At 37.5% G+C, this 72089-nt stretch overlaps 2 protein-coding genes and 1 non-coding gene across 3 annotated transcripts; 1 reads left to right on the top strand and 2 right to left on the bottom strand.

Moving 5' to 3' along the window:
* Nucleotides 1-1822: 1822 nt before the first annotated feature.
* LOC136228118 (small nucleolar RNA R71) lies at nucleotides 1823-1929 on the bottom strand. The gene has a single exon (XR_010688452.1). It is a non-coding gene; the product is annotated as a small nucleolar RNA R71 (small nucleolar RNA).
* A 40254-nt stretch (nucleotides 1930-42183) lies between these two features.
* LOC136226708 (serine/threonine-protein kinase AtPK2/AtPK19-like) lies at nucleotides 42184-48827 on the top strand. The gene is made up of 7 exons (XM_066015337.1): nucleotides 42184-42328; nucleotides 43190-44508; nucleotides 45233-45315; nucleotides 45408-45528; nucleotides 46256-46429; nucleotides 46724-46831; nucleotides 48352-48827. Exons 2-7 carry the CDS (start codon nucleotides 43468-43470, stop codon nucleotides 48658-48660), a joined length of 1836 nt encoding a protein of 611 aa, XP_065871409.1. The 5' UTR covers nucleotides 42184-42328; nucleotides 43190-43467; the 3' UTR covers nucleotides 48661-48827.
* A 1845-nt stretch (nucleotides 48828-50672) lies between these two features.
* On the bottom strand, nucleotides 50673-55651 carry LOC136227520 (probable inactive receptor kinase At5g58300). Its single transcript, XM_066016211.1, has 2 exons — nucleotides 53506-55651; nucleotides 50673-51471 (listed from the first exon to the last, which is right to left on the bottom strand). The coding sequence occupies exons 1-2, from the start codon at nucleotides 54734-54736 to the stop codon at nucleotides 50867-50869; spliced, it is 1836 nt and encodes a 611-aa protein (XP_065872283.1). The 5' UTR covers nucleotides 54737-55651; the 3' UTR covers nucleotides 50673-50866.
* Between the last annotated feature and the right edge of the window lie 16438 nt (nucleotides 55652-72089).

The following is a 72089-nucleotide window of genomic DNA, read 5'->3' as shown; positions in this document are numbered from 1 at the left end:
TCAGTCGCGACAGCGAACCTTCCTGCACACTAAACACATGTTTAAAACGGAAAAACGCGTCTGTTCGTTCGGATAAAAGCAACCCTTCACCAGCGGACACGGCCCATCATTTACAACCCTTCAACAACTATAAATAAGTGATTCATTTCAGAAATCAAGGTTGGTTAGTTGGAAAAGTTAGAGAAATTAGAGAAGAAAGTTGTTATGTTGAGTTTCTGATTCAGAAAAGAATCAGAAAGTTAGAGTTCATTTCTATAAGCAATCGTGTTGTACATGAATTGTTATTAGATTAGTTATAAACAGTATTAGTTTAGTTTTCGTTCTGGTAGTGGACGAGATCAGTCTTTATTCCAAAGATCCAGCGAGAAGAATTGACGGCTGAAGCGCATGAGGTTTGACGAGCCTACGGAGTTTGAGAGAAAGATTGACGACCCGGATCTCAAAGTTTTCGTTGCAATGCTATCCAAGTTTCTACTTCTCTGTTAACTTGTGAAAATTCACATTTCATTAATGATATACTTATTTATTCAATACATTCTTACTGTTTGTTATTTTGATATCGTTCTGACAAAATGATTTTCAAAATGATAAATTGGTGTTTTTATTAAAACGTTCTATTCCATCTTATTCATATAAGAACTTTGTTGAACACTTAACAAATTTAGTTTTTATGGATGACATGATCGTTGATCGCGGCTTATCAGAAATAAAACACTAGTTTGATTAAGGTAGGAATCATCTCTACGCTAGAGGGATTTCTATAGTTCAAAGCCATTTAATTGAGTAAATCGCTATATTGTTACATGTCCATAATCTCACAAAGTTAAAGTTGTTTGTTTTGCTTTATGAAAATAAGATCTTTTTCATTCCAATTACGGAAGCATCTGTTTTGTAATCAAAATTCCAAAACGGAATTGTTCTCTAAACTCGATATAATTCTTCTATCTAATCCTAATTTACCAAAACCTATTCAATCAACTAAACGTATTTCTTTTATTAAACCTAAACACGTGATTAAACCGAATTAAATAAAGTTTTAGTTAAAAAGCGTTCCCTGTGGGTTTGATATCTTTTATTACTACAAGCGTATACCGTGCACTTGCGGAAATCGCTCAACAAGTTTTTGGCGCCATTGCCGGGGAACGCTAAAATTTTTGACAAAATTTTAAATTTTTCGTGTTTTATTTCGAATCTAGGTTTAAACATATTTATTTTAACTTTTATAATTTAAAAGTTTTCATATGCTAATTTATTTATTTATCAACTTCTGTTTTGTAGGTAGTTTCGGTTCGTGCAAGATTTCAGGTTCATGCGCAGTTCTCGAAATTCAGGCATTCCACCAGACCCTATAGACCTAGAAATTGAGAAAACCATTAGGAAGAACAAGAAAAATAAGAAAAACAAAAATAAGACCCCAGTAAAAACATATACCGAGACAGAAAAAATGGCAGACCCACCAACACTTATGGAATACGCTAGGCCAGGTGTGGCCGGTGTAACCAATAGTATCGTTAGACCCAGAATCACCGCAAATCAATTTGAAATTAAGCCAGCTTTGCTTAATATGTTGCAAAATAATGTAACATTTTACGGGTTACCTAACGAAAATCCTAACACCCATTTAACAAATTTCCTAGAAATTTGTGACACTTTTGAAATCCCAGATGTGACTGCAGAAGCAATCAAACTTCGCCTCTTTCCTTTCACTTTGAAGGATAGAGCCAAAGAATGGTTAACTTCTATGCCAACCGCAACTTTTGCCACTTGAGAACAATTAGCCCAAGCGTTTTTATCTAAATATTTTCCTTTAGCAAAAACCGCAAGAGTCATAAAGGAGTTAACATCTTTTTCTCAAAATGATAATGAGACCCTTTATGAAACTTGGGAACGTTTTAAAGAACTTCAACGTTTATGCCCACACCACCAATTACCCGCTGAACTTTTAATGCAAACATTTTACAATGGACTAAATCCTACAACTAGGGGTTCATTAGATGCTATGTCGGGAGGGCTATTTATGAAGAAAACATCAGCCCAAGCGAGAGAACTTTTGGAGGAAATGGCAATCTACAGCAGTATGTGGCCCGCGGAATGTGGACATATGCCGGGAGCAAAACCATCATCCTCAACCACACCATCAGTTAAAGGTATAGTTGAACTTGATCCAGTCGCAATGCTACAAGCCCAATTTTCTGCTTTATCGCACAAAATTGACAAGTTTATGGCACCGCGCATTATCAATGGTAATCCAGTCCAAACGGATGTGGACTACGAAAATATAAGTGAGATCGAACAGGTAAATTTTGTCCAAGGGCAAAACCAAACTAATAATCCTTATTCTAATACTTATAATTCTGGATGGAGGAATCATCCTAACTTTAACTGGAAAGATAACAGTAACAATAATGCTAGTGCTAATCAAAATCGTACCACTAATTATCAAAATCAGTCAAGGGATACGATTAGCACTTTATCTTCTAAAATCGACAAGTTTATAGATGCTATCAGTGGAAAAATAAGTAATCACGACGATGGTTTTAAACGGATCGAAAATAAATTCGATCAGCTTATTAAAAACCACTCATCTAGCATCCATAATTTGGAGATTCAAATTGGTCAACTTGCTAAATCAATTCCATCCCGAAAAGAGGGAAGTCTTCCCAGCCATACGGAAGAAAATCCGAAAGAGCAGGTGAAGGCTATTACTCTTCGTTCAGGAAAAAATTATCAAGGGCCTGAAATGCCCAAAGATGCAACATTACAAGGAACTGATTTACCAAAGTCCAAAGAAGATATCTTAATCACAAATAATTCACCATTTGACGCAGGTACCAAAACTTCTGTACCCAAACCACCTTTTCCGCATAAAGTCCGAAATAAGGACTATGATAAACAACTTCTAACGTTTTTGGATAAACTTAAAAATTTGCATATCAATTTGACGTTTATGGATGCAATCACACAAATTCCTAACTATGGTAAGTTTTTAAAGGATTTGATTTCAAAGAAAATCAGTTGGGAAGGAATTTCATCCATTTCGTTAACTGAAGACTGTAGTTCAATAGTATCAAGTAATTTGCCCACTAAACTCAAGGATCCCGGATGTTTTACTATTCCGTGTAAGTTAGGAGCTATTGAATTCCCAAGTTGTCTTTGTGATTTAGGAGCAACTATAAACTTAATGCCATTGTCTATTTTTAACAAGTTAGGTTTAGAAGAAGATATCAAACGTACCAATATGGTTTTGCAATTAGCGGATCAAACCACTAAGAGGCCATACGGTATAATTGAAGATGTTTTAGTCAAAGTCGATAAATTTATTTTTCCTACCGATTTTGTTATATTAGACTTTGCATATGATGTAAAATGCCCTTTAATTTTCGGTAGACCGTTTATGAACACGGGACGCGCTTTAGTAGATGTGTCGGAAGGGAAAGTAGTTTTAAGGATAGGAGAAGATAAGGTCGAGTTTAACATGAACAAAGCAATGAAATACCCTATGGAGGAATTCGCTTGTATGAAGCTTGATTTAGTCGAGGAATGTGTCAATGATGTAATTCAAAGTGTAGAAATAATTGAACCCATAATAGATGAGGAATTAGATGATAAGGACCCAGAGCCTTTGATTCGTGAAGATGGACCAGTTCCGCCTTCAATTGTAACACCCCCTAAATTAGAACTTAAAGAGTTACCCAGTCATTTGAGGTACGCTTTCTTAGGCGAAGGCGATTCTCTACCTATAATTATTTCTAACAAATTAACAAGCAATCAAGAAGAAAAATTGAAAGAAGTTGTTAGAAATAGGATAGGAAGTATGGGATGGCAAATTTCAGACTTAAAAGGAATTAATCCTAGTATAGTAATGCATAGAATTCATCTAGAAGAGGATAAGCCACCTAAAGCGGATAGGCAAAGACGCTTAAATCCGAACATGAAAGAAGTAGTCAAAAATGAGATTACTAAACTTTTAGACAATGGAATCATTTATCCGATCTCGGATAGTGAGTGGGTTAGTCCAATCCATTGTGTACCTAAAAAGGGAGGCATAACTGTTGTAAGAAATGATGAAGGTGAACTAATACCTACACGAACCACCACTGGTTGGAGGGTTTGTATAGACTATAGGAACCTAAATAAAGCAACTAGGAAAGATCATTTTCCTCTACCTTTCATTGATCAAATGATCGAAAGGATAGCCGGTCATGCATTTTACTGTTTCCTAGACGGTTATTCCGGATTCTTTCAAATTTACATTTACTCGGATGACCAAGATAAAACAACCTTCACATGTCCTTACGGAACATTTGCATATAGGAGAATGCCTTTTGGTCTATGTAATGCACCAGCAACTTTTCAACGATGTATGACAGCAATATTTAACGACTTCATTGAAGACATAATGGAAGTTTTCATGGATGATTTTTCAGTTTATGGAGATTCTTTCGATGCGTGTTTACAAAACTTAGATAAAGTATTGTCTAGATGTGAGGAAACGAATTTAGTATTAAATTGGGAAAAATGTCATTTCATGGTAGACGAAGGAATTGTTTTAGGTCATAAGATTTCTGAAAAAGGTTTAGAAGTGGACAGAGCGAAGACTTCAGTTATAGAAAAATTACCCCCACCAACCACTGTTAAGGGAGTAAGATCATTTTTAGATAATGCAGGTTTTTACAAACGGTTTACAAAGAACTTTTCTGTAATCTCCAAACCACTTACTAATTTGCTTATGAAGGATTCAACTTTTGATTTTAATAAAGATTGTTTACAAGCTTTCAATACTTTGAAAACGGCTTTAGTCAGTACACCTATAATATCAAAACCCGATTGGAATCTACCTTTCGAAATTATGTGTGATGCGAGTGACTTAGCTGTAGGATGTGTATTAAGTCAAAGGAAGGATAAGAAACTTCATGTTATATATTATGCGAGTCACACTTTGTCCGGTGCACAACTAAATTACACCACAATTGAAAAAGAAATGTTAGCAGTAGTTTTTGCATGTGATAAGTTCCGATCTTATTTGTTAGGATCTAAGGTTATCATTTATACTGATCATGCAGCTTTACGATATTTATTTGCTAAGAAAGATGCAAAACCACGTCTTATTAGATGGGTTTTACTATTGCAAGAATTTGACATTGAGATTAAAGACAAAAAGGGAGTTGAAAACCTGGTCGTCGATCATCTATCAAGATTTGAGGATGAAAACGGTCCCATCGGTGAAACATCAGGCATTCGAGATGATTTCCCCGATGAACATCTCATGCAAGTACAAAGTGTCATAGCTCCATGGTATGCGGATATAGCCAATTACTTAGCTGCACATGTTGTGCCAGATGGATTGACTTCTCAGCAAAAGAAGAAATTCTTTTCAGAAGCTAAGAAATATTTTTGGGAAGATCCATTCTTGTTCAAAACATGCGGCGATGGAATATTTAGGAGATGTGTTAGTGAGTTCGAATATGATTCTATAATGTTAGAATGTCATGCTAGCGCTTACGGAGGTCATAATAGCGTAAGCAAAACAGCAGCCAGAATACTTGAATGCGGATTCTTTTGGCCTACTCTGTTTAAAGATGTCCGTTCATTTATTATCCGCTGTGATAAATGTCAAAGAACGGGGAATATAGGAAGGAAAGATGAGATGCCTCTTACGAACATATTGGATGTTGAAATCTTCGACGTATGGGGAATTGATTTCATGGGTCCTTTTCCTCTTTCTTTTGGCAAAAATTATATATTAGTAGCCGTAGATTATGTTTCAAAGTGGGTTGAAGCAATTGCAACCCCGACAAATGATTCTAAAGTAGTAGTTAAGTTTTTTAATTTCAATATTCTGTCGATTTGGAGTTCCTAGAGTTATGGTAAGCGACGGTGGTACTCACTTCGTAAATAGAGCTTTTGAATTACTTATGAAAAAATACGGAGTACACCATCGTATCTCTACACCGTACCATCCTCAAACGAATGGTCAAACAGAAATTTCAAATAGAGAACTCAGATGGATACTTGAGAAAACAGTTTCGTCTTCTAGAAGAGACTGGGCACATAAACTTGACGATGCACTATGGGCATACCGTACTGCATTTAAAACACCTATCGGGATGACACCTTATAGATTAGTCTATGGTAAAGCTTGTCATTTGCCGGTTGAATTAGAACATAAAGCATATTGGGCTATAAAAACCCTTAATTATGATTTGCAAAGCGCAGGGAAAAGCGTTTGTTTGACTTAAACGAGTTGGATGAATTACGCTATTTGTCCTACGAAAATGCGAGCATTTATAAGGAGAAAATTAAAAAGTGGCATGATGCTAAAATCAAAATTAAAAACTTTAATGTTGGAGATAAGGTCTTACTTTTTAATTCGAGATTAAAATTATTTCCAGGTAAGCTAAAATCTAGATGGGCTGGACCATTTTTGGTTGTTCAAACATTTGATTACGGAAGATTGCAGCTAGAAAAGTCTAATGGCGACCGATTTAAAGTCAATGGTAATCGTTGTAAAATTTATTTCGACGGAGCTCCTATTCAAGCAATTGAATCCGTGGATAAATTTTATAAAAATTAATTTCTTTGACTTTCATGTTTCTAATTTATAGCTTTTCTTCTTTTCATTCTTTTTCTTTTTAATTTATTCTTTTCTGTTTAATTTATTTGTTTTCTTTTTAATTTATTTATTTTTATTTTTAATTTATTTACTTTAAATTTTTATTTTTATATATTTATCATTATGTACAAATGAGTTTTATTCACATTAAAATTTTAATTGAGTCATGTTTTTAAAAAATTTCATTAAGTGTTAAGTGTTATTGAGAAATTATATATGCAGAAATCTAAGTTGAGATTTTCTATGTTCCAGGATTTGGTAATCTCAGTTGAGATTCCGAAAATCTCAGTTGAGAAATTTTCTGTCTTTTATAATTGAAATAACTGTAAGGGATTATAATCTTCTTCCTTTAAAATTTCTGTCAGTTGAATCAAAGAGGTATCACTTTGACACCTTTTTCTTTCTAACAGACACATCCTTTCACTTATAGTTCTTATATATTCCTGTAGGATCAGACTTCTTTCATTTTCATTTCATCTTTCTGAATTTCTTTCTCAAATTCTCAAATCCTACAGACTTCATTTTTTTTCTATCACAGACATGACTAAGTCTTTAAAGAACATTCAAAAACAACATTCTTCTCAAAAAGGGAAAGTTGATATCTCAGATAGATATGGTGCATGGTTTCCCATTTATAACCATGACGAGGGGAAACGCTTTATGCAATTCAGATATGCTCAGTTCTTTGGCATGATGTATCTGGACGAGTTTCTGAACGAGGAACTCGGGATAAGCGAAGACATTGATCGCTATCTGACTAATTTGGGTTGGACCAAATTTGTTTCTATGAAATTTCCTATTATTGGAAATTGGGTTCTGGAATTTTTCTCCACCGTTAGGTTCGTCAACAAGAGACGTGTTCATCTCAGTTTTCGTTGTGAGGGGGAGGTATTCACTTTTGGATATCCCGAACTTCATAATTGGTTTGGATTTCCACCCCGAGACACAACTCAACACCATCCTGGAAGGGATATGACTTCAAGAGACATATGGAGGATGTTAACAGGATTTTGGCGATTCAATCCACGTCTTGCCTTCAACAAATCCATTAATTCTAATTCCATGCTGTATCTGCATAAGTTCCTCTGTCACAGCCTTTTTGGTCGAGTCAGTAGCAATATTGTGAAAGATACTGATCTTTATGTGTTGGGCGACATTTTCCAAGGCAACTCTGTGAACTCCTCGAAGATTCTAATGGAGGGGTTAGTTGCTGCTTCCCGTTCGAAGAAACGGAAGATTGGTTTCGCCAACATCATTTGTGGAATAATTTTAGGAGCCAAGGGAACCATTTCTGTTCCTTGGACTGATACAGAACCATACCCTATTTTAGACTACGAGTTCTTGGAGAACGAGGGACTTGTTAAAAGAGTTTTTCGTTCTGGTCCAACATTCCTTTCTGCACCAGAGAGGCAAGTCTTCGTTCAAACGAAGATTAACAGGGTCAATGCACGTCGTCTGTCATCTAGTTAGGGATATATATATTTTATGTGTTTCTGTGTGTTGTTTTATTATATATGAGTGTTTTGTTTATATGAGTAAGATGTTTTTATGTAATATATAATATGGTATTGTTTATATTATTGATAATAATAAATAAAAAGTGCATTAATTCTTTAGTTTATTTCTTTTATCTTAAGGAACAACCTTTGGTTTTCCTTTAATTTAATGTTTCAGTTTTGTTTATCTCAGTTTCAAGGATTAATGTTCACATTTTGGTACTTAATTTCAAAGAGGAATTGGTTTAGAAGTGTTAAAATCATCAACAACAGTCCCAATTTTACCCAGATTTTTCAGAATCTCAGTTGAGATTTCGAATTCTCAGTTGAGACAGCGGAGGACAAATTTTTTAGGCAAAATTTCGCCCCTTCCCTACTTGCTGTCGCGACTGAGATTTTGAAAATCTCAGTCGCGACTTGCGACGTGTAGGTGCGGGATTGGGCAAAATTTGGCCATCTTTTCCTATTCCTACTCTATTTACTAACTATTCAACTATCCTAATCAATACCTATTACTTACACCTATTTACATCACCTATTTTTACACCAATCAACCATCTTTTCTCTTCCCAATAACAAGATTCACTCATCTTCCCCATAAATATTTACCCTATTCATCTTCTTCTTCCCCAATTCACCACCATTATCTTTCATTCTAACTTTCATCCTTTCAAATTTTCTTCACCTATTTTCACCCAAATTTCATCTATTTTCACCCAAAATTCACAAACCAAAACAATATGCCTAGACAAAAGACCGTTGCAAACAAAGCCAAGGCCACCGAGATCAATAGATTACGAGTTCAATATGATGCACCGTTTGATATCACGTCGGAAGCCGAAGGATGCAAATATCGTCGATTTTCTAATGTCCAAATAGATTTCGTCGACATGCTTTTTCTTGACACCGACACGGTAAATACTCTTTCTTTTACCGAGCGTATTGATGAATTTCTTACCATTCTTGGTTGGAAACGATTTTCTAGTATGCGTTTTCCTAGTCTTAAATCGCATATTATTGAGTTTTTGGTTACTCTAACCTATGACAAGAAGAAAGGAGTTATCTCTTTTCGGAGTGATGGAGTTCGTTATGATGTTGGGTATGCGGCCATGAACCGTTGGTTTGGTTTTCCTACTCGGAATTTTTATTCAAAACCAAAGCCTTTTGATTCACACACGGTTTGGAATACTTTAACCGGTTTAGATGTTTTTAGTCCAAAGAATACATCTAGTAAGCTACTTAAGGATGATTGTATCTTCTTCTTTCACAAGTTTTTATCATTCTCCTTATTTGGTCGGGTTGAAAGTTCCAAAGTGCAAGTTCGTGATTTGGTTGTGTTAGATGCTATTTTTAAGGGTTTGACCATTGATAGTATTGAGATGATATTTACTAATTTAGTTAGAGCTTCCAAGTCCCGCAATAAGCAAGTGCCTATGGGTAATTTAATTACCGGCATTGTTTTGGGTGCTCGGGGTGAATTAGCGGATTATCAAAATATGCCTCATGTTGGTTTACCTTCATTGGATCTTACGGCACTTCAAAGGGCCAATTTATTGAAGAAAATGGGACCACCCGCTTTTATATCTTATGCGGATCGCACAAGGCGTGTTTTTGCTACCATGGGTAGTGAAGCATCGGGTTCTCAAGGTTTAGGTGCCCAAGATGATGATGAGGAGGATGAAGAGGAATTTGATGAAGAAGAAGAGGAGGAGGAGAATGTTGATGTTAATGCCACCGAGCAAGCAAATGTGGAACCGAATGAAGAAGAACAAGTTGGATGGCAACGTGTTTTGACACAAATGAACGAGCATAACCGTCACATGAATTTGCAGTTAGATGAAGTCGTTGCCAACAATGCCGAACTGAGTTCAAGGATCACTACGTTGAGTCGTGAGCACAAGTTTACTCGTCGCCGGATGCTCTCTTTCTTCCGACGCCAAGGAGTTGAGACTACGCCTTCTCCACCACCATCACCTTGATAGGTTTTATCTTTTCTCTCTTTAACTCATTTTCGTTATTATTATTATGTTTTATTCGGTTTGGTACAATATTTTTAATTATGTTTGGTACACTTATTATTATTAATGTTTGAATGTTATGGTACTAAATTTTTCATTTCTAATTCGTATGATTTATTTCGTACTATTTTTCGTGTTTTATCGCTTTTTGCACCAATGAGGACATGGTCCAAATTAAGTGTGGGAGGAGGTCTTTCATATCCATTTTATTTTTAAAGTACGAATGAATGCAACGAATGAGAATGAATGCTATTTATTTTAAGTATACATGCATGTTGTTATTCAATTTTAAGTAACATATAATATGCAACATTTTCAAAACAAAATGCAACATTTTTGCAACACTTTTTCAAAAATAATAGAAATTTTTCATAAAGGATAAATTTTTGTTAAAGAAATTTTTTTTATATGTTTTAAACACTTTAACTTTCAAAAATAATGTTAAGCATATTTTAAGGTTATCATTATTGTTAGAAATAATATTTCTATACGGGCAATATTTTTTACAAATATTTTTACAAATCTCCGATACGATTTTATAAAAAACGTCTCGAGTGAATGTATATAAGTAAAATTTCTTTAGTTTCAAATCTCTATTTTATATCATGAATTCATGATAAATATAAATCTTATTTTCAATTTTCAATTAGGTTTATAGGCATAAATCGAACTAACAAACTTTAGCTTTTTAGCTCGATATTATTTTTCGTCTTACATTAAAACCCAATTGAAGTTTTTAAGGAAACTTTAGCCATAATACATGTTGAATTTCAAGTCAATATAGGATGAATGTGCTATCTTTCTTTTCCCAATTTTATTTTTATGTTAATTTAATCAAGTAGTCGTATTCTTAACTTTTGGCCACGATTGAGACCAACCTTATCACAATCGAGGTATGAAAGGGAAGAACATTAAGTACCGTTTATTTTTGGCCACGATTGCGACCACCCTTATCACGGTCGAGGTATGAAAGGAACGTTAAAAATTAAAGCAAAAATTAAATGTGTTTAAAGTTTTAAGTAACGATTGCGTCCACCCATGGCATGGTCGGTACCTCTTAAACGAACACGAAAGCAAATTAATTCGTATAAAGTTACGATCGAGACCACCCTTATCTTGGGCGTAACTAAAGCAAATATATTAAACATAAGTCCTTAATAAATCTATATTTGTAATAGTTTAGGTTTGGAAAAGGAAATTTTGTGCTTAGAAATGCCTTGAGACGAAAGATTCAAAAACATGCGTGCTTACACCGTCCCGAATACTTCAATATAAAAATTGAAATACAAGACGAATGATATATCTCTTTTATACTAGCTAGTTTGATGCTTTGCGTATAAATTTACCATGAAAAGTTTATCTTTCGGTTTAACTAATTCAAAAAGGAATTTATGGATATATGTTCTATTTATAAAGAGATTGATTAAAGAATAAATTTAGTGAAATTTTGCTCGGGACTAGCAAAAGCTTAAGTGTGGGAGTTTGTTAAGCCCAAAATATACCTAAAATATCCTATATAAATACGTTAAATTTACATTAAAATCGTGCTAATTATATTCATTTGGTATACTTTTACGTCTTTATTTACTTTTTTGATGCAAGGTACCTAAATATTTGGTAAAATCCAAATAGAAGCAAAAACGGAGCTAAAATGGACGAAAAACCTTAAAAACATACCGAGAATGCATACCAGTCAGAAGAACGCTCAAGGAGGACGAAAAGCAGTCGAACGCCAGGGAGAAATCTCTCTGTCGCGACTGAGATTCTCAAAATCTCAGTCGCGACTTGCGGAGGCCAGATCGGGGGAAAATGAAGTTTTCAAGCTCACCCCTATATCCCCTATCGCGACTGAGATTTTTAGAATCTCAGTCGTGACAGCGAACCTTCCTGCACACTAAACACATGTTTAAAACGGAAAAACGCGTCTGTTCGTTCGGATAAAAGCAACCCTTCACCAGCGGACACGACCCATCATTTACAACCCTTCAACAACTATAAATAAGTGATTCATTTCAGAAATCAAGGTTGGTTAGTTGGAAAAGTTAGAGAAATTAGAGAAGAAAGTTGTTATGTTGAGTTTCTGATTCAGAAAAGAATCAGAAAGTTAGAGTTCATTTCTGTAAGCAATCGTGTTGTACATGAATTGTTATTAGATTAGTTATAAACAGTATTAGTTTAGTTTTCATTCTGGTAGTGGACGAGATCAGTCTCTATTCCAAAGATCCAGCGAGAAGAATTGACGGCTGAAGCGCATGAGGTTTGACAAGCCTACGGAGTTTGAGAGAAAGATTGACGACCCGGATCTCAAAGTTTTCGTTGCAATGCTATCCAAGTTTCTACTTCTCTGTTAACTTGTGAAAATTCACATTTCATTAATGATATACTTATTTATTCAATACATTCTTACTGTTTGTTATTTTGATATCGTTCTGACAAAATGATTTTCAAAATGATAAATTGGTGTTTTTATTAAAACGTTCTATTCCATCTTATTCATATAAGAACTTTGTTGAACACTTAACAAATTTAGTTTTTATGGATGACATGATCGCTGATCGCGGCTTATCAGAAATAAAACACTAGTTTGATTAAGGTAGGAATCATCTCTACGCTAGAGGGATTTCTATAGTTCAAAGCCATTTAATTGAGTAAATCGCTATATTGTTACATGTCCATAATCTCATAAAGTTAAAGTTGTTTGCTTTGCTTTATGAAAATAAGATCTTTTTCATTCCAATTACGGAAGCATCTGTTTTGTAATCAAAATTCCAAAACGGAATTGTTCTCTAAACTCGATATAATTCTTCTATCTAATCCTAATTTACCAAAACCTATTCAATCAACTAAACGTATTTCTTTTATTAAACCTAAACACGTGATTAAACCGAATTAAATAAAGTTTTAGTTAAAAAGCGTTCCCTGTGGGTTCGATATCTTTTATTACTACAAGCGTATACCGTGCACTTGCGGAAATCGCTCAACATCCCTCATGTAACTCCTTGAGGATTTGTTGTCCCTCTTCCGGCAGAATGCACTTCAACCAAGGGTGGCTAAAAGATTTTCTGTAGAGGCCGTCGTTGATTATGGAGAAATAAGCCGCTCTCCTAACTATCCGCCGTGCCTCTTCCTTATCCTCAGGTAAAATTCCACATAGCAGATATTGGTGAATGACCGATCTCCAATCATCTTCTACCGTTGTGAGTAGGGATACTTCCTCTGAAGCGAAAGCATGAGCTATTTTAACTTCGAAGGGACAATCTGGATCTGTCCAGTTCTCCTCACAAGAGGCCATTTTGGCCAAATGATCCGCCTCAGTGTTGGACTCCCTTGGTACGTGAATCAGTTCCCATTTGGTTTCCTTAGCCTCAAGGTGATCCAGCAATTTTTTGACTTCTGCTACGTATTTGGCCAAAACATCATCTTTCACCTCGTAATTCTTGATTACTTGGTTGACCATTAGCTTAGAGTCACTATAGATCACAATCCGCTCAAGAGTGATTTCTTTGAGTAGGCGTAATCCCAATACTAGAGCTTCATATTCAGCAGCATTATTAGTTGCATGGAAATTTAATTTTGCTGCGTACCGTAACTTTATGTATTGGGGACCCTTGATCACAACGCCTACGCCAGCTCCATCCGCTGAAGAGGCGCCATCGGGGTACATTGTCCATTCCTCTACTGGAGGCTTGGGGTGATCTATCCCTTCATCAGTGAATTCATTCACAAAGTCTGCCAGGACCTGAATCTTTAAAGCTGACCTGCTTTCATATCTCACATCGAATTCACCAAGGCGGATTGCCCATTCCATCAACCTTCCAGAAGTGTCTGGCTTCTGCAACACCTTTCTCATCGGTATATTCGTTCGAACCACCACAGTATGCGCCTGAAAATATGGTCTAAGGCGAATTGTCGTGGTGACAACAGCCAGCGCCATTTTATCAAGCTTAGAATATCTGGTTTCGGCGTCTTTTAGGACCTTGCTCACATAATAAATCAGAAACTGCTGGCCATCCTCCTCTCGTATCATGACCGTGCACACAGTCTTATCCGTAACCGATACATACATGTAGAGATCCTCTCTCTTCATTGGTCGACTCATCATGGGCGGCTCCGTGAGGAACCGCTTGATTCCTTCGAAGGCCTTTTTACAATCCTCATTCCACTCGAACACCTTTTGCTTCTTGATGACCTCGTAAAAGGGCTGACATCTGCGAGCTGAACAAGAGATAAACCTGTCCAAGGCTATGATCCGCCCATTAAGGCGTTGTACTTCTCTGATGTTCCGTGGTGCTTGCATTTCTAGGAAAGCCTTAACCTTGTCAGGATTTGGGCTAACTCCTTTTTCGCTGATCATGAACCCTAAGAATTTTCCATACGTCACACCAAAAGTACACTTCTCTGGGTTCAGCTTAATGTTGTGGCATCGGAGTACGTCCAGTACCTCCTTTATATCGTCTGCATGCTTTTCTATGGTTGTGCTTTTGATGATCATGTCATCTACATAGACAGAATAATTGTCCCTTTTACTATCTGCGAATATCTTGTTCATCATCCTCTGATAAGTTGCACCCGCGTTTTTAAGCCCAAAGGGCATAACTTTAAAGCAATAAGTGGCTTGATGTGTTACAAACGAGGTCTTGATTCTATCTAATGTCTCCATAGGGATCTGGTGATAACTTGACTTCACATCCATAAAGGAGTACATGGCGTGACCGGCGGTTCCGTCCACAAGCATGTCAATACATGGCAGAGGATAGTTGTCTTTGGGACAAGCTTTATTGAGATCCGTAAAGTCAATACACATGCGGTAAGATCCGCCCGCCTTCATTACCAGAACGACGTTCGCCAGCCACTGAGTATAAAGCACCTCCTCAATGGCGTCCGCCCGCTGGAGCTTGGTGATCTCTTCTTCTATCACCTTCTGCCTTTCGGGGCCATGGTTTCTCCGCTTCTGAGCCACTAGAACTGCATCTTTATCAATGTTGAGCTTGTGAGTGATCACGTCTGGACTGATTCCGGGGAGAATTTCATCCTTCCATGCGAAGACATCCTCCGCCTCACAGAGTACCTTGGTGATTGCATTTTTAATTTCGCCCTTGAGCCCTTTAGCCATTCGCACATGCTTTTCATCCGCCATAAGGTACATTTCTGTCTCGCCCAAGGCCATTGTGACGAGCTCCTCTTCATCCTCCTTCTTAGATTGGGGGCGAATCATTAGTGATGTCGTATATGTCTCCTGGGCCACCTTTTGGCTACCTCTGATCATTACACCTCCCTTGACCGTGGGGATGTAAAACGTTAAGTGGCGTATGGAGATAAGGGCTGCAACTTCGGAGATCAAGGGCCGTCCGAGGATGATATTGTAAGCTAACTGACCATCCAAGACAGAAAATTCCAGATCACCTTTCTAGACCTGATCATCGTCCGTAAGCTCGCAATCCAGAGTGACTTGGCCTTTTGTTTGGATAGTGTGTCCCGTCACTCCTAGGATATCGACCACAGTTGGCTCTACCTGGACTGGATCAATCATGAGCTTGGCAAAAGCTCCTCTGGTGGTGATATTGCACGAACTCCCAGTATCAACCATCACTCTTTTCATCTCCCAGCCTTCCACCATTATAGTGACGACCAGTGCATCTGCATGGGGAGAGATTTCAGGACCTACATCGGCAAAGCGGCGGTTTAACGATGTCCTGTCAAGAGCGGTAGTCTTTGTCTTTTTCAGCATTGGTTGATATCCCGGTCCGCCTGTTATGACATTAATGGTACCCTTCCCCTTCTTCTTTGGGTCCTCTTTGGATCTATCACCATCTCCTTTCTTGCCATCATTCTGGATGAATCGAGCCAATTTACCTCTCTCGATGAGACGCTCGATTTCCCGAGCTAACTCCCAACATGCATCGGTGTCATGGCCATTTTTCCTGTGATATTTACAATAATTTTTAGGATTTTTAGCAGTATTGGTGTACTCCCCCCCCCTTTGGCTCGGGGTATGAAATGCTCCGTTTGTGTTGATTGTTCTCGATCCACATCAGGACTTCACTTTTAGAAGCGTTGAGAGGTGTGAAAGAGGTGACAAATGTTGATTTGTTCTTAGAACCCCTTTGCCTGCTTCTAGAGGAAGAATCCTGACGTTTGTCTTTGTCTCTATCTCGATGGCGAGATTCGCCCTTGTCTCTTTTGGGCGATGACAGTGATCCTCGGCGAATGTCATCCACCTCGATAAAGTCTTTACAACGCTCCATCAATTCTACCATGCTGGTGGGTTTCTTTCGAATTAGATCTTCTTGCAAGCTTTTACAAGTGGTGTTTCTCACAAAACATTCCACTGCTACGGAGATATCCACATCAACGATTTGTATGCACAATTGGTTAAAAGTGTCTACGTACTCTCGAAGGGATTCATTCGCCTTCTGCTTTAACTCAAAAAGCTTTCATGATTTAACCACTGGAGGAATACAACCGGCGAATTTAGCACAAAATTCCCTGCTCAATTGATCGAAACTGTTTATTGAGCCCGGAGGTAAAGACTGAAACCACCCGTAGGCTGGACCTCCCAGCGTGGTGACAAACATTTTGCAGAGCACAGGCTCGGTGGCACGGTTGAGTTTGAGCAGTATTCGGTATTTTCTAACGTGAGCTTCCGGATTGTCAACACTTGTGTAGATAGCGAGATTAGGTATTTTAAAAGCTCTATTCATTTCCTCTGCCTCAATCCAAGCTGCGAAAGGCGAATCTCTATTGGTGAACGGATTATGCCTGGCATTTTCCTCATTCATACGGAGCACCAGAGCTCTAACTCTATCATCGAAATTCTCCGGATCCGCCCTTGGGCGACCCCTTCGTGGAGATCTGCTTGGAGAAGAAGAACTTGACCCAGATGATTGATCTGATGGCGAACGCCGTCCTCCACTTCCGTGTCCGCCTCCTCCTCCGCTACTACCTCCTCCGCCCCCCCTCCTAGGGGAGCTTGCCCACTACCTCCTCCATGGCTTCCCGACGGGATGTGTCCAACAGTTCCTGAAGGTGGCGGGGGTGGTGGTCCACTCAAATGGGGCGTCTCTGCTGGCCTTTTACTCTATCTACGATCAGTAGATGGGGGCGATCTGCCCCGACGTGAGGATCTCGGTCGTCGAGGCGAGGGTGATTTTGACCGCCTACTTTTCTCCCTTCTACGCTTTTTGTGTGTTCGCCCCTCGGATCCGCCAAGGGAGAGATTCGTACGTGGGCGCCTTGGGATATCGAACCCGCCTAGATGTAATCCAGGACCCGTAGATCCGCCCGGAAGGGTTGAATCATTCCTTCGACTTCCTTCTGCGCCACTAGGGAATAACTCCCGATTGATTTGTCGTTCTCCAACTGCCGCCGTAGTAGTTACCATGGAATCCGTGTTATGAGCTTGGAGAAATGAAGAACTCTGGGCACCCGGTCCAAAGTTTAACAAGGGCCAGGATGATACAGTCGATGTGGATGCCATGCTCCAATGCGGAGGGAGGGTCATGAACGACCGCAGGCGATTCCCCATCTCGGGTCCAAACCGCTCTCCGATGGCTTGTCCACACATGTTGATGAAAGCATCAGGGTTCATACTACTTTCGACGTGCATCGCAAGAGCAATTGAATCTGTGCGACCAACACTAGATGGTGTAACTAATGGTGTTTCAATCCCTGAAGAGGGATTCTGATCTCCAGTTGTCATAGTTTCTTAATGTGAACGAAAAACCCTTTGTTTGATTAAGGATTCCACGATCACCGCACCAATTGATAACAAGTAGTGAAATTCTGATCAACGTCCGTCCCTGTGGGGGCGTCGTTGGGTTCGACGGGGGGAAGCTCCGATGCCAAAGTCAGTAAGGTGAATCAAGGAATCAAACTGGATTGACAAAGGTTATGAGAATGTGTACCTTGATAGCTTAGGGAATCAGGCTATATATATAGCTAGGAAGTCGTAACCTTCAGGCAACTAGAAAGTCTCCATTAATGCTTCATTAATGGCGGTTACAAGTTATCTTTAACCTGGCGGCTAGCTAATTGATAACTCATTAATGATCTTTATGGCCGAGTCAGCGGCCAGCCGTTACAGTGGCGAATCAGGTGAATGAAGAGATTCGCCTCATAGGTCCGCCAGCGGATCTCTCTGAGCAGAACCGTGGAGATCCGCCTGCCGGCTCCCTTTTTGGGGATTAATACGCGGTGTTCTCAAGGAGAATATCCCTTTTGGTCCTTGGGATAATATCTCTATGTTATCATGGGTCACACATAAGACTTGGAGCCCAAAAGAGAAACAGATGTTAATTAATTGATGGAAGCCCAACTGAGTCCACTAAGGCCCAGTAAATGAGGGGGGCGATTTTTGTGTAGTAAAATACATAAATAATTAATTTGATTTTTAACAATTCTAATTAGATTATAATTGTGAATTAAATTAATTAAAGGATAAATAAGTTAGGAGGTTTAATGAGATTAAATTGCTCTTATTATTATCCTATAAGGTTATTATTATTATCTTTATATTTAAGATATAATTGTAAATAATAAATAAGAATTATATTCCGAATTAAATTCTTATTCAGTAACCTAATTTTATCTAACTAGGGTTTAGATACAAGAGAGTATATATACCCCCCTATATGTAAATTTCGGCCAACACTGAAGTCCCGGGAGAGAGAAAATTCGGCCCCCTACCGTAGTGGATCGATTCTTCACCGCTTCCTTCCGTTTCAATTGATTATCAATCTCTTTCTCTATTCATTGATCTTGTGTTGATTAATTAGAGGCAATCTATTCTTGATTGCTTTAATACGGTTGAATTCTAACTTGGATTTGAATTGTGTTTTTGTCTTGTGCTCGGGAACTCGAAGTAAGAGTTATGGGCACTTCGATTGTAACAGTAGATAGAACATCAAAAGGTATTTTCTTCTATCCCTCTTTATATGAAATAACGATTAACGGGTCTTGGGTTAATGGAAAAAGGTTTAAATTTTATATTTCCGCTGCCAAACGTTTGCCTATTTTCCTTCACTTCTTGGGGTAAAATTAGAGGTTCCACTTTAGAGGTTTTGAGTAGTCAAACCTTAATAGTGGTGTTTGGTGAAGAGAAATTTGAAAGAACTTATTAGGTCCAAAAAACTAATTTTGATAGCTTTTTCAATTAGTTTATTGCTCCATGTTTTTTTATGGACATCTTTACCCCTAATTAATACTCTTTCATCTCAAATAAATGATTCACCATGTCCTTATTTGTCATTTTAGACAAACAGCTATTGGCAATTTTAGCTAACAAGTTCATACAATTCGCTAATCAAATGAGCTAACAAAAAAGGTAATCAGCTAACAGCTAATTGCTAAACAACGGCATGGAGGTTTTTTTTAGTAAAATTAGAGGTTTTGAAAAGGTATTTTATTTAGGAGCTTTTTCAAGTAACTTATTTTTACCCTTAATTATTACTATTTTTATTTGTCATTTATCCAAACAGCTATTAGCAATCGGCTAAATTTTACCAAACAAGCACAATCAGCTAATAAAAAAACGTATTCAGCTATCGCTTATTTGCCAAACAGGACCTTTATCCATTTTCAAAGTATCATCACTCAACTTCAAACTATACTATAAAAGCCAGTTGTTCAAAATAAAAAAAATATATTTTTTTATAATGATGCTAATATTTCATTAAATAAGAAGATTGAAAAATAGTAAGGTATAAAACCTCGCATAAGTATAGGCTGTGTCTAATACATGATTCACTAACGCAATAAAACGATTACAAAAAGTAGAAAAAACCATTAAAGGTACAACTAACATAAACCACAACAGATGTCATATATTTTTCATAACTCCAAGTTCGCAGAAGAGAAATTGTAGTCCAATCTTCAACATTATTAGAATATTCTGAACCTTCAGATCTGAGTCCTTTCTTTTGTAATCCCGTAAATCTAGTGATCTATGGAGAAAATTTATATTTTCTGCTCTTACTAAATCAGAAAAAGGTTACAAATAAAGGGATTAAGGCCAACAGATGCAAATGGGTTAAGAGATCCAGTAAAATATATGAAATCCAACTAGACTAAACTTAACAAAACAAAAACAGAGAAAACATAAATGTGGGAGGAGGAAGAAGGAAGACTTCTCCTCAAAAGTTTAGGAGCAAAAGATTTACAAAGCGTCACCGATTTCACCAATCTTTGTTATGCATCTTAAAACTTTGATGAAAAGATGAGCACCTTCGGATCTCTGATGCATAAAAAAAGAAAACAACAAATCAATAATTTTTTGAATTGAAAATTCAATACAATTGATTTATTAAGAATATTTATAAATGGAACTTTTAGGAATTTTAATAGTGTGACATCTTATTAAATTTCCTTTAGAGTTGTGCTTTTATATAGATTTTATTAAATTGAAGAATATAAGTAATAAAATTACAATAAACTTGATGTAATAAACTTTCAGATGAATTGGATGAAATGAATAAGAAGATTCCGATGCTTGATGAGATAAGTTTCTTTAAAACAGATTTTGCCACAACCAACAATCGACTCCCAAGATATAATATAAATGTGAATCAAACTCTAACCATGTATGTCGAATTATCACCAGAAAAACTAAGAAATAGATCGAACAAAATAGAAGTTTTAGGAGCTGAACAAAATTTAACACGTGAAAATTTTCAGATGGAATGTTTATTACAGTTAAACCTCGATAAATGAATATTCGATAAAGTAATAACCTCGATTATATAATAAATTCTTCCGGTCCCGACTTGGGCCAATGGACTAAAGTAATAACCTCGCTAAATGCATAAAGTAATAAAAAATATTTAAATCCTTAAGGGCCTGATGAAAATATAAAGTAATAATTATTAAATTACATACAAAAAAAAAATATATCTCAATATAAATACCCAATAGTTTACAAAAAACAAGAACTATAATTGTACCTATAATTATGCCTATAATTATTTGATTGATTTGTAATTACGCTAATGTCATAATTACAAATCAATCAAATAATATATTTCCTAAACAAGATAATTACATATCTAATGAAGATTTATCAATAAATGAATAATTTATTAATTTATCGATAAATGAATAATTTATTTATTTATCGATAAATAAATAATCTCGCTTAATGAATATTTTTTTCCGGTCCTAAGGATATGCATTTATAGAGGTTTTACTGTATTTCTAATGAGCCAACAATTATTCTTATAGGAAGATTATTGGAATGTTTTGTTTTCCTTAATTAATTTATATTTTTTTAATCAATTAATTTATGTGAATGGAAATTAAAACCACCGTAACCATTAAAATGTTGGCCTAATACACAAATAACACCCTGAACTTGTCCAAATGTTGCAACTGCCCCCTCCAACTTTCAATTGTAACAACTTACCCCTCAAACTTGTCCAATTGTAACAACTTACCCCTTAAACTTGTCCAATTGTAAAGCACAACCCCAAATTTCTGACATGGACTGCAATTGAAGAAACACGTGAAATACAAAATCTGCAACGCTCGTGGAGTATGATAATCAGATCTTTAGCGTGATACGAATACAGGAATTTTTTTTTACGGTTGCTTTAAATACGGGGTAAAAAAATTTCCAATTTGGGGTTATGTTTTACAATTGGACAAGTTTAAGGGGTAAGTTGTTACAATTAAAAGTTGAGGGGGGCAGTTGCAACATTTGGACAAGTTCAGGAGGTTATTTGTATATTAGGCCTAAAATGTTTTATAAAATTAATAATAAATATTAATTATATTCAATTCAATTAATGAGATTTAATGTCTTCTCTCTCTTAGATCTGTTGTCATGGTGAAGAATTTTTATGAAGATTGAGAGTTTTGAGATCTATCTCTTCTCTTTTAGATCTTTCCCTCTCTTTTAGATCTATCTTCTCTTTTTCAGATCTGTCTTCTCTCTCTCAGATCTGTTGTCATGGTGAAGAATTTTTATGAAGATTGAGAGTTTTGAGATCTATCTCTTCTCTTTTAGATCTTTCTCTCTCTTTTAGATCTATCTTCTCTTTTTCAGATCTGTCTTCTCTCTCTCAGATCTGTTGTCATGGTGAAGAATTTTTATGAAGATGGAGAATTTTGAGATCTATCTTCTCTCTCTCAGATCTATTTCTCTCTTTTAGATCTTTTTCTCTCTTTTAGATCTATCTCCTCTCTTTCAGATCTCTCTTCTCTCTCTAAAACACAGGATCAATTTTATAACTCAATTTTTTTTCTCTCTCTCTCTCTCAATTAGTTATAAATAAATTAACTATAACTAATAGTAGAATTTAAGACCTAAATCCTAAAAACAAACGAGCGATTCTTTTGGCGATTTTTCATGGCGAAGGAACGGGAGGCTAGGTCTAGGGTGACGATGGGAGGAGCGGGCGGCCGGGCTGCGAAGGAGGCGGCGGCGAAGGGGCTGGGCGTGGATCTGGATCCGGATGGAAGATTGGCGGAGGAGGCTAGGAGATCGACGGATATTTCTCCGCGGGTTAGACGGTTCAGTACCGACCGTATCCATGAAAGGTCGAGGGAACGTGTTTCTGTTCTGGAGGAAGGCGTTGCTGGGGCGGGGCTTAGTGGCTCGGAGTGTGGCCAGATTACGGCCGCGGCTTCGGGGGCGCTGGGACTGGTTGATGGTGTAGGCGGGAGCGCTGGCTCCGTTTCTCTGCCGGCTGCAGGAGAGAGGGAGCATGAGCGGGGGGCGGGATCCTTGGCCTGCGTTGTGGATTTTATCACCCCGGCTGGGGAGGGCGGTAGGCCTTCGCCTGGCGCTCCTACGAGTGTAGGCAGCGACGCGGGGTTACCGGCACTAAAGGTGGATGCCCAAGGCGAGGCCCCGAAGGATGGCACGGAGTTTAGGGATGTTGGGGATTTTGTGGCTCCCCTGTTAAGCGGGGCTTTGGCCCAGGGGGCTGCTTGCCTAAAAATCTCAGTTCCTAGGTCTAATCCCGGTATTCATGGTAACCCTGGATTAGGGCTGGGGAATTTATCCTGGAAAGACAAGGTAATGGGGGTGGTAGAGGAAGAACCCATGATTGAGGATGACATTATCGAGGAGGTTTCTGAGGGAGATGTTTCTGACTCAGATATTGAGGATGGTGAGCAAGAGGACCCTTTGTGTCCTGTTATCCAGCTTTCATCGGAAGACAAGCGGGTTCTTAGATCCAAATGGAAACTCTCATTAATTGTCACTGTTCTTGGGAAAAGGATAAGCTTCAATTACTTTGCCCAGAGGATCCAGGCCCAATGGGCAAAGAAAGGGAAGGTTACCATCACGGATCTGGAGAATGACTATTATGTCATAAAATTTACAAGGGCAGAAGATTACAATTCAGTGATTAATGGTGGACCTTATATCATATCCAATCATGTTTTAGCGCTGAGGCCTTGGGTACCAAATTTTAATCCGCATGATTGCTCTGTTAATAGGATCCTTACTTGGGTTAGATTCCCAGGTCTACCCATTGAATACTATAATGAAAGATTTCTGAATAAGATTGGTGGCCTGGTTGGGAAAGTTCACCACGTTGACAAGACTACCGTGGGGGCAGAAAGAGGCAAGTTTGCCAGGGTTTGTATTGACATTGATCTTGCTAAGCCTCTTCTGTCTAAATTCTCCGTTCAGAATAAGGTCTTTTATATTGAATACGAAGGTATTCACAATATCTGCTATGAATGCGGTATGTTTGGCCATACCTATGATGGCTGCCCCAGAAGAAGGAAAGTGGTCGAGGAGGTGGTGGTGCCTATCATAGGCAGAGATGAAGGTAGCAAAGGTGAGGAAAAGAATTTTGGGCCATGGATGTTGGCCAAAAGGTCAGCCCGAAGGAAGCCACGTGCTTATGCTTCTCGGAATCAAGTTCCAGACATCAGCAAGGAGATGAACTCTCTCCAAATTGCTCCTGAGATCAAGGCTAGGCCTCCTGATACTAAGAGTGGTGTTGGTAGGGACTCAGCTTCCGGTTCAGGATCTAGATTCGGAGCCCTGTCTATTGTGGATGGTCAGGATTCGGAGTTACCAGCTGAACACATGGAGTTAAGTATGCCAAGCCTGGAATCTGCTGAGCCAGCTACCATCCTTGGTGACTCTATTAATCCTCTCTTCGATCCCAAAGCTTATGCCAAGGGGAAATCCCAGATCACTGGCTCGATAGGGAAAGCAAAGCTTAATGAGGTTAGTGTCCTGAATCCCCTTGTAGACCCCCTAATTGGGAAGTCTATAGGAGTTAATAAGTCTCTTTTGAAGAAACCTAAGGCTAACCTTAAAAAGAACATTGGTTCTTTGGATTCTTGGGATAAAAGAGGGCCGGCTGACACCTCTTCTAGGCTCTCAGGAGCCCCGAATAAATACCTGCTCTAGGGTGTGTGCTTGTGATCAGTTGTCTTCCTTCTGATGGACTTCTTTGTTTGGAATGTTAGAGGCGCGGCTAGCAAGGCAACCCGCATCCATGTTAATGATCTTATTAAGCAATTTAACCCTTCTTGTTTTGCTCTTCTTGAAACCAAGGTTAGTGGTTCTAAAGCAGATGAGGTGGTTAAAAAGTTTAAGAATTGGAAGTGTGTCAGGTCGGAGGCGACTGGTCGAGCAGGGGGGATCTGGCTTTTTTGGAAGCCAGGTCGTGTAAGTATTGATATTATTACTATTGATAACCAATTCATTCATATCAAGGTGTGTTATCCTGGCAACAAACCTTTCTTTGTGTCCTTTGTCTATGTCGATCCGATCCTGACTAACCGGAAGAGGCTTTGGGAGATCATGTTCTCTATTAGTACGAATATGATGGATCCTTGGTTGGTCATTGGTGACTTTAATGATATTGCCCGGATGAGTGACCAGAAAGGGGGGGGGCAATCATTATATCAACCGGTGCCTTAACCATAAGCAGAATATGGATCTTTGCGGGCTATCGGACCTTGGTGCGGCTGGCCACAAGTTCACCTGGAAAAGGAACAACGTGTTTGTTCGGTTGGATAAAGTGTATGCGAATGTAGCGGCGATCTATAGATTTCCTGAGGTAAACGTGCTGAACCTCCCTTTACGCCACTCGGACCATAGTCCTATCCTCGTTAAGCTGGTTAAAGGTCATCGACCCAAAGGGAATAGACCGTTTAGGTACCTTGTTGCTTGGGACACCCATCCTGAGTTCAGGAACTTTGTTAAGGATAATTGGCAACTCCATTCTAATGTTCTCCTTGCTGCTGAGGAGTTTAGAAGAAATGTGGTGGGATGGAATAAAAACATCTTTGGCCATATTATCCGAAGGAAAAATAAACTCTTAAGGAGGATGGAAGGCATTCAACGCTGTTTGGAGATCCGTTTTGACCACAGTATGAATTGTCATCTTAGATCTCTCTAGAACGAGCTGGAAGCGGTCCTTAGACAGGAAGAGCTCCTTTGGTTCCAGAAATCTAGGAAGGCTTGGATTAAGGATGGTGACCGGAACACCAGATTCTTCCACCTTTCTACTATTATTAGAAGGCAAAGGAACCAGATCGATGCTATTAAAGATTCTAATGGTGACTGGATTTATGAGGAAGAAGATATTCGTCGCCTTGCTCTTGAGTTCTATAAAAACCTCTTTAAAGAGGAAGTTGTGGATCTGGACAAAGCCCACTATGGGGTCACCTTTCCTAGGCTGGAGGAGGAGGTAATTGTTGATGCCTTTCATCCTATCGACCGGAAAGAAATTGATCTTGCCTTCACCAGTATTAGAGCTACTAAAGCTCCAGGGATCGATGGTATCCCTGCTAGTTTCTACCATAAACACTGGGACTCGGTGAAGGAAGGTGTCTATAATTTTATCTTTGGAGTCTTCCGCGGTTCCAACGAGATTAGCCTGGTGAATAAAACCCTCCTGGTTCTGATCCCTAAGGTTGAAAAGCCCTCCTCCTTTTTACAAATGAGGCCGATCAGCCTATGTAATGTTTTATACAAAGCTATCACTAAGATTGTGGCGAATAGGATCCGCCGGATCCTTCCTGAGATTATTAGCCAAAATCAAGGTAGCTTTGTTCCTGGTAGGCAAATGATGGACAATGTGGTAATTTCCCAGGAGATGGTCCATTCCATGAAAATGAGGAAGGGTAAGAAAGGGATCGTGGCTCTCAAGCTTGATCTGGAGAAAGCTTATGATCGTTTAAACTAGAGCTTTCTTTTGGATAGCTTAAGTAAAGCTGGTATTCCTGAGAACTGGAGGAGTTTGATTGAAGGTTGCATGTCTTCTCCTGTTTTCCAGGTTCTGATCAATGGAGATATGTCTGATGAGTTTTCTCCTTCTAGGGGTATCCGTCAAGGAGATCCTATGAGCCCTTTCCTTTTTGTGATAGCAATGGAAAGGCTGGCTCACCTAATTCAAGAAGTTGTGAATAAGGGGAGTCTCCATCCTGTGTCCATTAACAGATTTTGCCCTCCTATTTCCCACTTGTTCTTCACTGACGATGTGATGATCTTTGTGGAAGGGAATGAGGAGCAAATTGGTGTGGTCATGAATATCCTGGAGTGCTTTTGCGTTGCTTCTGGCCAGAAGATCAATGTCCACAAGTCTCGGATGCTTTGCTCTAAGAACATGGATAGAAGCCTCTGTAATAAGCTTAGCAATCTTTCAGGTATCCCTCTTACCCAATCCTTGGGAAAGTATCTTGGGATCCCCCTTCATAGTGATAGAGTTTCCAAAGCCTCCTTTAAGGAGACTCTGGACAAAACTAATGGGTTGTGTGCTAGTTGGAAGGCCAATTCTCTTTCCTTGGTTGGCCGTCTAACCTTAATTCAGTCTGTCAACTGCACAGCTCCCAATCATATCATGCAAGCATGTAAGTTGCCTGAGCCGGTTCTCAATGAGCTTGATAAAATCAACCAGCATTTTCTTTGGGGTGAGTCTGGAGAGGGTAGGAAGATTCACCTAGTCCCTTGGAAGGAGGTCTTCCAGCCTAAAAGCAGGGGGGTCTTGGCATCAGACAAGTTAAAGATAACAATAAGGTCTTGTTGATGAAGCTCCTCTGGAGAATGTGGAAGAACCCTTCTTCTCTTTGGGTTCGATTGCTTTGTGGCAAGTATCGAAAGGACAAAATCTTTGGGGGCCCTAAAGAGAGGATTGACAATTGTTCTTTCCTTTGGAAATGGCTCAGTACTGTGTTTGCTGAGTTCTGCACGGGGGTTGGCCTGGAGGTGGGTAATGGTAAGTCCATAAGCTTCTGGTATGACACCTAGATCGGAGATAAACCTCTTATAGAGGTTTGCTGCTCTCCCCCGCCTAGCAATTTCCGCAACTGGAGGATTGCCGATGTGGTGGACTCTGATGGGGACTGGATTTGGTCTATGTTTGATTCCTTCTTGAGCCTTGATTCTCTCCTCAGAATCAGGGGAGTGAAGATTAGTAACCTTGAGGAGGACAAGGATATGCATTGCTGGGCCCTGACAAAAAATGGAGCTTACTCTTGCAAGTCTGCCTTTGAAGCTTTTACTCTTGACAGATCTGACCCTCTTTCGGACACTTGGAAATCCATTTGGGCTCTGAAAATCCCTTACCGAATGAGGAGCTTCCTGTGGCTTGGAGTCAAGGACATGTTGCTGACTAATTCGGATAGACATATACGTCACTTGGCGGATTCAGGTGCTTGCAGTAGATGCAGAGGCCAAGTTGAATCTTTGTGCCATGCCCTTAGGGACTGCCCTAAGAGTAAGGAGGTTTGGCAGAAAGTTCTTCCGCACCACATTCTCCCCTCCTTATTTGCCTACCCTGAGAATGACTGGTTCTCCAATGGGGTTAAAGGTAGGTTAATGGCTAGCATGGAGCAGGGAGACATTTTATTTGCTATTATTTGCCACCACCTTTGGAAGTGGAGAAACGAGGAGATCTTTGGTGAGAAGACTGTTTTTATTCAGAACTTACCCGAGTTCTTCTCTAAAAAGCTCCTTACCATTACGGGGAGCTTCAAAGGGGACCCCCTTGCCAATTCTACCCAGAATAAAGAGGTTCAACTCGTTGGGTGGTGTGGGCCGAAGGATGGGGTGGTTAAGTTGAACACGGATGGCTCCTGTCTCAACAATGGAAAGATCGTGGCTGGAGGCGTGCTCAGGGACGCGGGAGGTGCCTGGTTGTCTGGATTCACCGATAACCTGGGTTTGGGCTCATCCTTTTCAGCAGAACTTTGGGGTATTCTTTCTGGAGTCAAGCTTGCCAGAAAGCTGGGTATTAAAAGGCTTGCTGTGGAGTCTGATAATATGGAGGCTATTAGTATGATCTCTAATAATCATGCTTTTTGTCTTAGTAGCCAGAACCTTATCAAAGCAATAAGAAGTCTTGGCTCCTCCTTTGAGTCCTTAGAGTTCAGCCACATCTACCGAGAACAAAATCGAATTGCGGATCGCTTGGCGGCGGCTGGGCACGAGGGGATGTTAGGTGTTTCCACCCTTTCTGATCCTCCTATCTATCTTTCTTCTCTCCTTTTAGAGGACATAGTTGGGGTTAGCTTTCCTAGGCTGATCCCAGGTTAGCTTTTGTCTCGGTGTTGGTTTGTTTTCTTTCCTGTTTCTACCAAAAAAAAATTAATGAGATTTAATTCTCTAGTAACCACCATAAAATTTATGAATATATATATATATATATATATATATATATATATATATATATATATATTTGTTTTTGCAACTCATTTTAGTAAATTTTCATGAGTATATAAAATGAAGTATCATTAATAATTTAACATACACATCTAGAGATGGTAAAATGCAAACGATTCGATTACATAATACGAAATTGCTACGCAATTTTAATGTTTGGGTTTAACTTAGTTGGTAATGTGTCATTTTTAGGTTGACACGAAACTGACACGTAAAGTTTTGGGTTGGGTTTGTATTGATACGAAATGACACAAATATTTAAAATTGTTATATTCCCTCGTGTTTTTATATGTCACTTTATTAATAAATATAATAAAAGAGTAATTAATTTATTAGTCCCTATATTTTGACAAAACACACTGTTTAGTTCCTGTATTTTAAAAAACACACGGTAAGGTCCCTAACCTTTTTCTCGATGAGCTGTTTAGTCCCTAACGTTTTTCTCGGTGAACTGTTTAATCCCTGCCATTAGACTCTAATGAAGATTTTGTTAGTCAATTTGGATTTGAGTCAAAATCTATTTAAAATAAAAATGTAATGCCTTAACTATACTTTACCATAAAAATCTATTTCAGTAATAGTGCAACGAAATGGAGGGGAAAGGCAGTGAAGTTTACAACAATAACAAAATTAGCATAAACATCTTTCGTCATCACTGAAGCAGTTGGCAGTAAACATGAGTTAAGAATGTGAAGGAAATTAAACTCACCATTGAGAGTAAGAGGATTTTGACTTTCAATTCGAACATCGAGAGAGATTTGAGTCGATTTCTACCTTCAATTCAAACAGGAAGAGTGAGCATGAGTGATTCGATTATGGGTTAGGGATTCAATCCTTTCTCTATTACTTTGTGAGCGCGAGTTGTGAGAGAAAGACACAAAGGTGTGAATTGCTTTTGACTGATAAATAGTAAAGGGTAATTTAGTCATTTCCGAATTCATAAACGGTAAAAAATCCAACAAACAGACGGAATGACTAAACAGTTCACCAAGAAAAATGTTAGGTACCTTACCGTATGTTTTTTTAAAACACAGGGACTAAACAGTGTGTCTTGTCAAAATATAGGAACTAATAAATTAATTGTCCATAATAAAATTATAATTACAGTTAAACCTCGATAAATGAATGTTTGATAAAATAATAACCTCGTTTATATAATAAATTCTTTCGGTCCTGACTTGGGTCAATGGACTAAAGTAATAACCTCGCTAAATGCATTAAGTAATAAAAATATTTAAATCCTTAAGGGTCCAATAAAAATATAAATTAATAATTATTGAATTACATACTATATATATATATATATATACACACACCAAAACCTTTCAATCAATCAACTAGAAGTCATTTCTTCTGAAAAAATGCATCTATAGTTGATTGTTTTTTCTTTCGACCTAAACCAAAATAAACACCATCCTTAATTTTTTGTAGTGCAAACATAACTTTTGGTATATTTTGCTCATGTTGTAGCAAGTAGTTGTTTAAGGTAACCATTGCTTGAAATGTCTCTTTTGACGATACATTTGCTACAATGCAACTATCATCTGGCTCTGGATCATTTCTATCATCATTGTTCATTATTGAGTGACTAAATTATCTATAAAATAATAAATATTGATTTATCGATAAATGAATAATTTATTCATTTATCGATAAATAAACAATCTCGCTTATTATTATTTTTTTCGGTCCCAAGGATATGTATTTAGCGAGGTTTTACTGCATTACTTGCAAATATGATCAAAACCTCCTAAATTGTTTTTTTTAAAAGAAAAGACCATGCATAATAAAATGTTATAAACACACTATATGACCCCATAACATGATATTAACAGACTTTTCGATGGTTAGTATTAACATACTAATTTAAAAATGACATAAAGTATTTAAAAATAGTACCATATCTTTTTTTTATTTTTAAAAATTCTCGTTAATATATATGCATAATAAAAATTAGATGTAACCCGAAAGCACGGCACGAAATCGACACGAACCCGAACAGGTTAACACAATTGTGATAGAAAAGTTTTTGAGTTAGGTTTGAGTTTATTCTTTTTAACATGAACCCGAAAATGACACGGTACGAACATGAATGAAAAATAGGAAGAGAATTCACAATGGTTTGTGGGAGGGGTTGATTGCCCGTTTATAAATAGAGTAAATAATTTAGTAGTCCCTATATTTTTATTTAATACGTCGTTTAATTCTTATATTTTAATAATATACTGTTTAGTTTTTAATTTTTATTTTATTAAACAATTTAGTCATCTATAGATGGATTAAACTGTTTAATAATTAAATATTTGAAAGGATTAAATTGTAGAATAGTTAAGGAATAATTAGTATATTATTAAAATACGAAGACTAAACAGTGTGTTAGATAAATGCCCTATTTGGTAAAGAGCTTTTTGGGTTAAAATGAGAGGTTTGACAAAGGATCGCGATCCTGCGAGGGTGAGCTAACTCTAAAAACCCATCCTCAGTTCGGATTGTAGACTGTAACTCACTTGCATGAAGTCGGAATCACCTCACAAAGAAAAATTGAAGTGAGTTAGACAATTTTATTGGATAATGGAGATGCTCTACGCATTCCATTAGTTATGGGATCTTGAAACCCAAGGCAATTTTACTCATTGGTGGCAATGATAGGCTGAAATTACCGAAGTTTGACTATCAAGTGCAGCCCGAAGATGAAGATGATCAATGGTTCTCAGTGACGGAACAAGCAAGGGATTGAGATGCACAAAAGTCTTAATGCATTCGTTTTTTCACTTTAAAGGTTTTGACCTCTAATAGTGGTATTGGGTGAAAAGAAGTTTAAAAAGCTAATTTTGAAAATGCTGGTTTTAAGAGTTTTTCCAATTAGTTTATTACTCGATCTCTTTTAAAGAATATTTTTTTTATCTCTAATTATTACCCTTTAACCCTAAATAAAGGCTTTACTATTATGTCTTTATTTATCATTTTACACAAACAACTATTAACAATCAGCTAAGTCTTAGCAAACAAATTTACACAATCAGATAGTCAAATCAGCTAATAAAAAATGTAATCAACTAACAGCTATTTGTCAAACATGACCAAAAATATAATGACTAATAAATTATTTATCTTTTTTTTTTGATGAAAATGCTTATAACTTCATTATATTAAAACACAAACAACGAGAAAACAACAACAGTAAGAAAACAATTCTTACAAGATCTACAAAGAGACTAAAACGGCTATAGAGAGCAAAAAAGGCCATAAAGGAATAAAACACACAAAACAACAATAAAACATATATTTATCGTAAATCGAAATCTGCAGAAAAGTAGATGCAATCCAATCTTCAGCATTTAGGCCATTCCGAACATTCGGATCTGAGTCATTTCTTTTGATGCAACCACATAGATATATTGATCCACGTACAAGATAAACCGTTACCGCACTTGTTAAATTCGAAAATGATATAAATGAAAGAATAACAGAGAGCGGATACAATTCAAACAGATGAAGAGATCCGATAAAATATATGAAAACTGACTAAAAAGAAAAAAACAATAAAGTAAAACACATAAAATCTAACCCAGTGGGGTAGGAGGAAGGAAGACAAACTTCCTTCCTTCTTCCTACTCAAAGTAGACCTTCATAAATTATTTATCCTTATACATAAAATAGGGCTTTGATTGATTGTTTTGGAAGGATGAGCATCTAATTGATTTTTATTGTATAGTTTAAGGACTAAAATGTTATTTAAGCCATTAAAAATAAGGGAAAATTACAAAACTGGATCAAATGGGTGGCCTATTTATATTTTCAGACCCATTATCAACCAATTACATATATAGACTGATTTAATTGGAAATACCCACAATACCCTTCATATATATAAGTTACTTAATCAGAATTTCATCCCCTCTCTCTTAGTTCTCCAATTAGTCTCACAGCTCGCTCTCTCTCTCTCTCTCTCTCTCTCTCTTATTTTTCCTTAAGATCCTTCATTGGAACACATCAATCCAAGCCCAAGCCTTGTCACATAAGTATGATGTTAATTTCATATGGTTAAATCGCTTTGAACTCGTTGATGTTGTTTTTGAGGTTAGAAATTTGTAAATCTGAACTTCATTCGCGGAAGATCGCGTGCTTCGTAGATTATGATTTCGATTCGCGAAATCTTAATATGCGAAGTCGATTGAAGGCTGTGTATGCGTTTGTTATTCGCATACTTCGCAGAATTCGCATATGGAATATACGCGAAGTATGCGAAGATATGGTGTTCCATTATTGGATTCGCGCACTTCACATATTTTACGTATTTGCGAAGTCTGCGAATGTATTTGCGATATATGCGAACTCGCATATTCGAATAACTGCGAATTATGCGAAGTGTATGTTATTTCATGATGTTATTTCATTCTGTTATCTCATACCTTTTTTGTTTATTATTGATAGAAGCATGTCAGACCAATTTGTATTGTGTGTGATCATGTGGAATGGCCGGTGGAAAACAGTTGGTAAAAACCTGACATACGAGGGGGGTGAGAAGAAATTGTTGAAGATGTCTCCGGGAATGAGCTTGGAAAGGCTGCAAGAGATAGTATACACTACTGCTCATGTTGATCCAATGTCATTTGTCACGGGCACAATTCCTTCATCAATTGTCGTCCATGCGGCACTAGCAATTTTCTCCCCCGAGTTGCTAGTTCAGCCTCTCCCACGATTCACCTTAGCAAGCTTTCGTTGCCTTAGCGAAATTAAAGTCACAAGTATAAGAAATGCACAAGAGTGTGAGGAAATAAACAAGTATATATTGCACACAAAGAATGCTTTACAAGAGTTTGAGAGCTTGGAGTGTTTCTAAGTTGAAGTTACAAATGACCCATCACCCCTATTTATAGGCCTCCAAGTCTCTTAAGAATGTTCTAGAAAGTTACAAGGAAAAAGTATCTAGAAACTTATAGGGAAAACTAAATTATACACATTTGGACCCTTCTAGGCGCTGCCTGGACATTGCTGGGCACTTCTAGAAACTTCTAGGCAGTTTCTGGGCGTTGCTGGGCAGTCTAGCAGCTCTCATGGCCCATAGGCACAAACAGAGGTCAGATCTGCGGGCAGCTGTGGGCAGTTAGAACCTCTTAGCCAATTCTCGAAATTGGAAGACTTCTCCCGTGCCTTGTAGATTCTTCTGGACTCCTTTAGATCAATAATGAAAGTATGCAAAATTTGGGGGCCATTGGATAACCTTCATTTCGAGTTAGTGATGAATGGAACATACTGGTGTCCCGAGCAAAAAGGAGTGGAGTCGGTGTAAGAAACACTATAGGGGGGAGTGTCTCTGCGCCTGTCAGGGATCGGCAACCTGCCTGGCTGCCACGGGCCCGTTGGCTATCCAAATTGGCCCGGAGTGGGGGAAACTAAGCGGTCCGTTACACATTTAATATGCATATGACTATGCAGTTAACTTACGGTCGAAAGCAACTACCTGGGGCAGTAGTTCCGATTGTTGATTCAAGTGATGTTGAGTGTTTTTTAGATTATTGTCGGATGAAAACTGACGATGTTACCCCACTATATGCTAATTTTGAGTCACGAACAATCCAACCGCGAGTCACGAAGGTAGAGAATGTTATTCATTCAAGTTGTGATGCCAATGCCACAGTTGTATTTGAAACAACTCCTGAAGTAGACAACACAACTGTTGAACGCCCACCTCATAGGCCAGGAAAAGAACCAATCACTGAGTGCAATATTGCATCCCACACTCCTGGTTTAGATGATATTAGCTCGAATCCGGTTTATCATCCGAAGGACCAGATGTACGACGATGACATTTGGGGTCATCATGACACAGAGGAAAACGATAAATGATGGACAACCTACCCCTCCGAGACAATCGCATTGCGAAGCTGTTCCCCAAAGCAGGGTATTGGCAGGGAATGTAGAAACAATAAGGAAGAGGAGTCATCCATTTCGATGGCTACCTGAGATCCATGATGCACCTAAGTTTACTATTGAAGATAGTTCATCGAAAGGGGTCATTGGTTTAAAGGTACACGACATGTTCTCCAACAAACGAGAATTGCAGGATGCACTAGGTAAATACGCAGTGACTAACAGGTTCGAATGGAAAGTGTACAAGTCTAACAAGTCCATGTTTGAGGTTAGATGTAGACATTCGGATGTATGTAAATGGCGTGCTAGAGGAATTGCGATATCCAATTCAAGTATGTTTAGGCTCCGAAGAATGGATACAATGGACAACCACACATGTTCTAGGGATCAAATGTTACCACATCACAGGCAAGTGGGGAAACGAGTGGCTGGCATACTACTTTCAGATAAGTTTGATATCCAGGGTAGAGTGTTTAGACCAAAGGACATTGTGAAAGATTTTGAGACCCACTATAAAATAAACTTGTCGTATATGCAGGCTTGGAGAGCAAGGAATTGGGCGATAGAAGATGTGATGGGTTCACCGGAAGAGTCATACATGTTGTTGCCGGACTACTGTGAGACGTTGAAAGCATGCAACCCAGGTACGGTAACACATATTCAAACCGACGATGCTGATCATTTTCAGTACTTCTTTATGGCGTTTGGTCCTTCACTTAGAGCTTTTAAAGAAAACATTCGGCCTGTCATTTGCGTTGATGGAGCCTTCCTAAAAGGTAAGTATCCAGGACAATTGTACATTGCAGTTGGGAAAGATGGTAATAACCAGATTTATCCTATCGCTTTTGGGGTTGGACCAAACAAGAGCAACGAGGCTTGGAGTTGGTTCATGACCAAGCTCAAAGAATGTATTGGGGATATAGAGAATTTTGCCGTCATCTCTGATAGGCACAAAGGAATTGACTATGCTGTGAACTTGGTGTTTCCAAATGCAATACATGGATGTTGTTGTCACCATTTGAAAATGAACCTGCAGGCCAAATTCAGGTCAGTTAGAAAGATATGCGATGTGTACTGGGGAGCTGCTAAAGCTTACAGGGTTTCAGATTTTATCGAAGCATTCGCTCGACTACGTGAGCTACATGGCCCAGCAGCAGTATATCTAGAGCAAGCTGGTATCCAGAGATGGTCGCATGCATATTTTCATACCCGTCGTTATAACATAATGACAACAAACATTGTTGAATCATGGAACATGGTAATGGTTGAAGGAAGACGTTTGCCCATCACAATGTTGATATAGTACATTAGAACTACTGTCCAACGATGGTTCTATGAAAGACAAACAACGGTTGGTAAATATTTTATACGTTGTCATTTCTGGTAATTTAGATGATACATAAGTACATTACCTTCATGTTTCCATTTCCAGGAGCACGAGAACATTATCTGTCATTGTACGGTGAACGGAAGATAAAGAAACATGTTACTAAAGCTATACCATGTACATTCAGTGGAATAAACCAACACACATTTCGGATTTGGGACCGAGGGAAAGGGGGTATTGTTGACTTAAACGTAGGTACTTGCACGTGTAGGCAATGGCAACTTTCTCAATTTCCTTGTAAACATGTATGTAAAGTTGCATGTGAGAATCGACTAAGTAACGCATACCAATGGGTTGATAAATATTACACCAATAACTCAGTTAGATTAGCTTACGCAAAGTGTATCTACCCACTCGGACCCCAGACGGAGTGGACAAAGTGTGACCCTCCAAGGAATGTGCTTCCCCTGTAAGAGGTTCTGCCCTAGTTGGACGACCAAGAAGTCAGAACAGAAGACCGTCATAAGGTGAAAACCCATTGCCAATGGTATGTAGCCGATGTGGGAATAGCGGGCATAATAGGTTGAATTGTCACCGACCGTTGCCAAATACAATTCAAACTCCAAGTACAATAGCAAGTTCACGAAGTTCTAGGACTTCGAACAATTGATGCGGTTTGAGCAAAATTTATCCTTATTTTTTGTAAGAGCAAAATTTATCCTTATGTTTTTGTAAGAACATGTATCCTTATGTCTTGTGAGATTAATTATTGTAATGAATTTGTACGATGAAGCTTTATTATATTTTGTAAAATTATGTTTACTAATTCAGTAGATAGCACATGGGATAGTGGGTTCTGTAATGATTCAGTAGATAGCACATGGGATAGTGGGTTCTGTATAATGATTCAGTAGGTAGCACATGGGATAGTGGGGTCTATAATGATTCAGTAGATAGCGCATAGGATAGTGGGTTCTGTATAATGATTCAGTAGATAGCACATAGGATAGTTCGCTTTATGCTTTCTATAAGACCCACACATCCCAGTCTCCATTATCACCCACTTGTGAAAATGGATCCATCCAACTTCCCCATGGAATATAGCATCATCACAACCCTCAACCAGTCTGAGTGTACTCAAAAGATGATTGAATATCAATATGATGTTGTCCGCTCTTACGGACAAACATTTATTCAACCGGAAATGTTTCATCCCGATTTCCCGTTTATGTCTTGTTTCAAACTTCCAATAAGAGGAGAGTTCCCCAGGAGCTCAATGCACATGTGTTGGTTCTTATGCTACATGCATTACATACCAATGGAATTGTCTTTATCTGAATGGTGTGACGGTCTATGTGGAGGTACTATTCCTGCAAACGTACAAACATTTATGAAATGGTTTATGCCACTTGATGCATGGAATGCATATTTTTCTCGATTGTTGTTTGAAAACACGAGGGTTTTCAGAGCAAACTATACGCAGAGGAAAAATATTTCTGTAATATTTTTCCTGAAAGTGACACCGTCTACTGCATTTTATGAGCTTCATGATGCTTATCCAACTTCTTTATGTGCAAATTGGCAATCTTTTCTTGATGCATCTATTTCTCTCCAACGAGCAAGTGCGCAGAAAAACAATTGCAGCGAAGTCTAAAGACGTGCCGAAACACCATGGTCAAGTCTTCCATCTGATTATATCGACACAATCCATGAAGCTGTAGATATTTTTTAGACCGAGCAGTCTGTTGGGATTGATATGAGGGATTAATGTAGTTTATGTGTTGTTGAACTAGCCAAATAATGTGTTTTTAGAATGTTTGGATGTATCGAAATAATGTGTGTTTTAGTTTGTGTAAAACAACTTCGCGAATAGATGGACAACTTCGCGAATTCAGTAATATGTGAATTCACGAATATATATGTTTGCGGATCAGGAGGTATGTTCGCGAATACACAAGTTTGCGGATCAGGAGGTATGTTCGCGAAGTGATGTGCTCCGCATATGCATTGGTACCTTCGCGAATATGAATACTGCGAACTAATAGCTAGGCGAATAAATGTTCAACTTTGCAAATATCTGTAAACACAAAAATGGGCACAATATATAACAAAAGATATAACACGTACAAAAAACACCAATAGTACAACTCAAAATTTATATAGTTTGCCATGGAAAATTTCAAGGACAACACGTAATCTAAGGAAATCTCCGTCATCTGGTTCTAATTCATACACATGCCGACCAGCTGTTAAAAGTTGAGAAAAAATGCACACCAGCATCCCACAATCGTTCGATGCTGTTCTCTGTTGTGGAGTGTCCGGTAGCCTAGTCCACCCTATCCGGTTGTCCTGATTTTGACCAGTCCACCCTATGGTTTTGCCAATAGCGTATGCAAGTACGGTCATGGGCCTCTGGAGTACTTGACCAAGCTTCTCCTCACTGTCATTAGAAAGACAACTATCATATATGTACATGTGCATATTCGTTGTATTTAGCACTCCTAATATCCAGTGGTTTCCTTTTATGTTGAATTGCATGAATATTCGCTTCAAACCCTTCCATGGTCTCATAAACATGTCATCTCTACCATTGATCGTATTACACACGTGGCCCATATCCAAATTGTGTGACAACTGTATATATCCGGTGAATTGGCTATCACATGTAGTCCAGTCCACATCTAAACCATTCTCGAACGACTGGCGCTGCAACAGATACAGGAATGCATCGATGTGCTAGTTAAAAAATAAATATAGACATAAGTCAAACACATGCTTCACAAACATATGCATCACAAACAAACAAACCATAATATTTAAAAGCAATACCTCCCCGTCCCAATATTTTCCCGGTGTCTTGGCTTGTATGAACCACGGGATTTCCGGCTCAAGTGGTTATGTCCCTTTAACGAGCCTTGATGACTTTTTGTTGCAAAAATTCCTCCATACCTCATACGTAGACACATCGTCCTTATCAATCCGGACTGACCATGACGTAGGTACAGGAGGTGCTCTAGGAAAGGCGGGACTCTGTGATACGACAATATCCATGCACTAATCTACCTTCGTAGTTCCCTTCTTGGCTACCTTCTTAGTTCCCTTCATAGCCACCTGCTTACACCTTTTTCTTTTCTTTTCCTCGGTGTACAGTGTTGTCACATGATGTGATCGCTTCCTTTGTCGCACCGCCCTTAACGGCTGAGGCTTATGCACATCATCTATCACGGCTTGTGTGTTCTCGCTTAAAGTGATTATTAGTTCCTGTCAAAACATAACGACCTACACACTGTAAGGAACATATTTAAAAATAAATATAAAACTACATGTATATAAACTATCATATACCTTTTCAGGGAGCATCTCTTCTGGTTCCGTGTCATCGCCGATTTCAATCACCCCCCCACACTGCTCCTCCTTCCTCTCACCCTCTTCTTTCTTATCCTCTCCACACTGCTCTTCCTTCCTCTCACCCTCTTCCTTCCTCTCACTCTCTTCATTCTTATCTACTCCACTCTGATCTTCTTTCCTATCCTGGTCTTCATTCTTCTTTTCTTCTTCACTATGTTCCGCACCATGCTCTTCTACAACGTTCACCTCCCCCACAAAGTCGAAATTCGTATACATATCACATCCAAGACGCTCTCCCATCCGATCTGCCTTACTCACAGCCCGTAGCTCCGCCATCAACTCCTCCTTCAACTCCACCCTCAACTCGTCCTTCAACTCTGCCCTCAACTCTTCCTTTAACTCCACCTTCAACTCTGCCCTCAATTCCTCCTTCAACTCCACCTTCAACTCTGCCATCAACTCCTCCTTCAACTCCACCCTCTCCCGCCTATTAGACTCACTGAACTTCGATCTCATCTTCCGCTCGAATTCATCTGCCAATGAATCTTTAAGTTCCACCTTCAACATTTCAAATCTCTCCCGCATCCTTGCCTTCCTTTCTTCTTCCTCATTTGCCTGTACATTCACTTCATTCTTCTTCGTACACCTCTTCTCGTTTCTAATTTTGTCCTCCTCATCTATATAAACATACTCTTCCTCCTCATTTTCAACATCCTCTTCGCCCTGATTACCTACAACATTCTCTTCCTCACTCTCTACCTCATGCTCTTCCTCATTATGTACCTCATTCTCTTCCTCATTGTTCTCCTCTTCTTGACTTAGCTCAGACCCCTTATAAGGTGCGAATAACACATCAAGGTCAAGGTCTACGGCTTTCCCATCAAAATAATCCTTCATTGGCGCATACCAATCGCACTTTGCCTCGTCTTCCTCGATAACAAGTTCAGATGCTTGCACATCAGCTGACTGAAAACATGAAAAATCAAACCCAACTCCATAAGCACATGTTACTTACATCCAAAGCACACATTAATTCTGTACACAAGACATATGTACTTACTTTAGATATTTCTTCAGCTTCTAAGAAAGTTATATTCTTTACACATATCCACCGACATATACGAGGGTACACGTTCTTTGGTCTCCTCAAATAGTATTTAGGGGGTGCACGCAATATCTCCAGTATCCAAGCCTACAAAGTATTAAATAAAAATCATTACAGTTGAAATCTAACATTAAGTAAATCACATGAATATAGGAAACATACATGGAACGTTTGTGCTAATCTATGAAGCTGATATGGGACGGCCTTCTTCTTTCCTTCTTCCGCATTGTACGCGTCAAATGCCTTCTTCCTTCCTGGGATCCCACGTTCCATCGTCTGGTACAACTCATCCCAAGCAGACACACCCAATGGAAACGAGTTAAATACAGTGGGGAAATCAGTTAGGTTGATGATATTATCATCAACCTTTTTCAATGCATCAGTTGTGAGTAGGAACCTATGTATAACGAACAACATAGTCATTGCCACCGCATCATCGTTATTTTTTTTTCCAATTAGTCTCTAAGAAGGTATCGAATATATTTTTGTGATTTATGCTCTCTCTACCTCCAAAATAGAGATTCCTCAATCTGTTTTCCCTTTTATAATTGCTCACCCGTTTAAAAATTGGTAACGGATCACCTAGTCTCAATCCGGTTATGAGTGCGAATTCACGCTGACCGAATTTCACTTCAACACCATTGATTTGGAACCACATTTCTCCGGATTTACCCTCTTTCAGATTGATCTCCATTGTAAGAACCCCATGGCATAGAGGAGAGGACAACGAATACACTTCGAAGTCCACCAAATGCCCAAAACATGTTTTCCTGAACATGGCCAACTGCACTGTGGATAATCTTTCTTTCACTTTCTTCATCACCTCAGCATCAGAACGAACTGTGATAGTAGCTCTCGTTTCATAGGCGTAGGGGTACCTAAACGTGTCTTTGATACTCTTTTTAAGTGTCTTTGATGTCCTCTTCCTCTTTTTGGAATTAGACTTAGAGTGATCACCCTTCCAAATCATAAAGTAGATCAAATTAGTCAAGTAAATACTCACTTCGCGAATATGACGTTAGCGAACTCACAAGCGCATTTGCGACTTCGCATATGCGGAATAATAGCATATGCATCGACTGCTTCGTGGACATGAGTTTACTTTCGACTGCTTCGTGGACATGAGTTTACTTCGCAGATTGCGAAGTTCGCGAAGTAAACTCATATTCGCGAACTGGTCGATTCTGTAAAATTTGGTCGCCACAACTGATTTTAACTATTTCTAAGTATCATTATAACAAAACGAAGCTATGAACCAACGAAAAAACACAATAAATTTACAAACCCTACTTCTAAATCGCATGAGAAGTAAAATCACCATAGTAGAGGAATAGAAACGTTAAAACCTAATCAGAAATCACAAAATAACATACCTTCTTGCCGGTTCTTGCCATTGGAATCGGTTGGAAGTCGCTGGAAGAAGAAATGTAAAGATTGGAGGTGTTGAAGATGTTCGTCGTTCGAGTTTTTGGTGTTCGTCGTTCGAGTTTCGCGAATGGTTTAGGGGTGAAATGCATAAGTTCTTATATATATTTATGAAGGGCATTTCCGGAAAGTATTCAGGGCATAGTCTATATATGTAAGTTGGTTGATAATGGGTCTGAAAATGTAAATGGGTCTCCTATTTGATCCAGTTTTGTAATTTTCCCTAAAAATAAAATTTAATAGATTTGGGACGACGCCAACCCGCCGCATCTTTTAATTCCCCCATAACGTATTTAGCTGGAGAGAAGTTACCCCTTCCACCCAATAAGAAACCGACACGTATTCAAAACCGAAAGAATCGAGGCATCGTGCCCTTATTGCTTTGAAACTTCACACAGTTTCATATTTAAACGTCTACGCCATCTTTAACCTCTGCGTTCTTCTTATTCTTCTTCCTCATTGTCGTCGCTGCGCCGTTTTCCTCATTCTCAAAGGTTAGTCGAATCCTTTTGTCTTCTCTGCAACTTTTTCTTCTTGTTAAACCGTACCGATTTAATTTAATTTAATTAGCTAGTTTTATTTTGAAATTAATGTTTGGTTTTATCAATTTTAGAATGATGCGCAATGTTCAATAATGGCGGTCTAATGTTTCGTTGTTAGTTTTAGAAGGAATCTTTCTATTTTGAACAATCGTAATTCCATAATATGTTTTCTTTTCTCAAAATTTGTAGATCATAGCGCTCTGTTCCGTTTAAACCTATAATTTTGGGCAAAATCAACAAAAAAGAATCTCTATGCTTTTAATTCTGAGTTTTTTTATAAGCAATTTTGATTGAGGATTTCAAAATTGAAAATTTCACAGTGATATTTTAAGTAATTTTAATCCAGATAATTTCAAAATTGAAAAATCCAAAAGATAATATTAATTTTTCATCTTTTTAATTTTGAGTAATCTAAAGATTGTTTGGTGACTAACTTTGAAAATAATGATTTTGTATATTGCACAGACACAAACAAACACCGGAACTAATCCGTTCAATATAGATAAAAAAAATTTAGTTCCATAATAGATGTGGTACTAAACAAATTTAGTCATTTTTATAGTGTTAAAATTAAATTGTACTGTTTTAACATAACGAAAACCTTAGTCCCCTTTTGGATAAATTTTGTCTACAAATACCATCTTGACAAAAAGTGAAATCACACAAATTATTATTGTTTTTAGATTTTACCTTGTAACTTTTAATCAACCTAATTGCTGAACCTTTTGCTCATAACCTTTTGATCATTCATCTTGTTTTTAATTTCATATAACAGCTTTGTATTGATTATGTTTTTATGGCGCTCAATTGCAGAATTGACAGGTTTTGCTTCATGAATTTGACCATTAATACTGCTTCTACCACTGTTTCCTGTAAATCGGGAAACAAGAACCGCTTCCTTTTCTGGATTTTGGCTTGTTTACTCCCTACTTTCTTTGGAACTCCTGTTACATTCGTAGACTTTCTCTTGTTTAAGGCCATTGTTAGGTGCCCCTCTTCATCTGTTACTTTCCTTTCATCTTTTGGAAACATCATTCTTTAGAAATCCTAGGGCCGGATACATTAACATTGGTTGATTCATATAGAAAAACATGGTTTCCTCTAAGTTATTTAGGCCTTTCCAGAATCAATTGATTCTTCCATTAGGAGGACCACCAAATGTTCTTCCTTCTGATTACTTAGAATTTGATTTCTCTGATGTATTCGGTCCTGATCCTTGTCAACCATCATTACAATTACAACTCAACCCTGAAACTGAAACCCCTGTAATCTGTACTCGTTCTCATTCCTTGGTTGGTCCCTCAAGTTATGTTAGCAACCACTCTTTGAAGCTCAATGAGCTCACATTGTGTGATTCTATGGAAATTGAGGAAGCGGTTAGTAAGGAATGCGGAAACGAGCTTAAGAAGCCTTCAATTGCTGACGTGAACCTGTCTTTGAAGCTCAACAAGCTCACATTGTGTGATTCTCTGGAAATTGAGGAAGTGGTTAGTAAGGAATGCGGAAACGAGCTTAAGAAGCCTTCAATTGCTGATGTGAACCTCTCTTTGAAGCTCAACAAGCTCACATTGTGTGATTCTCTGGAAATTGTGGAAGAACTTAAGCAGCCTTCAATTGATGATGTTGACCTCCCTTTGAAGCTCAGTGAGCTCAAATTGTGTGATTCTCCGGAAATTGTGGAAGCTGTTAGTAAGCAATGCGGAAATGAAGAACTTAAGCAGCCTTCAATTGTTGATGTTGACCACTTTTTGAAGCTCAGTGAGCTCACATTGTGTGATTGTCCGGAAATTGTGGAAGCAGTTATTAAGCAATCCAGAAACGAAGAACTTAAGAAGCCTTCAATTGCTGGTGTTGATTCAGAGATCGTATGCGATGAAATCGTTGAGGATCAACTTTTGAAAGAACATTCTGTGGGACTCGAAGACTTCGAAATTCTCAAGGTTGTGGGTCAAGGTGCTTTTGCCAAGGTGTATCAAGTGAGGAAGATTGATACTTCAGAAATATTTGCAATGAAAGTCATGAGAAAAGATAAGATAATGGAGAAAAATCATGCTGAATACATGAATTCTGAGAGAGACATATTAGCAAAAGTGGAGCATCCGTTTATTGTGCAGCTCAGATACTCATTCCAGGTGATTGGCTAACTTTTAATCGATGCTTTCGTGTTTTTTTATGCTGAAATTTGCCAATTTTCACAGTATGAACTTTACACTTCTGGCCACTAAATTTCACAGTTGACGGCCTCAAAATAAAAAATAGTCAATGGTATTCTAAATAGCTTTAATTTTTGAATTTTTTTGTTTTGATGTCGCATTTAGGTGTTGTTTGGTTAGAGAGAGAAAGCTCCAAAATGGTGATTTTAGAAAATAAAAGATGTGAGTTCATGGTAAATGTCACTCTTAACAATTTTAGTTCTTGGATATTTTCATTTTGATGTCGTTAAGTGTCATTTTGAGGAGTTAGTTAAAGTTTAAACCACGAGTGTAACAAATTGTAAAGTTCGGTTATTTGTATATTATATTTTAAAGTTAAGTGATCATACTGTGAAAATTGGCAGTTCAGTGGCCATGGGTGTAATTTACCCTTTAACTTGGTAACATCTATGTTGCATGGATAAGGAAAGGGAATCTGAAATGAAAACGGAAACGGATATGAGGAAACACAATTCTAAAATAATATAGCTAAAAAACGGTAATGGAAACAGAATAAAACAGAAATGGAAACAAAACACGGAAACACTAATGAAGAAGAGTTTCCGTGCAACATAGTGTAACATTAAATAATCTATTTCACTGCAGCATTTGGTTTTTAAGATTCATACACACAATTAACTTACATTTATTTGTGTCTCTGCAGACCAAGTATAGACTTTACCTCGTGCTTGATTTCGTAAATGGGGGTCATCTTTTCTTCCAGCTCTACCGCCAAGGCTTGTTCAGGTATATATTTTCAACTAGTTTCTTCTGAGATATTTGTGTGAAACCCTGGAGCTTGAAGTCAATTATGATGTGCCATTTGTTATTTTTTTCAGGGAGGATTTAGCACGAATATATGCCGCTGAGATTGTTTCCGCTGTCTCTCACCTCCACGCAAATAACATAATGCATCGAGATCTTAAACCTGAGCACATTCTTCTAGATGCAGATGGGCATGTAAGACTACAACTTCCCGTTTCTTGCAATTTTATTAATTGAACTGAATCTTACCATTCACGAGTCACAATTCACAATTCACAAAATGAGGATTTCAATTCATGAGTCGAATCTCAATTTGTCAACTATGCTTACAGTTCAAATCCAATGCAAATGCTATCCTAAATAAATCTAATTCATAAATAGGACTATGTTTAATAACTTAGTTGAGATGGAGAGTTTGAGTTTCTGACTCTGTTTTTTTACCTTGTTGTGAACTTAATAATGATGGAATGAAGCTAGTTTGAGTTGATAACTTGATAAATAACAATCGAACTAGAGGATAGTGAGTTTAGTAGTTAATGTTGTTGAAGTTTTGTCATGAACGATGATGAAGATCTGGCTCGAAATAGAGCTGAATTGAATTTGCGAATCATAGGATTCTGTTATAATTTAGATTTTTGGTAAGGTTCTAATAAGGTGAGTTTAGTAGTTAGTGTTGTTGAATTTATGTGATGAACAGTAATAAAGATCCTGCTCGAAATAGAGCTGAATCGAATCATATGACTAGAATTGCAAACTGTAAGATTCTGTTATAGTTTAGATTCTCCCTATATATTCAGCTTGAAATAGAACTGAATTGATTCGAATAGTAAGATATTGTTACCGTTAATTTGTTTAGTTAATCTGAAAGATCTCCTAGATCGTCCTAGCATCTGATGTTATGCTTTGTCGTGCATGATTCCAGGCGATGTTGACAGATTTCGGCCTAGCATGGAAGTTCGATGAGAATACGAAGTCAAACTCCTTGTGTGGAACTTCAGAATATATGGCTCCTGAAATTGTTCTTAGGAAAGGCCATGATAAGGCTGCAGATTGGTGGAGTTTAGGAATTCTACTCTACGAAATGCTTACTGGAGAGGTTAGTATTCCTTAATCCATATGCACTCCTCATAATTCAAAATTTTTGTTTCGAATCTATGTTGCACGGACGCTTTTAGTAGCGTTGTCCATGTCAATTTTGTGTCGTGTCCATTTTCGTTTGTAGGCTATTTTATGAAGATTGTGTTTTAAAAATATTAATAATGTTTCCCGTGTTCGTTACAGTGTCCATGTGTTTCTATGTCCGTGTCTGTGCAATATAGTTTCGAATCCATTGCAACTTGAGAATTGTATGAGACTGCTGTTAAATACTTCTTTTCGGTGGATTTTGCAGCCGCCTTTTTCTGGTGGAAACAGACATAAAATTCAGCAGAAGATTGTAAAGGATAAGATTAAGCTGCCAGCATTTTTGACAAGTGAAGCACATTCACTCTTGAAAGCTGTAAGTTCACTTTCTTCTATCGACTCTATGAAGCACCGATACTTCTAAATGGTTGACGTATGTGTATCAGATATTCCGGAGATACAGTAAAACAAGAATCCCCTTTTTTGTGGGTATACTTTGGGAATAAGTTTCAAAGTTAATTAGGTAAAATTTAGGATTTTTTTTAAATAACTTTACAAAAATAATGATAGAGAATGGTATAGTCTAGTGGCAGGAAGGTTCTAGAAGGAGGTGCCCTGTATAGGGCAAAGGACATTTTAGGTATAAGCATTAGTATTTAAGAGGAAAGGGTTTAGGAAAGGGAGATAGTTTATTGATTGTTTTGTGGCCCCTCTAGCAGAGGGAATCCTTGTTGAACTTGTATTCCTTCTTCTACATTTCAATATATTAGTACATTTCAATATAGAAACCGTTAAATATACTCACATATTGAAATGTAGAAGAAGGAATACAAGTTCAACAAGGATAACAAAGATAAATGGATAGAACCAATGTTCTAATCCCCCAGATGAAAACCTCCCTCTGCTAGAGCAGCCACAAAACAATCAATAAACTATCTCCCTTTCCTACCTAAAATGTCCTTTGCCCTATACAGGGCACCCCCTTCTAGAACCTTCCTGCCACTAGACTATACCATTCTCTATCAAATAAGGATTAGTAGATATAAAAAAATTTGAATATAAATCCCTGCCTTTTACGTCTAATGTGCTTATCATTTGCGGGCCTTAGTGTCCAGGAAGCTTTGAGCTGGTTGAAGGATAATGTTTTTCAAAATGTCAGATTCTCAACTTTTAGCCAATGCTATCAACGATCAAGAAAATGTGAATCCTATGTTAGGCCTTATTGTTTCTAATTGTCAAGGGAAATTCATAACGGCTCTATTCAGTTTGAGATCTGCGAATCTAGTAGCTCATACTTTAGTTAGAGTGAATGATTCTATGTCTGATTACAAAGATTGGGATGCTTTACCACCCTTTTTTATATCAGTTTTGAGAAGAGATCGATAAATCTCTTTTCTTTTCAAAAAATAAATAAATAACTATATGGTTATATATATAGACCTAATAATACATCCCCAGCCCCCTGAAGTTGTTCAAAAATAGCAACTGACCTCTGAACTTCAAACCATTACAACTAAACCCCTCAATTTGTTTATTTGGAATAAATAATCCCTCAAGTGCCACGTAGCAGCGCGTGATTGGCAGGGGAGGTTATTTGTAACTTTTTGAAGTTCCAATCACACGTTGCCATGTGGCACATGAGGGGTTATTTGTTCCAAATAAACAAGTTGGTGGTTAGTTGTTACGTTTTGAAGTGCAGGATCAGTTGCATTTTTTGGACAATTTCAGGGAACTGGGGATTTATTAAAATTTGGCGTATCCTGTTGTACCCGTATCTCATACTTTTCTAGAAACACTGTTTTCCATACGCGTACCCATACCTGTATCTGTGCTTCATATAATCGACTTATTATGTTGTGAATTCTTCAACTGAAACTGTGTTTTTCTCCTTATCAGCTGTTGCAGAAAGAAGCAAGCAAGCGCCTTGGTAGCGGACCAGGAGGAAGCGAAGAGATAAAATCCCACAAATGGTTCAAGTCAATCAATTGGAAGAAGTTGGAGGCGCGGGAAATTACGCCAAGCTTTCTTCCGGAAATTGCTGGTAAGCAATGTATTGCTAATTTTGAGGAACACTGGACCAATATGCCAATCCTTGATTCTCCAGCTACAACCCCTAAATCTAATGACAATCCTTTCAAAGGCTTCAATTATGTGAAGCCTGCCTCTTTTCTTCAGAAGAATACACAGGATGCATCCAAAACTTAGCAGCCTTGTGAGAATCATAGGCTTTGTAAACTCTAATTATGCCCTTTAGATTATTTCATTTCTTCTTTTGAGATTGGGAAACATAGACCCTATAGTAATTTTATGAATGTATTCTAACTTTGGTATAACAATTTTAATTATAAAGATTGGAAATTGCAATTCTGCTATGTTTCTGTAATTTTTTTTTTTTTTTTTTTTTTTTTTTTTTGTGGTGTCTTTCCTTTTGTTTAGGGCTGTAAAATGAGCCCGAGTAGCTTGGTGTTTACTCGGTAAAAACTCGACCGTATTTGGTTTGATTTATAAACAAGCTGAGGTTCATGAACAAGCTTATAATTGTTCATGAACACGCTCGTGAGCAAACCTGTGTTTTTTTAATAATACGATTTCTATAAAAGAAAAAATGTAAAATAATGTAGTTTTATGTGTACTTTGGTTAATAAGTTTTTCGCAAGCGAAGCTTATAAGCATAATCAACGAGCTGCTTGTTAGCAATGCTCGTTAACAAGCTCACGAACAGTTTACAAACAAGATGTTGAGTTTGGTCTTGAACTCTTCAATTTTCTAACGAGCCGAATATGAACAGGCCAAAGCTCGGCTTTGGCTAAGCTCGATTACATCCCTTCTTTTGTTATGTATAATGACAGATGGAATAACTTATTGTGTGATGTATAATGACAGATGGAATAACTTATACATCTCTAAGCAAGATCAAATTTAGTATTACATTATCGAAAATTTAAAAATGTTGTTTTGATGTTTACTCGGATCTTTCAAGACAAGAAAATTCCGCTGGTAAAACGCGAGCATACTCAGTTATAGGTTCATGAACAAGAACAAACTCGATTATAATGTTTATGAACACGCTCATGAGCAAATTTGGTTCGATTATTCTTTTAATAATAGTATTCTATAATTAGGAAAATGTAAAACAAAGTAGTTTTTGTGTTAAAAAAAAATTCAAATAAACACGCTCAAATAATAATGTCCATGAACAGGCTCTTAAGCTACATATTTTTGTGTTAAAAAAAGTTCAAATAAACACAATTAACTAGTTGTTTACAAGTCTGCTCGCAAGCCGTTCACGAATAAGATGTGAGCTTCGTCAATAAAATTTCATTTGATTTCCAACATCTATGGTGATAACTTGGAAGTGAAATATATGAACAAGAAAGCATTACATTCAGAGAATAATTGATAGGTAGAAAACATATATAGAACACAAAACTTAGAACTGAAGAAAACACAGTTTCATGGAGTTTTTGAATCAGACTCACCTGAGAAGACGATTGATTTTTCCAGTCCGATTGTCGATTTCCTTCCATAATTCGGCTCGATAAAAACTCGATGTTGGGCTCAATTTATAAACAACCTGAGTTTTGAGCACAACAAAACTCGGCTTGAAAGCTTGGGAGGTTATGGGTCATGAACAAACTCGATTATAATGTTCATGAACGCGCTCGATTGTAATTTTCATGAAAACACTCGTGAGCAATCTAAATAACGTAGTTTTACGTAAATTTTAGTTTTGTAAGTTTCAAAATATGTACTTTTGTGTTAAAGAAATTTCAAATAAACATAATTTATGAGTTGTTCGTGATCGAAGTTCGAATTAAGCTGGGCTCGTGAACAAGCTCGAGAGCAATTTACGAACATCTATTAATCAGACTCAGCCTGAGAAGACGATTGATTTTTCGAGTCCGATTGTCGATTTCCTTCCATCATTCAGACAACTTCATCGTGTTCCGCTCGATAAAAACTCGATCGTGTTCGGCTCGATTTATAAACTAGATGAGTTTTAGCACGGAAAAACTTGGCTCGAAAGCTCGCGAACATTCTCGGTTATAAGTTTATGAACAAGCTCGATTATAATGTTCATGAAAACACTCGTGAGCAATCTAAATAACGTTGTTTTGTGTAAACTTTTTAGTAGTAGATTTGTGTTAAAGAAATTTCAAATAAACATAATTAATGAGTTGTTCGCGAGCGAAGTTCATGAATAGAATTAATGAGCTGCTCGCGAGCAAAGCTCGTGAACAAGCTCGAGAGCAGTTGCTCGCGAACAAGCTCGAGAGCAGTTTCCGAACATCTATATATGATGATAACTTGAAGTGAAATATATGAACAAGAAAACATACATATCAGAGAGTAATTGATAGATAGAAAACATATATAGAACACAAAACTTAGAACTGCAGAAAACACAGTTTCATGGAGTTTGTGAATCAGATTCGGCCTGTGAAGACGAGTGATTTTTCGAGTCCGATTGTCGATTTCCTTCCATCATTCGGACAACTTCATCCATCGTCGGGCGCATTTCTTGTACTTTCGTTACACACGCCAACGCAATCTGCAGCATCTGCACCATTTCCTCTTCAATGTTTGGGTATTTCATTAGCTCAACATCAAAAACTTCAGCTGTCCACTCTTCCCGTACCACGGACCGCACCCATCTCGGGAGATCAACAACGTCTTCGCGCACTGGAGCTTTCCCGGTGAGCATTTCTAGCAGCACAACTCCGAAGCTATAAACATCCGACTTGTGGTTGATCTTTCGTGTTTCGATCACCTCAGGAGCTCGGTATCCGATGGTGCGGGATATCGTTGAGGGCAAGTTCATTAGCGGAGTTAATCCTATGTCGGATATGCATCCGTCGAGATCAGATGTTACGAGGATGTTTGATGACTTTATGTTGCCGTGCAGGCTTTTTAGGCTGCCTTCGGAGTGAATGTGTGCTATCCCCTTTGCTGCTCCGAGGCAGATTTTGAGCCTCGTGTTCCAATCTAGTGCGCTTGTTCCTGTTCCCCGGTTACCTGACATTGGAGACAACGAAACACGTGAATTTTAAGGATGTTTGATAACGAAACACATGAATTTTAACGATGTTCGGCAATGTGCCTACGTCGTTAGGAGACAATAGAAAGCAAAATATGTAGAGATAAACAAAACACGTGAATTTTAACGATGTTTGGCAATGTGCCTACGTCGTTAGGAGCCGAATTGGCATGCCAAAAATGTTGAGAAATTCACGGAAAACAGAAAGAAAAATATGCGGAGATAACAAAACACGTCAATTTTAATGATGTTCGGCAATGTGCCTACGTCGTTAGGAGCCGAATTGGCATGCTACAACTATTGAGAAACTCACAGAAAAGAAAAACAGAAAGCAAAATAGGCAGAGGTAACAAAACACGTGAATTTTAACGATGTTCGGCAATGTGCCTAGCCAATAGAAAGCAAAATATGTAGAGATAAACAAAACACGTGAATTTTAATGATGTTCGGCAATGTGCCTACGTCGTTGAGAGCCGAATTGGCATGCCACAACTGTTGAGAAATTGACAAAAAAAAAAGGCATAATACACATTTAGCTCCCCAAACTAAGGCTTCAAATTCAATTAGGACCCCAAACTATCAAAATAATCAATCAGGTCCTTGAATTAAGCAAAAATCTTCAATTGAGTCCTCATTTTAAACAAAAATCATCAATTGAAACCTCAACGAAAATCATTCGGTTGAACAATTCCAAACCATCTTCCTCAAACCTATTTTGAACCAACACAGAGATTATTACAGTCATTATTAAATAGTTACGGTTTCTAACTCTAAGATAGGATGAGGACTTAATTGATGATTTTTGCTTAGTTCAGGGACCTAATTGATGATTTTGATAGTTTAGGGTCCTAATTGACTTTGAAACTTTAGTTTAGGGACTCAAATGGGTGTAATGCAAAAAAAAAAAAAGAAGCAAAAGAGGCAGAGATAACAAAATGCGTGAATTTTAACGATGTTCGGCAATGTGCCTACGTTGTTAAGACCCCGAGCAGCTACTTTCGTACTAGTCTAATAGCTTGAACATAATCATAGTGGACTAAAAAAAAGCACATACCATTCAATAATGTAGAGATAACAAAACACATGAAGTTTAACGATGTTCGGCAATGTGCCTACGTCGTTAGAAGCCGAATTGGCATGCCAAAAATGTTGAGAAATTGACAGAAAACAGAAAGCAAAATATGCGGAGATAACAAAACACGTGATTTTAACGATGTTCGGTAATGTGCCTAAGTCGTTAGAAGCCGAATTGTCATGCCACAACTATTGGGAAATTCAGAGAAAATAGAAAGCAAAATATGCAGAGATAACAAAACACGTGATTTTAACGATGTTCGGCAATGTGCCTAGCTCGTTAGGAGCCGAATTGGCATGCCACAACTATTGAGAAATTGACAGAAAGCAAAATATGCGGAGATAACAAAACATATGAATTTTAACGTTGTTCGACAATGTGCCTACGTCGTTAGGAGCTGAATTGGCATGCCACAACACAACTATTGAGAAATTGACGGAAAGCAAAATATGCGGAGATAACAAAACATATATGAATTTTAACGATGTTCAGTAATGTGCTTACGTCGTTAGGAGCCGAATTGGCATGCCAAAAATGTTGAGAAATTGACAGAAAACAGAAAGAAAAATAGGCAGAGATAACAAAACACGTGATTTTAACGATGTTCGTTAGGAGCCCGAGCGGCTATTTTTGTATTAGTCTAACGGCTTTAACATAATCATAACGGACTAAAAGAAAGCATATAATGCAGAGATAACAAAACACATGAATTTTAACGACGTTAAGCAATGTGCCTACGTCGTTAGGAGCCGAGCGGCTATTTTCGTATTAGTTTAACGGCTTTAACATAATCATAACGGACTAAAAGAAAGCATATATCATGCAATAATGCAGATAAAACACGTGAAATTTTAACGACGTTCAGCAATGTGCCTACGTCGTTAGGAGCCCGAACGGCTATAACATAATCATAACGGACTAAAACGAAAGCACATACCGTGCAATAACGCAGAAAAGCTTCCTCTCGGCATGTAGTTGTAAACAAGAAGTTTCTCATCCTTAGAATAGTAATAAGCACGAAGCGGCACGACATTATCATGCCGCCCCATCCGCCCTATCAGCTCCATCTGCTGCTCAAATTCCTTCTTCCCAGCCATAACTTCTTTCAACCGTTTCACCACGACTGTCGTCCCGTCTTCTAAAACCGCCTTATACGCCGTCCCGTAGCTCCCTTTACCGAGAACTTCAGCCGAAGCTCTCAACAAATCCTCCAAATCAAAGCTATAATGACACCCTTCAAAGAAAAACAATTTATTCTTCTCCGCCTCTTGTATTCCGCTACCGAAATCCTTCGGTTTCTCGCTCTCCGATTTCCCCTTAAGCACATTATTCCCTCGATCTCTTTTTTTCCAACAGCAAACACATATCAACATTCCTACGAGAAACACCACCGCGAATCCCCCTATCGCTATCGAAACTATCGAGTTTCCTCGTAGTTTCTTCTTAGAAGTAGCCCCACGAATCTCCGCAGGTGTAGGGGTGACAATGGGGCAGGGATTAAGCGGTAGTCCGCATAAAAGCGAGTTTCCATCGAATGAATTCGATGGAAACTTCCGCAAAGACTCAGGAATCGGTCCACGAAACTTATTGAAGCTCAAATTCAATAACTTAAGCGTCGGAATGTCCATATCCGGGATATCACTGGACAACGAATTGTTTTCGAGGTACAATGCCGAGAGATGTTCAAGTTTCTGAAGTGTCCGAGGGATGTTCCCGGAGAGAGCATTGACAGAAAGATCTAAAACACTGAGTTTCGGGGAGAGGAAAGGCGGGATGTTACCGGAGAAGTTATTACGTTGAAGATACACGTTTCGGAGGGAAGGAAGCGAAAGGAGATCGGAAGGGATGTTTCCATTAAGATAGTTAGATCTTAAGCTGAGGAATCTAAGAGAATCAAGCTTAGATATAGTGTTTCTTGGAATTGGACCGTAAAGTCCGACTCCGGGGAGATGGATAGCGGTGACTCGAGTTCCGGTGGGGTTACAGGAAATTCCGCACCAGGAGGAGCAGACGGAGGTGGAAATGTTCCAATTTAGTTTACGGACATGAGGCACGGCGGCGGCGAAATCAAGGAGGGCTTGTTTGTCTGAGGTGAGATCAGAAGTAACATTGGGAGGGATGTATAGTATGAAGAAAGTAAGGATTGAGAAGTATGATTGAAGCTTCATTGATGTATTCTCACGGAAACGGAAACTGAAACAGAAACGGAAACGGACACAGAAAATGTTGTTTCTAAGAAAATTTAGCTTGGAAATGGTAATGGAAACAGAAAAGAAACGAAAGGTGGAAATGCAAACTGAAATAGAAATGGACACAGGAAACGCAAAACGAAACAGAAACGAACACAGGAAACGCAAACTGAAACAGAAACAGAAACGGACACAGGAAATGTTATTTCTAAGAAAATTTAGCTTGTAAATGGTAATGGAAACAGAAAGAATGAAAACGGAAACAGATACGAAAGGTGGAAACGCAAACTGAAACAGAAACGGACACAGTAAACTTTGATTCTAAAGAAAATTTAGCTTGGAAATGGTAATGGAAACGGATATGAAAGGTGGAAACGCTAATGGAGAAGAGTTTCCGCGCAACATAGCTGGAAATTGATAATCATGCTGTATCTGAACTCCGGAATCTATGGAGTTAAACTGGAATTATATCTTGCGGAAACGCAAACTGAAACGAAAATGGATACAGGAAAGCCTTTTCTAAAGAAAATTTATCTTGGAAATAGGAAATGGAAATGGATATGAAAGGTGGAAACGCTAATGAAGAAGAGTTTCCGTGCAAAGTAGCTGGAAATTGATGATCATGCTGTTGTGTCTGAACTCCGAAATCTATGGAGTTAAACTGGAATTATATCTTAGGTAACGGAAACTGAAATGGAAACGGAGACAGGAACGTTGTTTGTAAGAAAATTTAGCTTGGAAATGGTAAGGGAAACGGAAAAGAGATGGAAACGGAAAGGGATATGGAAGGTGGAAACGTTAATGAAGAAGAGTTTTCGTGGAACCGAGCTGGAAATTGATAATCATGGTGTGTGTCTGAACTCCGAAATCTATGGAGTTAAATTGGGATTATATGATGATCTTCTGTGTTGGGTAAAGAGAAAAAGTAAAATGTAGTTAGGATAGACTTTTATATTTGCAGCTTCAAGTTATAGGGTAAATTACACTTGTGGTCACTGAATTTTACTCATTTTTATGGCATCATCACTAAACTTTTAAAACGTAATATAAAGGTTTAATACATCTTTAGTCTGTTGTACTTGTGTGAAAAATTCAATTGCCCTCTTATAGTTATAAAATGTTCAATTTACCCATGAACTTATTTAAAATAGGGATAAGTACCAAAATAAGCCTATGGTTTTTGGATAAGTATCAATTTAAGCTTCACGTACAAAATAGCACTAATATAGGCTTAACGTTTAAAAAAGTATCAATTTAGGTCTCGATAGCGGATTGGACACGTCATTCTTACGTACAATCGATAGAACTTAACGGAGTAATATCAATGACGTGCCTCGTTCCGTTATCGATGTCTAAATTGGTACATTTTTTAAACGTTAAGCTTATATTTGTGCTATTTTGTACGTGCAGCCTAAATTGATACTCCTCCAAAAACCATAAACCTATTTTGGTACCTTATCCTTTTAAAATACCTTACTAACTCCCTAAAATTAACGTGGCGGAGTAGGGAGAAATTTTGGAGAAGTTGAAATGTGTATACTTTAAGTAAGTTTAGGGGCCAATGAATTACTTTAAGAAAGTTCATGGGGCTAATTGGTTCCTTTCAAAGAGTCAATTAGTTATTTTAAAAAAATTCAGGGTCCATAGATCACTTTAAAAAAGTTCAGGGATTAATAATTTTGTTTTCAAAGAGTCAATTGTTGACTTTAGGATAATAGATTTTTTTAGACAAGTACAAAAACTAAAGATATATTAAACATAGAAATTTTGATTTTTATGTTCACGGAAGCATGTACTTGACAATAAAATTGTAATCGAGTCGAGCCGAATTTCGACCTGCTCATACTCAGCTTCTTAGAAAATTAAGGAACTCGAACTTAACACCTTGTTCGTGAACTGCTCGCAAGCAGTTTGTTAAATCTGTTTATCAATTTCACTAGCAAACTGTTCTTTAATTATGTTCATTTGAAATTTCTTTATTAACACAAAACTATATAGTTTTGAAATTTCAAAAATTAAATTTTCGTTCTTATACAATTCTCTCTTTTCCCGAATCATTTCGGAACGAAAGCTTTGTTGTTGTTGTTGTATACAATCCTCTCTTTGTCGAAGTACTATTATTAAAAAAAATCGAACCAAATGTGTTCATAAATATTATAATTGAGTTTGTTCATGAACTTATTTATAAATCTATAACCGAACATATTCACGAGCTTCTGAACTGAGTTTCTTCGTGCTCAACCTCGACTCGTATATAAATCGAGTCAAATACAATTGAGTTTTTTCGAACCGAATGTCGAATTCCTCATGAGCAGCTCGGTTTATTTCCTCATGAGCAAATTCTACATGCTCATTAAGGTGTATGTGATCAAGACTGATAAATAAAATGAGAAAAATAATGAAGCCTAACTTTGTAAAGTAAAGAACATATTTAAAAGCTAAATGGTGATAAAGAATCCAAGAGAAAAAGATAGGTAATAAAGATAAAGCAAAATAAAAAATATAAATTTTATTCTCCTTTCTTTTTCTTTTTCTTTTTTTTTTTAGAAAAGAGAAAAGAAAAAAGAAAGCTAAATTTTCTCTTTTTCTTATAGTGGAAAGAGTAAAGAATCAGATGCCACTAGCAACATAGGAACTCATAACTTTCCAGTTGGCAATAAATTACCAGATTGACCTTTACTTAGTGCAGCAATTTTCTGTGAAGATAAGTAGCATTATCAGATGTTTAATGTAAAAAAACAAAAAACAAAAAACAAAATAGGCCTATTTTTCGTTTATTAGGTTCCACGTATAAAATAACACAAATATAAGATTAATGTTTGAAAAAGAGTATCAATTTAAGTCTCGATAACAAATTGGACACGTCATTCCTATTACTCCGTTAAGTTCTGATTTCTCCATCCACGTAAAATTGACAGAACTTAACATAGTAATATCAATGACGTATCCCGTTCCGTTATCAAGGCCTAAATTGGTATATTTTTTAAACGTTAAGCCTATATTGGTGCTATTTTGTACGTGGAACCTAAATTGATACTTTCCCAAAAACCATAAACCTATTGATTCTTTACTATGTTGCATGGAAATGGAAACGGAAAACATTCCTAAAAGAATAGGTTAGAAACAAATAATGAAAACGGAAAAGAAACGGAAACAAATATGAAATACGGAAACATTAATGAAAAAGAGTTTCTGTACAACATAAAAAAAATTTATTAACTAAAAATTAAGGATTAATTTTGGTTTAAGTGTTGGTGGTTCTCGCTCAGTTGCAAATCAAATACTTTTTGTTTGATATTGCCAATTTAACTGTTGATTGATGAACCTTAAAATAAAAAAGTTACAAGAATTGATTATATTCTACGTAACTTTAATTCTTATAACTTTTTAGTTTTGAGGTCATTTGTTGTTGGTTAGCGAGAGAAATCTCAAAAAATTCAAGGGTTACTTATATATAAATACCATGTGGTTTGCAAAATTTTGCATTTTGGTTCATTTTGTCAGAATTTGGTCCATAACGATCTCGAAATGAAAATTTTCAAGAGTTAAATGATATTTTAAGCCACTTTAATTCTTTAAATTTTTAGATTTGAGGTCATTTAGATGTTTTTTTTATGAGAGAGAAATGTTTAGAGAGAAAACTCAAAAAATGATAATTTCGAAAAATTAAAAATATGGTTCCATGGTAAAGTAAATATGATACTAAATAATTTTAATTCCATTTTGAGGTCGTTATTGGTCAAATTTGGCAAAGTAAAACAAAATGCAAAATTTTGCAACCACAGGGTTACGTTTGTAAAGAAAAATGCTATAGGTATCCATCAGCAAATCCGTGTAATCATAGAACATCTGCTTGTAATTAGCCAAAATTTAATTCTTAGAAATTTCTATTTTGAAGTCATCAACAGTTAAATTCACGATGGCAATCTAAAATTACTGATTTGCAACTAAACAAGAACGTTTGTCCTTTTTTTCAACAACAAAAAAACACATGCACATATCTATAAATTAGCAAAACCACAAGTTTTTTTATTAACCCAAGCCAAGCTTGTAATTGACCCGAGCCGAGCTGAGCCGAGCCAAACTTTGGCCTGCTCAGGCTCGGCTCGTTAGAAAATGGACGAGTAAACTCGAGCTCAACATTCTATTCATGAGCTTGTTAACGAGCTCATTCAAGAAATTTGCTCGCGAGAAGCTCGTTAAGTAAGTTTATGAACTTCGATCGCAAACAATTGATTAATTATATTAATTTGTTCACGGGCGTGTTCATAAATAATATAATCGAGGTTGCTCGTGAATTTGTTCATAAACCTATAATCGAGTTTGCTCGCGAGCTTTTCAAACAAAATTTCGTCGTGCTCAATCTCTACTTGTTTATAAATCGAATTGAATACGATCAAGGGCGGAGACAATGGGGCCGGAGGGGTCCGGGTCCCTCCGGCTGTCGGAACCACCATGACCATGAGCAATTTCGCTCCCATGTCTCCATAAAATTTGAGGTTGTGGTGCTTTCAGTCCCTCTGTTTCCAAGAAATTTAGATCGGGTGCTGAATTAGCATCCCAAAATTGGCACAGGCCTATTAGACTCTTTCTAAAAAAAAAATTGTTTGTTAGGCTCTCTCTATATCCAGAATTCCAAATTTTTTTGATCTCTATAAATCTAAAATTCTAATTTTTTTTTTACTTGTTAGACATTCCTTAAATCCAAATTTCTTTTTTTTCCCATTACGCCCTCCTTCCTAAATCCGATTTTTTTTTGTATGTTTGTTTGGGGGAAAATATTCTGCAGGAAAATATTTTTCCAATTTTCCAGTGTTTGTTTGGGCAGGAAAATAAGTCAAAGGAAAATAAGTTGCAAATCAATAGAAAAGCAAGGAAGAAAAGGGTAAAACATTTTCCCCAAAACATACGCGTTCAGAGAAATATTGGGAAAACGTTAAAAAATGTAAAAATATGAAACACGAAAAATATAAATAATATGAAAACGTTACAAAACACGAAAATATGACAAAAAAAACTCGCAAAAAACATGAAAATGTGAACAAATACGAAAAATACAAAAATGCAAAAAAAACACTTGAAAAGGCACAAAACATGAACACGAAAAATACAAAAACATGAAAAATACAAAAAACACAAAAAACGTGAAAAAATACGAAAAACACGAAAACGCAAAAAATGCTAAAACACAAAAACGTCACAATACGTGAAAAACACGATAAACATGAAAAGACGAAAAATGCAAACAAAACACGAAAACGTAAAAAACACAAAAACGTGAAAAATACGAAAAACATGGAAAAAAACGTGAATAACACGAAAAAGTAACAAAATGCGAAAAATAAAAAACGCAAAAAAAAAAAGAAAACGTGAAAAAGGGAAAAACCGAAAACCGAAAAGCTAAACGTGAAAACACAAAAAAGAAGAAACAGTGCAAAAAAACATAATAGCGTTGATAACACGAGAAAACATACAAAAAATACCGAAAATGTGAAAAAATATTTTCGTGTTTTTATATTTATTTTTTTCACATTTTTGTGTTTTTAACTTTTTTTTCCATGTTTTTAATATTTTTTTTACTTTTCGTAATTTTCGCATTTTTCCACTTTTTGTGTTTTCAATAAATTTTTATAATTTTTTGTGTTTTTTCACGTTTTTCTATTTTCCATATTTTTGCATGTTTTAGTGTTTTTAACGTTTTCGTGTTTTCCATATCTTTTCACGTTTTTTGTGTTTCGTGTTTTTTTACATTTTCTTGTTTTCATGAGTTTTTTTACATTTTTTTCTATTTTTTACGTTTTCACAGTTTTCCACGTCTCTACATAGTTTTTGTGTTTTAATATACAATTGAAAAAAAAAAATACAGAAAATCTATATTTAGTGGTTGGAAAATATCTTCCAGTGTTGTAGCCAAACACCGGAAAATATTTTCCAGTGTTGTTGTCAAACACAGGAAAATATTTTATTTTCCTGCACAATATTTTCCCTGCATAAAATTTTTCAGAACACAATATTTTCCCCCAAACAAACGGGGCTTAAGACACAACTTTTTTTACATGTTAAGAATCTTAAACACAATATAACTTAATTTTGAAAAGTTTTACATTGGCACTTAAAAATTGGTTCTTGACCACTCTGATTATAACACGTATATATACGGAAAAAATTACGCAAGTTCGATTTAGCAAAACAATTTCTTTCACACACCATGTATAAAATCGGCCCTCCAACCAAACAATTATGTATTCGCCACTGGAACACTGAATCGCTCAGGTAATTTACAGCCAAGAGCTTGTAATGCTTAATGGAGAAGTATCTAACTGAAACACTAATTAAGGGTTATGTGTCGGCAGATAAATAAGAAAATTATAGCATCTAACTAATTAATAAAGACATGCCTACTTTACTGATGGAATGATAGAAATTTTTGAAATTAAAAAATGCCTTTCCTTTTTGACATTTTTCTATAATAATCAATCAGTGAAATTTATGGTTGTGAAAAATCATTAATTTTGGGTTTGAATTTAAGAGATGATGATGATGATTTCAGACATGGGGAGATCTCACCTACTTGTAATTGTAAGTAATAACACATGGTGGAGGTGGAGGTCCTTTTCATTATATTGGAAAATTCTACTGCGGAACGAGACCGGTACTGGTTCCGTCTATTAACGTCTATTAAGATGATGTCATATCATCTCAATTACTGGAATCAGTAATGATATCACATTATCTGAACTGTTGATGTGTCATGATCTGAGTTGAGCGACTTGTACGGGTCCCGATTACTTGTAACAATCATCAAATTAGAAGTGATAATTATCAAGTTCGTGTCGTGTTAAATTTCGGGTTAGTGTCAAATAAGTCAATCCTAACATAATCCAAAAATAATGGTATTAGTGTGATTTTGTATCGTGTTTTTGTGTCGCGTGTAATTTTACTATGTACATATGTTAATGTACGTATGTTAACGATTCTGTTTAAGCTTAAAGGCCTTGTTGGCAAGAAGGATCTCCGGCCTTTTCGCTGCCAAATGGCATGGGAGGAGCATCAGGATTTCAACGTTGTGGTCCGAAGCTCTTGGGGCAGCAATGACCATCCAGTTCTGGCCGGGGAAGAATTTAAACGACGAGTTGTGCTGTGGAATAAAACAGTGTTTGGCAATATTTTTACAAGGAAAAGGAAACTGCTGAAACGATTGGCTGGTATTCAAGATGCTATTAGTAGAGCCTATCATACTAACCTAATCCAGTTGGAACGGTCGCTTCAAAATGAGCTTCTTGCAGTTTTGAGACAGGAGGAACTCCTGTGGTTCCAAAAGTCGAGAAGGAAATGGATCACTCAAGGAGACAGGAATACGAAGTACTACCATTTGTCGACCTTTATCCGTCGAAAGAATAATAAAATTGAGGCCATTCAGACGCAAGAAGGTGGCTGGATTTATGAGATGGATGAGATTCGCTGCCATGCCAAGCAAACTTCTCTTCACTAAGGAGACAGATCAACCAGTGGTTTCGCTGAATACTAGCAATTCTTATCTGATCTTAGAAGAAAGCAAGAGAGCAGAGGTATTTAGGCAGATTATCAAGGATGATGTTAAGAATGCATTGTTTGATATGAGTCCTTGTAAATCTCCAGGAATCGATGGAATACCGGCGGCTTTCTATCAAAAGCATTGGGATATTGTCAGGGAGAGCCTATACAAGTTCGTTTTCAACTGTTTTTCGGGCAACGAAAACATATCTACAATTAACCCAACACTGCTGGTTCTTATCCCTAAAATGTCGAACCCTACATCCCTCCTCCAATTTCGGCCTATCAGTCTCTACAATGTCGTTTACAAGTTGGTTACCAAAATCATTGCAAATAGATTGTAGCTGCTTTTGCCTAGAATTATCTCCCCCATTCAATGTAGCTTTGTCCCAAGTAGGTAGATTGGTGATAATATCATTGTGGCACAGGAGGTGATTCATTCCATGCGCATAAAGAAAGGGAGAAAGGGTCTTATAGCTATCAAAATTGACCTAGAAAAAGCTTATGACAGGCTGAACTGGGATTTTATCCATGACTCTCTCCAACAAGCAGGCATACCAAGCGCTTGGCAAAACTTAACCCATCGTTGTATAACAAGCAGCTCTATGAAAGTCTTGATAAATGGTGAGATGATTGACCCCTTTTTTCCTTCTCGAGGGATAAGACAAGGGGATCCTATTTCCCCGTATATTTTTGTTCTTTGTATGGCCCGCCTTGATCACTTGCTGCGAGATGCTATTGATGCTAAGACCCTGAAGCCTATTCGGCTTTCTCGAGATGGCCCAGAAATTAGCCACCTATTCTTTGCTGATGACCTTATGATCTTTCTTGAAGCTGACATTTCCCAAATAACAAACTTTATGGAGATAATGAATGTCTTCTGTGAGGCTTCAGGCTAAAGAATCAATTTATCAAAGTCCAACATTTGTGTCTCCAAAAATGTTTCGGATAGCCTGGCTCGTAGGTTAAGCAATGCTTATAGCATTCCACTTACAAAATACCTCAGGAAGTACTTGGGAGTGCCTCTTCTCCATGACAGAATTAATATAGCTACCTTTGCTGAAACAGTCAACAAGATGCAATCTAAGCTCAGTTCATGGAAAGCTAATTCCCTCTCCTTGGCAGGTAGAATCACACTGGTTCAATCTGTTACCTCGGCTGCCCCGAGTCATGTCATGCAGACGAACTTGCTTCCCAATGGAATATTGAAAAGGATGGACAAATTAAATAGAAGCTTCATTTGGGGGAGCACTGGACAAGAGAAAAAGATGCACCTCCTTCCTTGGGAGACTGTTTGCCAGCCAAAAGAAAGAGGAAGGCTGGGTATCAAAAAGGCCAGCGACAATAACAAAGTTCTGCTTATGAAGCTCCTATGGCGCATTTGGAAGGAGCCGAATGCCTTTTGGGTTACTGTCTTAGCTGCTAAGAATAAAAATGATGTTGTTTTTGGCGGTAATAAGAGATTGGTCAGAAACCGCTCTCACTTGTGGCGAAGTATCAATAAGGTTTTTAACGATTTCTTCACTGGATTGGTTTGGAGCATAGGAGATGGAGCTTCAGTCTCATTCTGGGATGACGTATGGTTGGACAATATAAAATTGAGAGAGGTTTCTATTACCCCTATCCCTGATGAATTATCTGGTTGGAAGGTTGCCGACTTTATGGATGAAAATGGTAACTGGCAGTGGGGCTTATTAAAGACGTTCTTTGATGAAAGGACTTTACTTCGGCTACGATGCGCGCTTGCTATCAGAGATGCAGAGTTGAGGGATATGCCTCGCTGGAAAGGCTCTCCTTCAAGGATGTACACATGCAAATCAGCCTATCAAATGATGGCTAACGATAATACTAGGCCCGAACCTAATAAGATCTTTAAACTGATATGGAGTTTGAAAGTCCCGCGGCGGAATAGAACTTTTGCTTGGCTAAGCACGCATGATAGACTGCTTACCAATGTTGAAAGGAAAAGGTGCCACCTTGTCGACCATGGATCCTGCACTCGGTGTAATAGTGCGGAGGAGACGCTCACACATGCCCTACGGGACTGCCCAGATAGTGCTGGAACTTGGAAATGTCTGCTTCCCCAATGTCAGTGGAGAATATTTTTCGAGATGAGAGAAGAGGATTGGTTTACGGAATGCATTGCGAAATCGGACGGGTTCTTTGGGCTTGCTAACTGGAAACTTTACTTCCTGGTTACTGCAGCTCTTCTATGGGAATGGAGGAATAAACCCATTTTTCAACATAATTTCTCTATTCCCGTTGATAAACAGAATCTGATCAACAGCCGGGTGAAAGATTATCTTTCAAGCTGGGGTCACACCATAGGGAAGGGAAAGTCTAACAACAAAATTGATGTGTGGATCAGCTGGAAACATCCGCCTGAGGGTTACTCCAAGTAGAATACAGATGGGTCTAGAAAGGAAGATTCGAGCAAAATTGCCGCGGGAGGTGCTCTCCGGGATGGGAATGGCCGGTGGATTAAAGGTTTTGTGCATAATATAGGAAGAGGCTCCTCATTTGAAGCTGAACTTTGGGGTATTATCTCCGGCTTAAAAATGGCTAAAAATCTCGGGATTAAGAATCTGTTGGTCGAATCTGACTGTATGGAAGTGGTCAATTTCATAACTCAAAAATGCCCTTTGCATCATCCCTCAAGGTCTCTAATTCGACAGGCACAATTGCTGTTATCCGACTTTTGTGATGTTCAGCTTAGTCATGTTCTTCGGGAAGGTAATCAAAGTGCGGATTGGTTACCTAATAAAGCTCATGAGTTTCCACTCGGGGTCACTGACCTGATTACAGCGCCTGCGGATATGCGGGAGGTTCTATCAAGGGATATGATAGGAAACGCCTTACCCTGGTGAATTGCTGCCTAAAACAGCCTAGTTCTATTTTTTTTAGTCTTGTTGTCTTGGTTCCTGCTGGTTTTTTTTCTTTCTTTTTGCTGTTAATCATCTGTAATACCAAAAAAATGATGACTTTTAAAAATATAGTAGGATATGTAGGGGTGTAATCGAGCCGAGCCGAGATTTAGCTTGCTCAGGCTCGGCTTGTTGTAATATTAACGAGCTCAAATTTGTGTTTGAGCTCCGCTCGTTTAAAAACTCATTTGTTCAGGAGCTGCTCACGAGTCAGCTCATTTATCTTGTTCATACGAGCTTAGCTCATGGACTGCTCATTTATTTTGTTCGCGAGCCTTGCTCACGAGCAGTTCGTTAAGCATATTTATGAACAAAAGGAATGGGAGGAGAAGTGAATTCGATGAAGATATGAAGTGATATAATGATGATTCAGAAAAAACCCTAAATCCCTTCTCTATCCTCTTAATTTAATGTATATTTTTCTTATAATATCAAATAAAAGAATTTTGGAATGGGCCATATATCAAATTATAATTATTAAGTATAAATAATATTTTATATTATTCATAAGTTTAAGGACGAGTTTCTATTGAATTTGTTCATGAGTCTCTATTGAGGTTGTTCGTGTACATTATAATCGAGTTTACTCATGAACTTGTTCATAAGCCTATAACTGAGCCTGCTCACGACCTTTCAACTGAGCTTTGTCATCCTGAAGCTCGGGTCGTATATGAATCGAGCCTCTAAATCATGTTCGCGAGCAGCTCGTTTATAAATAGAGCCGAGTCGAGCTTTTATCAAGTCGACCTATGAGCCGCTCGATAAAAGCTCGATCATGTTTGGCTCGATTAATAAACGAGTTGAGCTTGAGCACGAGTCGAAAGCATGCGAACATGCTCGATTATAGGTTTATGAATAAGCTCATGAAAAAACTCGATTATAATGTTCATGAACATGCTCGTGAACAAGCTTGGTTTAATTTTTTTTCAATAATAATATTTCTTTAAAGGAAAAATGTAAAACAACGTAGTTTTGTGTAAATTTTAGTTTTATAGAATCCAAAAATCTGTAGTTTTGTGTTAAAAAAAATTCAAATCAATATAATTAATGAGTTGTTCGCAAACGAAGTTCATGAACTGAATTAACAAGTTGCTCGTAAGCAACTCATGAACAGAATGTTGAGCTCAAGTTCGAGATTGTCAATTTTCTGACGAGCCGAGCACGAGCAGACCAAAGCTCTGCTCTGCTCGGCTCGATTACAATCTTAAGGATATGGTGATATTTTTAAATATTTAATGTCATTTTTTAATTATCGGGTTACTTGTTGGTCCCTTATAACGTGACAAGTTAGTTCCAAGGGGGGGGGGGATAAGAACTATTTAAAATTTTTGTCCGTTAAGGCTGACTTCTTTTCTTATGAAAAGGATTACACAGTGTCACTAAGTGAATTCAAAACACAAGCTTAGTCAACTTGTGACTAAGTCTGCTTCTTTACTTGAGTCAGGAGATAGCAGTTAGAGTCTATTTCTGAACTCGGTTTCTTAGTAAACTTAACTCAGCGTGAGCTCGTCACTTAGTCAGTTTTTACAGCAAGCAATATATATTAAAGGAGTTTAAGGGTTGGAAAGATATTACTCAGCAGACTTATCCTGGTTTGGCCTCTCCGCCTATTTCCAGTCCTCGGAACTCATTCCGAGCTTTTTGAATTCTCTACTGAGCTCTTTAAAGGTAGAGCACAAAACCTTTTACAAATAGAAGCTGAGTATAACAAGAGTACCTTCCTCTATACCTCTACTCACTCCTATATCTACGCTGAGTACTATAACCGAGTACTCAGCCTCTCCTTTCTATTCTTCTAGAAATGATAAAGTGTTTGTCCTAAACAACAATTGCTAAGACACTTTAGATGATTGGAAATCACTCTAGACTTTTACACAATAATATGGAAATTGGTGTAAGGTATTTGCTTTGCTTTTCTCACAGAATCTTTGAGTATGAATTTGGTCAGCGTTTTGACTAATTGAAGTTCTGCATCGATTGAAGCAAATGGATGGCCTTTATATAGTGACACTTGAGGCACCTGGTCATTTCGAATTTCAAAATAACCGTTGGAGGGAAACGGCTTTCTGTCGTTGTCACTTTGGGCGTGCTCAGCGTCGTTGGCCAATAGAATTCTTGCATCTTCTATCTTCATCAGTCTTCGCCAGAATGTTTCGCCATTTAAGGAAAAGTCCACGAGACAGCTTTCTGCGCCTTCTGAACTTTTCCCAAAGTAGAAATACTTTGTCTAGAAGTTGAACATTTCCTGCTGCTGTCCAGACTGCTTTGTCGTCCAACTCAACAGCTTGTTCTTGAAGCTTTTGCCACGAAGGCTTCTCGATCCTTCTTTTGCTGAGTCGTCGTTTTAGTTGATACGGCTTCATTTTGAACTTTTGAGCCGAATGGTCTTGATGTGTTGACTTGGGTTTGACTTCCACTTTATGGACCTTTGGGCTTTTTAATCTCAATGTCTTATACACAATTAAACTCAACATTGAACAAACACATTAGTGTAATAAATCAAAGCATTTAAATTTAATGTGTTAGAATATTATTATTATTACTTAAATAATTTTGTCAAATTAAAATCATGTAGAAAGGTGTTTCAACAAATATTAATCATCCAAAATTCTGCTAATATCATGTTGGAGATCATGTCATGTGTCTACAAGTCACATTTTATTTTACTGTCTCTATTAAAGATGACTTAAACAATATTGGAGTTTCGAATCACGTTTATACATAATAGTTATAATTTTAATACATTTATTAATAAAAGTCTCATGTAAAAACACGAAAGAATGTAATAATAATTTTAAAATATTCATATCATTTTTTAGTTAACCTATCAATTTTAACAAAATTCAAATATTTGAGTATTAATTTTTAAATTTATATCAACTCAAAAATAACACATTATCTGCTCAACTAAACTAAAATACTAAAATAAAGCTTCTGAGATCGAATGTGAGAGGGCCAAGGAAATCTTCTCCCTTTATGAGCGTGCTTCAGGTCAAAAAATTAATTTTGCAAAGTAAAAAATCTCATTCAGCTCTAAAGTTTGTCTTGACAGACAAGCGGCACTCTCAACCTTGATACAAGTTCAGCTGATAAACAGTCGAGACACCTATTTGGGCCTTCCTGCAGTCGGCCGAAGCAGAACAACCACGTTTTGGTATATTATCGAATGTTTACAAAAGCGGATCCGAGGTTGGAACGAGAAGAGATTATCCCGAAGGGGAAAGGAAGTGCTCATTAAGGCGGTAGCTCAGTCGATACCGTCCTATATCTTACAGGTTTTTCTCCTTCCCAAAAATATTTCCACAAAACTGGAAACTCTATTAAATGCCTATTGGTGGGGGGAGAGGGATAAAATGGAAAGCATGGAAGCATTTATGCCTAAGACAAGAATGGGGCGGTTTGAATTTTAGGCAATTCCATGAGTTTAACGTGGCTTTCCTGGGGAAACAAGCTTGGAAATTTATGACAAATCCTCAAGCCCTCGTCAATCGGTTGTTCAAAGCCCGTTACTTCCCCAATTCGGATTTCCGCGAGGCTAGGACGAGGTCCAACCCGAGTGCTATCTGGTCAAGTATCATTCAAACGCAACAAATCATCAGTATTGAAGTCTATCAACGAATTGGGAATGGTAAAAGCATAAGAGTTTGGAAGGATAAATGGTTGAATTCGACCACGGAAATCCCGGACAGAACTGCAACAGGGGGAGGTCGATCAAGAGGCTACGGTGGATCAGTTTATTCTGGACGGAAATTGGAGGCATGAGTTGCTTGTTGAATCTTTTTTAGAGGAGGATCGTAATAGGATTTTACGAATCCCATTATCTTCCTATGACGAAGAGGACCAGTTGTGTTGGCGGAGGGAAAAGAAGGGTATATACAGTGTAAAATCGGCATACTACGCTTTAATGGAGGATTCCCAGAATCCACCTGAGGCAGCGCGTAATGCACCATGGAGTAAGCTATGGCATTTATCTTGCCCCCCGAAGGTAAAAAACTTCCTTTGGCATTCGGCTTGGAATTTAATCCCAACAAAGTCAACTCTAACATCCCGTCGAGCCGATATTGATCTACAGTGTCCGTTCTGTTTGTCGTCAGATGAGGATCAAACCTATTTACTGCTTAGACGTCCACTAACGACCCGCGCCTGGCAAAATACGGAGTTCTCTCACCTTTGGGGCGGGGGATCAGTGGGTTTTGCAGAATGGTGGATCGAACTGGTCCGTAATAACTCCAACGAGCTGGAAGGTCGTTGTGCAACGTTTCTCTGGTATATTTGGTACAACAGAAACCAAAAAATCTGGAATAATCGTTATGTGCATGCAGAGGTAATAGTGGAACGTGCTGGTGAAGTATTTTTCGCCTGGAGATCGGAACATCGGTTATATCAGTCGGGTGGAGATACTGCTGTCGTGGAGCAACCAGCAACATGGCTCCCGCTTTCTGCTGGTCTTAAGTTGAATTTTGATGCAGCTTTGCAGGAGGCAGCGCACAAGGTAGGGATCAGGGCAGTCCTCAGAGATGTTCAAGGGCGTATGGTGGCGAATAGATTCCGATATGTCCAGGAGCAATTCTCACCAACGTTGGCTGAAGCTATGTCATGCAGAGAAGCTCTTAACTAGATAAAGGAATAAGGAGATATTATGATTTGTGTTGAAGGGACGCTCAAATAGTTATTAATGCTCTTAGGCAAGAACCAGAAAAAGATTTTTCAAGTTTTGGTCTTGTAATTGCGGATGGTCGAACCATTGCTGAATCAATTCCACAATGTGAATTCTGGTTCATCGGACGGAGCGGTAATCGTGTAGCAGACGAGACAACTAAGTTAGGATTATCTTCTAATATACTGACTATCACAAATACAAATGTTATTTTCCCATCTTTTACAGGTCTTTTGACCATTGATTGATTCATTTATTCAATTTATTCTTTCATTCAAAAAAAAAAACTAAAATACTAAGCCCTTGTTTGGGAGGAGGTTAATGGGAGTAAATGGAAGTAATTGAATGTTAAGTATTAAGTTAACCTTGTTTGGGAGTTATTTTTGGAGAGTAAATGGAGGTTAATGGGGTTAAATGTTTACTTCCTCTAACCTCCAAACTCTAACCTCCAAATTGGGGGTTAATGGGAGTAATGTAAAGATTTTTAAAATTTCTTGTCTCTCTAGAGTAAATTTAACATTCATTCCCCTCCATATTTAAACTCCCAAACGAAGTTAAACATTTAACCCCATTCACATCCTATAAACTCTCAAACAATGTTAATTTTTAACTTTCCTTTCCATCACTTCCCTTCCCTTTCCATTACATTCTTTAACTCTCACCTCCGTTAACCTTCAAACTCCCAAACAAACTACATATCGGTGGTTAAATTAGACAATATTGGCTTAATACGTATCAACTTGTTGAAAAAGCTTAATTCGACTCATCAACTTTCAAACTATTCTAATAACTCCCCAAATTTACATAAAATATTCAATTAGCTCTTTAAATTTACATGAATTATTCGGTTATAAAAAAAGTAAATTAAATGCGAAAGTTATATTCCACACATTTTATAATGTTATTACATAATTAAAAAATAGATTAAAAATAAAGTTATTACTTGTTCAACTATAAAACTTGTCTTCTCTAATAATAATACTATATACCTTCGATGTTGGTTGTTTTACTTTTTTTAAGACACGTGCAATACATTTTTACCTTTTTACAACCGAGTGATCAATTGATTACATTTTGAGCAATTTTATGGGAGTAACTGAACATTTTATGTAAGTTGAGGGGCTATTAGGATACTTTGAAAGTTCGGGGACCAATCAAGCTTTTTGGACAAGTTCATAGAGGCAAATGATGTATTAAGCCTAAAATATTTTATTAAACTTCTATGTTCCATTATAGATGTTTAGAGAACTTTTTTTATTCTATCATACATTATGTTTTGATTCAATCCATAGACATTAATTGAATTTTATCAAATATACCCTATTAAAATTGGTATTTTAGTTTTAAAATAGATAAAAAAAAATTAATAATAGATAGTTTTAATCTTTTAATTAAAATTAATTACATTTATTAAAAACATCTATTATAAAATAGATGAAGTATTTTAAAAGAAATATTAGTTATTATTAACCACCAATTATTTAAAAGTTCAACGGCTTATTTTATAACCAAACCAAGTCATGAATATAGGATTGGTCAGCTGGAGGGCGAATTTATATATGCGTACATTAAAAAGATTTGTTAAATTAAACTCGCTCAAAAATATTTTTTGCACATATTGTCATTTCAGTGGTTCAAAATCTATTTTTATGTATCACGCAAAACTTTTCAATATTAAACTAGATTTGGACTATAAAATTAGTCATTTTACACAAACTTAGTGAAATTTATAGTTTATCATGTATTAATCAAGTTGAATTTTAATTAAATACAAACTCAATAAATTAAGGAAAAATTACAAAACTAGGTCAAATGGGAGGGTCATTTACATATTTAACTCATTTACTCAACCTACTACATATCTAGACTGATTTTGTGTGACTTTCCCATAATACCCTCAATATTTACGCGCATCTCGCTCCCTCCCGTCTGACTTCGCAGATTCGATATTATGCGAAGCCTGCGAAGCTAATGTTTGGGTTTAATTGATGAATTTAATTAGCATATGTGAAGCCTGCGAAGCTAATGTTTGGTTTACTTAATGAATTTAATTAGCATATGTGAAGTCTGGATGTGTTTTGAAGCTAATTCGCGGAGTGGTATATAATAAAAAAATGTCAAACAACAATGGATTCTAACATTAAAATCATAACATTATCAAAATTTACAAGATTGCCACAATAACAACATTAAAATCATAACATTATCAAAATTTACA

Source organism: Euphorbia lathyris, chromosome 4 (assembly GCF_963576675.1).
Source record: "Euphorbia lathyris chromosome 4, ddEupLath1.1, whole genome shotgun sequence".
NCBI classification, from domain to species: Eukaryota; Viridiplantae; Streptophyta; class Magnoliopsida; order Malpighiales; family Euphorbiaceae; genus Euphorbia; species Euphorbia lathyris.
This window is presented reverse-complemented; position numbering and strand designations above follow the sequence as displayed.

What these genes read in the sequence shown, in the direction of transcription:
- LOC136227520 (XM_066016211.1), bottom strand. Translation starts at nt 54,736, where the DNA reads ATGAAGCTTCAATCATACTTCTCAATCCTTACTTTCTTCATACTATAC. An exon ending in CTTTTCTGCGTTATTGCACG is followed by an intron (nt 51,472 to 53,505) that starts GTATGTGCTTTC and finishes CTCCAATGTCAG; the next exon opens with GTAACCGGGGAACAGGAACA.
- LOC136226708 (XM_066015337.1), top strand. Translation starts at nt 43,468, where the DNA reads ATGGTTTCCTCTAAGTTATTTAGGCCTTTCCAGAATCAATTGATTCTT. An exon ending in AGCTCAGATACTCATTCCAG is followed by an intron (nt 44,509 to 45,232) that starts GTGATTGGCTAA and finishes GTGTCTCTGCAG; the next exon opens with ACCAAGTATAGACTTTACCT. An exon ending in TACCGCCAAGGCTTGTTCAG is followed by an intron (nt 45,316 to 45,407) that starts GTATATATTTTC and finishes TATTTTTTTCAG; the next exon opens with GGAGGATTTAGCACGAATAT.